This window comes from Cervus elaphus, chromosome 4, assembly GCF_910594005.1.
Source record: "Cervus elaphus chromosome 4, mCerEla1.1, whole genome shotgun sequence".
Classification (NCBI taxonomy): domain Eukaryota; kingdom Metazoa; phylum Chordata; class Mammalia; order Artiodactyla; family Cervidae; genus Cervus; species Cervus elaphus.
Window position 1 is genome coordinate 51,072,184 of NC_057818.1, and position 71,742 is coordinate 51,143,925.

The 71,742-nt window shown below is 47.3% G+C and overlaps 2 protein-coding genes, 1 long non-coding RNA gene and 1 pseudogene across 3 annotated transcripts; 3 read left to right on the plus strand and 1 right to left on the minus strand.

The window, feature by feature from the left end:
• Positions 1-14,656: 14,656 nt before the first annotated feature.
• Positions 14,657-35,727, plus strand: LOC122692075 (carcinoembryonic antigen-related cell adhesion molecule 6-like). The gene is given in 4 exon segments (XM_043899270.1): positions 14,657-14,945; positions 15,854-16,210; positions 17,396-17,674; positions 32,986-35,727. Coding segments are annotated over 4 exon segments (732 nt in total). The 5' UTR covers positions 14,657-14,881; the 3' UTR covers positions 33,018-35,727.
• A 6,282-nt stretch (positions 35,728-42,009) lies between these two features.
• Positions 42,010-51,811, minus strand: LOC122692077. The gene is made up of 4 exons (XR_006340584.1): positions 51,671-51,811; positions 48,166-48,255; positions 43,645-43,842; positions 42,010-42,585 (listed from the first exon to the last, which is right to left on the minus strand). It is a non-coding gene; the product is annotated as an uncharacterized LOC122692077 (long non-coding RNA).
• On the plus strand, positions 48,274-51,001 carry LOC122692074 (E3 ubiquitin-protein ligase ZNRF1-like). The gene is made up of 3 exons (XM_043899269.1): positions 48,274-48,368; positions 48,921-49,746; positions 50,028-51,001. Exons 1-2 carry the CDS (start codon positions 48,289-48,291, stop codon positions 49,678-49,680), a joined length of 840 nt encoding a protein of 279 aa, XP_043755204.1. The 5' UTR covers positions 48,274-48,288; the 3' UTR covers positions 49,681-49,746; positions 50,028-51,001.
• A 15,011-nt stretch (positions 51,812-66,822) lies between the features above and the next one.
• On the plus strand, positions 66,823-71,563 carry LOC122692769 (annotated as a pseudogene).
• Positions 71,564-71,742: the final 179 nt, after the last annotated feature.

The window sequence follows — 71,742 nt, forward strand, 5'->3', positions numbered from 1 at the left end:
CATACACACAAATATACACATACTTATTCACACACAAACACGCAGGTGCACACACAGATATAATGAACACCCCTCCCCCTGGGCTGGGTTTGGAGAGCATCCTTTCTCTTAATGACTGCTTAACCCTGATTGTGCTTTGGAGGGGCTTCCCTGTTGGCTCAACTGGTAAAGAATCCACCTGCAATGTGGGAGACCTGGGTTCGATCCCTGGGTTGAGAAGATCCCCTGGAGAAAGGACAGGCTACCCACTCCAGGATCCTGGCCTGGAGCAGTGGGGATAAGAACAGGGGTGCAGAGCTGGTATGCTGTCTCGGGGTTGAGACGTGGGGGATGGTAAAGAGAAGGCATGTGGAATCAGGTGCTGGTAACCTGAGCCTGGACCAGAGACCAGGACGGGCTCGCTCCTGACACTCAGCAGTGACGGCCAAGTGTGAGAGGCCGGGGGACCCTCACCTCCTGCAGTCAAAGGCTGAGACCTGGCACCGGCCTTAAGTGTAAAGAGCAAAACTTAGAAATGGAGCTGTTGGCCTCGGGAAACACTGTGCCTACAGTGGGGAAGAAAGGGACCCTGAGGCAAGGTCGGGGGAACCTGCTCCATAATCGATCCCCTTGTGATCTTGACCCCACAATACCCTGAGTCCTCTGCACAGAAGAAGGAAGAGAGAAGTCCCCTGAGGTAGACAGAATAATGCCCCCCCAAAGATGCCCGTGCCCTAACCCCAGACCCTGTGAATCCCTCCTTTTAGTCAACAAAGGAGGAGATTTTGCAGACATGATGAAGTTAAGGATGGTGAGGTGGGGGGACTCTTGCTGTGGATTCTCCGCATGGTTCAGTGTTATCATCCTGGTCCTCGTGAAGTAGAGGCAAGAGAGGAGGACGTGGGAGCAGGGGCAGAGGCAGGAGTGATGAGCGGTGAAGACACAGGACGGGCCGTGAGCCCTGGATGCAGGCGGCCCCCGGAATCCAGAGAAAGGGAGAGAAACACATCCTGCCCTGAAGACTCCAGACGGGGTGCAGCCCCGCTGACCCTTGATTGGAGCCCCTTCGGGTTCACTCAGGCTCACAGGACAGGGCTGTGCTCAGCGTGTGCTGGGTGGTTACGGCAGCCATAGGAAGCGAAGGCACCCGTTCTTGAGAGATTGTGCAGATTTCAAAGGACACACAACAGCTTCAGAACTTCCCTGGGTGTCCAGCTGTTAAGACTCAGCGCTTTCACGTCCCTGAGCCCAAGCCCTAGCCTGGTTGGGGAACTGAGATCCTGCAAACTGCAGTGTGGCCAAAAGAAAAAAATAAATAAAAAACTACAGTTCCTCAAGTTATAGATTTACAGTAGTGTCTTTTCTTGACTAGATCCTAAATTCCTGTAGTGAATTTAGGAACTGAGTGTTGTTTGGACTGGAATCCCATACATGGGGTAAACTGGTGATGGTTTATGAACGTGAGTTCATCCGTGAGTGTCTTTAGGAGGTGAACCCCCCAAGAGAAATGAGGGGAGCGTTTCTGGTTAAGGGAGGGGCATGAGCCCAGGCCCAGAGTTGGAAATGGGTGGAAGGCATGCTTGAGTGCACTGGGCTTGGGGGTGACCCCGTGGAGTGTCTGCAGAACTGGCATAGGACGTGGGGGGGTTTATGCTGCAGCCACTGAGGACAGGGACGTTGACGGCAGCCGAGGGGAGGAGTTAGGAAGAGAAACTAGTGGACCGCTGTCTGCTTCCACTCTAAGAAGCTCAGCTGAAGAGAATGATGGGAAAATCCGTCTTAGCTGACACCTGTTCAGAACCAAGTATCCTGAGAGGTCCTCTTCTACACAGGGCCGTTCTCAGTTGTCATGTTGAGGGAGGTGTTAGGACCAGGGAGGGTTCACAGCTTGTTTGGTTTCAGGGAGGTTGAAAGCACTGATGACAGAATTTGAGCCCACATCTGCCTGACTGCAACGTCCTTGTTCTTTTCACTGCAACACGTGCCTTTGTCAGCACTGTTAAGAGGCCAGGCTTCTGAGAACCAAGAGGAATTGTGAATAGGTCTGTTATAATGGGGTTTAGAGGCAAAACAAAAGATTAGGGAGATAACAGGCTTGGGAGACTGAAAGAAACTCCCCATCTTTATGGGCAGAGCAAGTAAGGCCTCCACTGGACAAGTGACCAGAACGTTTTAGTGTCTAATAGGCATCTTCAGGGTTTATGTCCAAATGAGGCTCTTGGGTTCTTTATGGTTTCTGCAGTGATTTTCCTGAGAGTTCCCCATATCATATAATGGAACCACTATCCCTCTGTTGATTCAGTCAAAGGCTGGATTAAAGTTAGGGCCTTGCATTTTTTAAAATTAGTTAATAATTATTCTTTAGTTGCCCTGGGTGTTGGTTGCCGCATGCACACTTTCTCTAGTTGTGGCGAGCAGGGGCTACTCGTTGTTGTGATGCCCGGGCTCCTCATTGCTTTCTTTGTTGTGGAGCGTGGGCTGTAGGGCACGTGGGCTTCAGGAGTTGCAGTGCATGAGCTCAGTAGTTGTGGCACACAGGCTTAGATGCTATGCAGCAGGTGGTATCTTCCCAGACCAGGGATCGAACCCATGTCCCATGCATTGGTAGGTGGATTCTTATCCACTGGACCACCAGGGAATTCCCTGATCTAATGGTTTAGAAAGCTGAGCCCAACAAGTTTTCCCATATGGCCACCAGAGAGAACTGAGGATGTTTCCTTGGGCAGTGGCAGACCTCAGACAAGCAACTTTCCTGCCATTACTTTTCTTTACATCAGGACGGGACCTGCGCGTGAGGCTGAGTGTTCCCCAGGACGTAGCTGCTCGTGGGCCTGCCAGGAGCAGCAGCGTCGACTCCATCAGCTGGAAGTGTGCCTGCTCTGAGGTGCTCAGTCACAGGCTCTCAGAAACCCTTGTACATATTTGAGCAGTTCCTGTTATTGGTCTTGACTGTGAGGGAAGAAACGTGTTTGAGGGGGAAAAAGGGTGTTGGCATCTGCCAGTACCCTGGTGGTGGAGATTTTTTTTAAAATTATATTCATGGTGCACAAGGAAGGAAAAAGATGCCCAGAACAAACTGCCCTTTGAAGTTTGGGGAAGAATGGATATATGTATAAATATGGCGGAGTCCCTTTGCTGTCCACGTGAAACCATCACAACATTGTTAATCGGCTAAACCCCAAAGAAAATAAGATGTTTTAGTAAAAATTAAACTTTAAAGAGGGCTTCCCTGGTGGCTTAGTGGTAGAGAATCTGCCTGCCAATGCAAGAGACACGGGAATGAAGTGAGAAATTCTCAGATGTTTGCAGGGACGAAGCTGGAGTCTCCGAGGAAAGCCGCGCACCCTCTGGTTCAGCGGCAGCAGTTGGGCAGACTGCACAGGCCCATCATCTAACCACTCTCCCTCCAGGAGCAGCAGCCTCTCCTCACGTCCACCTGCTGAATCTCACCTGTGTGCCTACATTGTCCAATCTAATTGAAGAGACTCTGGGATCTGTTTTACTGCACTGGAGGGAGTGGGGAGGGGTGTCAAGTGTAGGAGTGGTGTCCTGAGAGGCGGGGTGGCAGGACCTCACCGTCCCAGCACCCTGGGTGCTGATCTGAGGTTGACGGTGAACCTGGGACCCCACCTGCTCCCTCAGGCCTCGGGAGAACCTGTACCACAGTGATGGCCGCATCTCCCCTGACTCTTCCTGGCATGGGGCTCCTGAAGTGCCAGGGAGGACTCGACTCCTGCTGTGGGGGGTCCATTCTGGAAGGTTCCTCAGCAGCCCAGCCAAGGCCACGTGCACAGATCCTCAGTGACGGGGCCGCAGGCTCACAGCTGTTTCCCCCAGCACCCGCGCCGGTGGCCTAGGTGTCTGGGCACCCGTGTCCAGCCCACACTGCCCTCTGTGCCTGAAGCCGTCCCCTGCAGCAGTGACGTGGGTCCTGCAGTGGGTTCCAGGTCATCCGTCCACCCTGCCACCTCCTCCACGTGAGGTTCTTCCTGGAGGACCTTGATGTCTGTCCCAGGAGCTTGGCCCTGAGCAAACCTAGACAGCGATTGAGGGCTGGTGGGTGTGGCAGTGAACACACGGGCATTGGTCTCAGGTGATGGCAAAAGCGGAGCGTGCATGCCCTCTAGTGGACTGATCGTGCTAGAAGAGGAGCAAAGAGGACCCTGGGGAGCTGAGACTGGGGCTGACCTTGGACAAAGGGCACAGTCAGGTTCAGGAGGCATATTTAGGGGGGGTTAATTTATGGCTGCCTGTAGCTCCCAAGTGGGAAGACTAGTTTTCCAAAGGGGTTAGCCACAAGTCAGAATGTCACCCTCTGGGTTATACTGAAAGTACGATGAGGGTGATTCTGTAGACATTGGAAAGAAACAATATGTAACAAATCCATATGCATTTTCATTAGACAGGCTATTCTGATATTACCATCTGAAGGTCTTAACAATGAATACAAGACCCCTTATCATTTGGAAGAAATATCTTACTAAGAAGATTATATCATAGGAATTTCTCTTCTTTTTCTCTGCAAGGTATTTGCTTTACAATATTGTGCTGGCTTCTGCCATACATCAACATGAAGCAGCCACAGATATACATGTGTCCCCTCCCTCCCGAACCTCCCTCCCATCTCCCAATGTTCACTGCAGCATTCTTCACAAGAGCTAGGACATGGAAGCAGCCTAGATGTCCAGTGCCATGAATGGATACAGAAATTGTGGCACATATATACAATGCAATGTTACTCAGCCTTAAAAAAGAATGCATTTGAGTCAGTCTTAATGAGGTGGAGGAACCTAGAGCATATTGTACGGAGAGAAGTAAGTCAGAAAGAGAAGGAATTTCTTTTGATTTTCAGAATCATGTACCTTGGCATCATTCCTTAAGGATGAATCTATCCCCCATGATGGTGTGATCACTCACCTAGAGCCAGGCATCCTGGAATGTAAAGTCAAGTGGGCCTCAGGAAGCATCACTAGCAACAAAGCTACTGGAGGTGATGGAATTCCAGTTGAGCTATTTCAAATCCTAAAAGACGATGCTGTGAAAATGCTGCACTCAATATGTCAGCAAATTTGGAAAGCTCAGCAGTGGCCACAGGACTGAAAAAGGTCAGTTTTCATTCCAGTCCCAAAGAAAGGCAATGCCAAAGTATGCTCAAACTACAGCACAATTGCACTCATCTCGCACGCTAGCAAAGTAATGATCAAAATTCTCCAAGTCAGGCTTCAACAGTATGTGAACCATGAACTTTCTGATGTTCAAGCTGGATTTAGAAAAGGCAGAGGAACCAGAGATCAAATTGCCAGCATCAGTTGGATCATCAAAAAAGCTAGAGAGTTCCAGAAAAACATCGACTTCTGCTTTATTGACTATGCCAAAGCCTTTGACTGTGTGGATCACAACAAACTGTGGAACATTCTTTAAGAGATAGGAATACCAGACCACCTGACCTGCTTCCTGAGAAATCTGTATGCAGGTCAAGAAGCAACAGTTAGAACTGGACATGGAACAACAGACTGGTTCCAACTTGGGAAACGAGTCCGTCAAGGCTGTATATTGTTACCCTGCTTATTTAACTTATACGCAAAGTACATCATGAGAAATGCTGGACTGGATGAAGCACAAGCTGGGATCAAGATTGCCAGGAGAGATATCAATAACCTCAGATATGCAGATGGCACCACCCTTATGGCAGAAAGTGAAGAACCAAAGAGCCTCTTGATGAAAGTGAAAGAGGAGAGTGAAAAAGTTGGTTTAAAGCTCAACATTCAGAAAACTAAGATCATAGCATCTGGTCCCATAACTTAGTGGCAAATAGATGGGGAAACAGTGGAAACAGTGACAGACTATTTTGGGGGGCTCCAAAATCACTGCAGATGGTGACTGTAGCCATGAAATGAAAAGACACTTACTCCTTGGAAGAAAAGTTATGACCAACGTAGACAGCATATTAAAGAGCAGAGACATTACTTTGCCAACAAAGTTCTGCCTAGTCAAAGCTGTGGTTTTTCCAGTAGTCATGTATGGATGTGAGAGTTGGATCATAAAGAAAGCTGAGCGCTAAAGAACTGATGCTCTTGAACTGTGGTATTGGAGAAGACTCTTGAGAGTCCCTTGGACTGCAAGGAGATCCAACCAGTCCATCCTAAAGGAGATCAGTCCTGGGTGTTCATTGAAAGGAGTGATGCTGAAGCTGAAACTCCAATACGTTGGCCACCTGATGCGAAGAGCTGACTCATTGGAAAAGACCCTGATGCTGGGAAAGATTGAGGGCAGGAGAAGAAGGGGATGACAGAGGATGAGATGGTTGGATTGCATCACCGACTCAATGGACATGAGTTTGAGTAAACTCTGGGAGTTGGTGATGGACAGGGAGGCCTGGCATGCTGCAGTCCATGGGGTCGCAAAGAGTTGGACACGACTGAGCGACTGAAGTGAACTGAACCAAAACTACTCGGGGGACTCCTCTGATGTGCCTGGTGCCTGTGTCCATCTTTTCCCTTGGGGTCTGCAGGTAAGGCCACATACACTCCTCTGCATGTCAGTAGACTCCACTGCCATCTGTTCCTCATCACTGATGTCACTATCACCATCGTCAAGATTCATTTCTGTCTCATCCAGAACACTGTCTTCTTCCTCCTCCTCCTCCTCATCTTCCTTGGAAATATTCTTTAATGTGGTGAGTAAGCGATGGTAACCAGACACTTGTTCTGGTTCACTCTCTGCTTCACTTTCAGAACCTGAAGTATCTGAACTCTCTGACAGTTGACAAGTCTGTGGTTTTGCTTCCTTTCTGGAAACCTTGTCTTAGAAGGGATGCTCCTCGTCGAAATCTCAAAGATGCTTCTTCTCCTTTTAAGTCAGGGAGCCGAGCAGCTGGCTCCGGCTCCAGCTCCCACGTATGCCCATGGCAAGCAACTCAAATCCGCCCACCCCTAAAACTTAGCTTTTTTCACCTGGAAGTAGTCTGGTCAACCCATTCACGTGGGACCACAAACAGGGCTTTACAGCGGAAGGCCCTCATTTGTCCTTATTTTGCCTGGAGGAATGGTCTCGTAAGCAGAAATTCACCTGTAACTCTGAGTCCACTCTGTCCTGGGGGCACAGGGCTACACAGAAAAATATTTTATCTAAATTATCCTAACCTCCATCAGTTTCCTGGGAGAGAGAAGTTCTGGTGGCAGAACATGGTGGGTAGGATATTAACAGGAAAGGATGACATTCACAAGAATCTTTACCCTGGGACTCTCCCTGGTGGTCCAGTGGCTAAGACTCCTTGCTCCCAGTGCAGCGGACCTGGGTTCCAACCTTGGTCAGGGAATTAAATCCCTCATGCTGCAGCTAAGAGTTCCAGTGCTGCAGCTAAAGATCTTGAAAGTCGCAATGAAGATGGAAGATCCTGGTGCTGCACCTAAGACTCCGCATAGCCACATTAAATAAGTAAATTTTTAAGAGTAGAATAGTACAGGAGAGCTTTAAAAAAGAAAAAAAAAAAAAATGCCCTTGTCCAACCAAGATGGCTCTGGGCTTTGCCCATGCTGCCCTGAGGACCGAGGGATCACGGATAGCTCTCCAACTTTTTTCCTCTGCAAATGCAGGAAGGGACATGGAAAATGGGGCTGGCTGATGTCCACACAAATATGAGCAGGAAGAAGCAACCACAGGTGGTAGACATGTCATGAACAGTTGCTTCTTATTCCCTTCCAGTGCCCTGAGCCCTCCTGGCCTCTTCAGTCCAGGCTCTGGGGGAAAAAGACACCATGTGCGTCCATGCATGCATACTAAGTCGCTTCAGTCATGTCCAGTTCTTTGCGACCCCGTGGACTGTAGCCCACCAGGCTCCTCTGTCCATGGGAATTCTCCAGGCAAGAATACTGAGTGAGTTGCTATGCCCTCCTCCAGGGGATCTTCCCCACACAGGGATCAAACTCGCATCTCTTACGTCTCCTGCATTGGCACATGGGTTCTTTACCATGAGCGTCAGCTCCAGACGATCCCACAGAACACACCAATCCTCAGAAAAACTACCATCTCTTTCGTCTGACCTTCCCCCAAGAGCTCCCTCTCCCCTGCTCCTTGCTGTCTCATTTCCACATGTTCTGTCCCCTCATCACTCTTGGTCCATCGGGACTAGCTGGTGCCTCCCTGTATCTGCCTGCACAGTCCCTGCATGGGATGGCCTCTTCCCCTTTCCCCGTAAACCTGCTCCTTCCCTTCTACAGCCAGACCTATTGCCCTCTGCCACAGTTCGTCCAAATCTCCGCGGGTGAACCCCAGAGTCCCCCTCTCAAGCAGCACCCCCCGACCCTCTCCTCCTTCATCTGTAACTACGTGCTCAGGACCAGTTCTGTGCTCCCATCATGTGTCTTGCGGATCCCTAAGTACCTGACATGCAGGCAGGATGGGTCTAGCTGGGCTTGTCAGTGGTGCCGTGACGCCTTTGCGAGGAATTGGCACTGAAAGTGCTCATAGTAGGAATAAAGGAAAGAACGATGGTAGATGGGTGGACTCCTGCCTCGGCCCCTGTATAATTACTATGGGAGTGCTTGGGGAGTGAAGAAATGGACATTCACGTACATGCCCAGCGGTGTTTTGGCGCCAACTTGTCACAAGGTAAGGGGTAGGATCCTCTCTGAAATTTTTTGTTTTTGAGATAAAATTCACTTAAGCTGACATTCACCGTTCTAACCCTTTTGAAGGGTGGGACCAAGGGAATGTGGCCCATCCCCTCCTCCCAGAGTTCTACTGGGCTACAGGCATCCTACACTGACTGCCCAACAGGCAGGTCAGAGCCCATCGTTGACTGGGAGTTTGTGTCCAGAGCACTATCTGAGCCAGATGGTGTCATCAGAACACAAAAAGGTGTCTCCCACACCACATCCCACCCCCACTGTGGGAACTGCTAGACTCACTCTGCCCGTAAGTGTCCTCAAGGACCCCGAGTGGGGGGGCTTCCCCGGTGGCTCAGCAGTAAGGAATCCGCCTGCCGTGCAGGAGACACAGGAGATGGGGCTTCGATCGCTGGGTCGGGAAGATCCCCTGGAGGATGAAATGGCAACCCACTCCAGCCTTCTTGCCTGGCAAACCCCATGGACAGAGGCGCCTGGGGGCCACAGTGCACGGGGTCACAGAGAGTCAGACAGGACTGCAGTGACGGGGAAGCAGCAGCACCATGAGCCTGGTGCGCTCCGTCACATCCGGTTCTCTGTGACCCCGTGGCTGGAGCCCACCATGGAATTTCCCAGGCGTGGACACAGAATGATTTGGGGAGGAGAGTAACCACCATCCTTAGACAAAACGATAGACATGCCTTTGCTTTAAAATGATCCTGGGCTTCCCTGGTGGCTCAGTAGTGAAGAATCCACCTGCCATTGCAGGAGACATGGGTTTGATCCCTGATCGGGAAAGACCCCACATGCCGCGGGGCAACCAGGCATGCGCTCCACAGCTATTGAGCCTATGCTCTGGAGCCCGGAAGTCACAACTACTGAGCCCACGTGCCCCAGAGCCCATGGTCTGCAACAAGAGGAGCCACTGCAGTGAGAAGCCCGAGCACCACAACTAGGGAAAGACCTGAGCAATGATGACCCAGCACAGCCAAAACTGAACAGACAAATAAAACATACTTGGTTTAAAACACATACACACAAGACCTCATGGCTTAGGCTATTCCTGAGGAAAACAGATACCCCCGAGGGGGACCCTCCAGACTGTGTCAGGCCCAACCAGAGGTCTGAGAGCATCTCCTGACCTGGCTTATTCCCCTCAGTTATTCCAGGAGCACCTTGGACTCTGTGTGAAGTATTCTCTCCTCTCTCTGGGGCTCCTCTGGGGCTACTGGGTTGAGCCCCTGAAGGCCTTCTCAGAGAAAAATACCTCTGAGTTTTTCCCACTCAGCTCACTAGGTTACTGCTAAGTTTTCCGCCTATCTATATTTATCTTGATGGAAACACAAGGAGGTCTCTGCACCAGAGAAGAGACCGTTTACTCAGAGACAGGGATCCAAAGACTTAGATTGGAATGCTGTATGGATTTATCATTTGAGACCTTCTCACCAATACCCTGGGAGAGTTCAGAGCACACAGCTTTCACCACGACACTGAGATATGATTTTGTAAGGAAGCCCCAGCAGCCTTGAAGAGCTAGCTCTGCGATGACTCTTCTCTGGAGCTCAGAAATTACAGTGGGAACCGCTGCCACAGAAGTGGGAAACCTCAATGCAATGGGGGTAACTGGCTCGAGAGGCAGCAGGTCTAAGAGGCGTTTGTTGTTCAGTTGCTAAGTCGTGTCCAAGTCTTGGTGACCCCATGGACTGAAGCACACCTGGTTCCTCTGTCCTCCACTATTTCCCAGAGTTCACTCAAATTCATGTCTACTGAGCCAGTACTTAAGCACCAAAGGCAAGGTGGGCCATGCTCCCCATAATGGACAGTAGAGTCAATGATGCCATCAGAAGAGTCTGACTCAACAGAGAACAAAGGCACTGGCTAACTGAAATGAAAGAAACAGGAAGTCTAACAAATTCTTACTTGACCCATATACATGAAAAGGCTCTAAATCAAGTGAACAAAAGGCGAATAAAATCAAGAAAAAAAAGAGTCAGTATCCCTCAGTCAATTCCTAGCTAAAAGACCCAGTATCCTTGGGGTGTATGTATCTTTTTCAGCACTACTTACAATAGCCAGGACATGGAAGCCACCTCAGTGGCCATCAACAGCAGAATGGATAAAGAAGGTGTAGTACATATATACGATGGAATATTCTTGTTGTTTAGTCACTAAGTCATGTCTGACTCTTTTCCTCATGCCTTGCCTTCTTGTCCCCATTCCTCTTTGCATCTGGCTGTTCCCGAGTTATGCGTGCCTGCATGCAAAGTCCCTTCCGTCGGGTCTGACTCTGTGACCCTATGGACTGTGGCCCGCTGGGCTCCTCTGTCCTTGGGATTCTCCAGGCAAGAATACTGGGATGGGTTGCCATGCCCTCCTCCAGGGGATCTTCCTGACCCAAGGATCAAACCTGTGTCTCTTAATGTCTCTCCTGTATTGGCAGGTGGGTTCTTTACCACTAGTGCCACCTGGAAAGCCTGTTCCTGAGTTGTATCTTTGAATAATAATCCCAGGACTTCCCTGGTGGTCCAGTGGTTAAGAATCTGCCTGCCAAGGCAGGGGACATGAGTTCAATCCCTGGTATGAGAAGATCCCGCATGCCTCAGAGCAATTAGACCTGTGGCCTCAAGGACCGAAGGCCGAGGGCCTGGAGCCTGTACTCCGCAACAAGAGAAGCCACCACAAGGAGAAGCCCGCGCACCACAACTAGAGGAAGGCCGTGCACAGCAACAGAGACCCAGCGCAGCCAAAACTAAATTAACAAAGAAGTAGTAGCCCAAGAACCATGGAACCCTCTCCTGTTACCTGGCCTCTCTCTCTGAGCCACACCTGTGGCCCTATGGAGAAGTCCCGCTGATCAATCAATGGCAAAAGAGAAAACTTGGGGCTGGTTTACAGAGAGTTCTGCTGGATGTGCAGACACCACGTGAAAGGGAAAAACTGCGGCACGATAGACCCTTCCTGAAACCTCCCTGAAAGCCAGAGCAAAGAGAAATCCTCTGGGGGGGGGGGGGGGGCAGGGGAAGGAACTTCAGACAGGGCACCTGACTGTCCATTTCACTTGGAAGGAGGAATGGCCACAGGTGTGACTATACAGTGATTCATGTGCTGTGGCCAATGGCTTGGCTGGGCCGTCAGGGATTTGGTTAAGAACATGACTAGAAAATTGGTGTCAAGGAGATTTGGGGCAGAAATATATGGATAAACCTCTCTGAATGCTCACCGTTCACCTCAGCAGGAGATTTAAATAATCAAGTGGATAGAATGACCTGTTCTGTGGACACCTGTCAGCCTCTTTTTTTTTTTTAACATTTATTTACTTATGTTTGGCTGCGCTGGGTCTTCACTCCTGTGCGCGGGCTTTCTCTAGTTGCAGTGAGTGGGGGCTCCTCTTCACTGCAGTGGCTTCTCTTGTTGCAGAGCACAAGCTCTACGGTGCTCGGTCCTCAGTAGTTGCAGCCCGTGGGCTCTGGGCCCAGGGTCAGTAGTTGTGGCACACGGGCTTAGTTGCCCCAGACCAGGGATCGAACCCACATCCCCTGTGCTGCCAGGCAGATTTTCAACGGCAGGACCACCAGGGAAGCCCCAGTCAGCCTCTTTCCCCAGCTACCCCTGCCTTCGACTGGTGGGCTCACAAATGTAGTGGCCACGGCGGTGAGGATGCAAGTCATACGTGGACTCAGCAACACAGACTTCCACTCACCAAGGCTGACCTGGCTACAGCCACCGCTGAGGGCCCAGTCTGTCAGCCCCGAGACCCGCCGGGCCTCAGTCAGGGCACTGCTCCCCAGGGTGATCAGCCAGTTACCTGGTGGCAGGCTGATTACAGTGAACCTTCTCCGTGATAAAAGGGCAGCCTTCTGTTCTTACTGGGACAGGCAGGTACTCTGGATACAGATCTGCCTTCTCTACAAGCAAATGTCTCTGCCCAGACTACCATCCATGGCTGCCTTGGTGGTCCAGAGGTTGGGAATCCACCCACCAATGCAGGAGACACGGGTTTGATCCCTGGGCCGGGAGGATCCCACCCGCCTCAGAGCAACTAAGCTCATGTGTTTCAGGTACTGAACCCGAGAGCCACAGCTACGGAAGCCCGCGTGCCCTAGAGCCTCTGCTCCGCAACCAGAGACGCCACCGCAATGTGCCCCGCACCGAAGGGTAGGCCCTGCTCACCGCAACGAGAGAAAACCTGAGTGCAGCCACAAAGACCCAGCGCGACCAAAAGTACAAAAAACATTATCATTTTTAATAATAATAAGGAAATTCAGGCAGGGAACTCCGCAACAAGAGAAGCCACCACAATGAGAAGCTCACGCTCCTCAACTAGAGAAAGGCCGTTCACAGCAACAACTGCTGCTGCTGCTGCTGCTAAGTCACTTCAGTCGTGTCCGACTCTGTGCGACCCCATAGACGGCAGCCCAGCAGGCTCCCCCATCCCTGGGATTCTCCAGGCAAGAACACTGGAGTGGGGTGCCATTTCCTTCATTCCTCTTCAATGCATGAAAGTGAAAAATGAAAGTGAAGTCGCTCAGTCGTGTCCGACTCTTAGCGACCCCATGGACTGCAGCCTGCCAGGCTCCTCCGTCCATGGGATTTTCCAGCAAGAATACTGGAGTGGGGTGCCATTGCCTTCTCCGACACAGCAACAAAGACCCTCGATAATCCATGAGGTTAGGCAGAACCGCGTGGTGTGGGGATGGCTGCATTTCCTGCCCTGTCCACCAGAGGGCAGCAGAGTTCCGCCACGGCCTCGAGTCTCCCCAAGGGTCTCAGACCTCGCTCAGCCCAGCAGTCAGACCCTCACCGGTGTCACCTCAGTCCACAGTCCTCCTCGCTCTCCACGCCCCCCACACTGGACTCCAGCACCTCCTCCATACAGCCAGGCGTGGGCCCACTTCACACCATTAGCAACTACTATACCTTCAGGTCTTCGGTGTCTGTCCCCTGGAAGCTGTGGCCCCACTGGACCCCAAGGAGAAAGAAGGAGGATCCCTCTCACCCGGCGTTACTCACGCCCCCTTTCCAGCCCCTCAGTCCTTTTCTGGAGTCTTCCGATGGGAATAGAACACAACCTTCTCACAGCCTCTGAGAACCCTGGGAAGACCCTCAACGTGACAGTCGCCTCTGGCTCTTTGCGACCCCATGGCTGTAGCCCGCCAGGCTCCTCTGTCCATCTGATTCTCCAGGCAAGAATACTGGAGTGGGTTGCCATGCCCTCCTCCAGAGGATCTCCCCCACCCAGGGATTGAACCCTGGTCTCCTGCATTGCAGGCGGATTCTTTACCAGCTGCGCCACCAGGGAAGTGTTACACCAGTGTTACAAAGGGAAATAATACCCTGCTTCGGAGATCCTGGGGTCTCTGTGTCATGCTGGCAGACCCCAGACCAGAACACGGCCGAGGCGGCCACTGGGGGGAGGGCGGTGGCCTCTCAGTTGACTTGTCACCATCAGCCTTGCTATAGAAAGTGTGCTCCACAGTCCAGTATGGTCAGCATCACCTGAGAGCTTGTTAGATGCAGACTCTCAGGTCCACCCCACCCCTGCTGAGTCAGGCTCTGCATTTTAACAGGATCTGCAGACCCTCCCTGTGCATCGACGTTGGGGAGAGGCTGCCCCGCCCCACATTCTGAAGTCTCAGCCAGGCTGGGCAAGCATGTGACCTGTGTGGCTGCTGAAGCAGCTTTCCTAAGGTCCCTCTGGGGGGTTCAAAGTCTTCATGAAGCACCACAGGTGGTTCCCATGCACCGTGGGGACACTGTCCCTGTGACTATAGTTCCCGATGCACCTCCTCCCCACCCCCCAGCCTCCTACTTTGCGGGGGAAGGCCAGAAGGAGAACATGAGGCTGGAGACTGTGGAAGAGGGGAGGCTGACTGAACCCCCCAACTGAGACCTACGGGGTAACGCCCTGGACAGGAGCCCCAGGGAGGTGCTCTCCCCAACAGTGGGGGAAACTGCATACGTCTGTGTGTGTGTGTGTGTGTGTGTGTGTAGGGTGAGAAATCAAGCTGCCAAAGGCAGAACAGCATCGCTTCCCAGGCAAATGAAATGTAACAGAAAGGGAAAAGGGAAGAGGAGAGAAGGCAGGCGGGAATGAGATAGGTGGGGAAGGGGGAGTCAACTGAGAGTGAGGCCCGCCCCCGGTCCACTTGACTTAGCGACTTGACCTTCCTTGGGGGCCAAGCCAATCACAGAGCAGGAAGGACAGCAGAGCTCACACAGCGGCTGCAGTGCCTGTGAGCCTTTCTGGAGCAGAAGTTCTCCTCACAGACAGAGAGAGGCAGCAGACAGCAGGCACCATGGAGCCCCCCTCCGGCCCTTCCCGCAGAGGGTGTGTCCCCTGGAGCAGGCTCCTGCTGGCAGGTGAGTGGGGACAATTTTCAGGGAGTGGGCAGAGACAGTTTTCAGGGAGAACAGGAGACTGGGTGGGATCACTGGGGGAGACGGGGCTCTGAGAGGGGACAGAGTGCTTCTGTTCAGACCTGAGGGCAGAGGACAGGGGAGCAGGGAGGGTGGGGGGCTCAGCCACAGGAGACTCTCCATGAACTAGAACTGGTGAGGGGCAGGAAAACTTCAACTAGTGTAGCTTTTACAAGTTATTCTTCACTGAGCAGTAACTGTTGAAAACTGATGACGATAATAATAACTTATGTCTGGGTGTCACTACAGAAAATACTTAGCCGTGACACTAAACATTGTCCTTACCCAGCACCCTCAGAAACTGACAAAACCAGGCTGTGAATTCCTGGGACCCCTCATTCCTTCATCCCCAGGTACAATGTCTGGAGCCTGGTCCTGGCACTGCGTTTCAAGCAGGATCAGACAAGCCCCTGCCCTCACGGAGCTTACACTCTGTGGGGAGGAAGACAGACAGGCAGAGAGATCTAGAATGTGCTGTCAGGCACTGACAGGCGTCATGCAGGAAATGGAGCAGGGAAGGGTCAGCAAATGAACACGGAGGGTCTTTAGAGCAGGTGGTCGGGGAGGAAGGACATCTCCCAAGAGGCCCCTGAGTGAGAGCAGGTGTGTGAGGGCAGTGAGGGAGTGAGCCGGGGGAAAACTGGGGAAACAGAGGAAGTACAGAGCCCAGAGGGGCCGAAGTGATGGGGGTCATGCTACTAAGCTTAACCACACACACACATACACACACACACACACACACACACACTAAGGCTTGAGGGATGAAGAGACCAGCTTAGGACCCAGGGCACCATTTCCCCATCCCCCACCCAGGTCAGAATATTAACTGATTTCTCTCTCTTCCCTCCTAGCCTCACTCTTAACTTTCTGGACTCCGCCCACCACTACCCAGCTCTCTATTGAAACGGTGCCACCCCTTGCTGCAGAAGGATCCAATGTCCTGCTACTTGCCCACAACGTGACAGAGAAAACTCTACGCTATTCCTGGTACAGAGGAGAAAGGGTAGAAACCACCTAGCTAATTGCATCATATGGAGTAGCCACTAATTTAATTACCAAAGGGCCTGCACACAGCGGTCGGGAGACACTTTACCCCAATGGAACCCTGCTGATCCAGAACATCACCGAGAAAGACACAGGATCCTGCACCCTGCTCATTTTAAAGTTTGATTTACAGACAGGACAGACTGGATACCTCCACGTACATCGTGAGTGCTTCCTCTTATCTCGGGGTGTTGGGGAGGGGAGCGGTTGAATTCTGCTTTGACAGACCCGGATGGTGCCTCCATCTCCCTCTACATTATGTGCGGTGTTGGGGTTTGAAGATTTACTGCAGGACACACACAGTGGAGATGAAATCCAAAGGGTCAACATTTCATTCATGGAATCTGGACCCTGCAGACACTGCAGAAAGAAGGACGGTCTGATGGGAGGGACTCAGCAGAGGGAGAGAACTCTCAGTCCAGCCCCCCTAGGTCCCTCCCTGCAACCATCACACTGAGGAAGACCCTGCAGGTCTCAGTAGGGGCCTGGCCTGAGGGATCCTCACAGAGAAGCTCAGGCCCACAGGGAAGCCCCTCCCCAGACCCTGTCCCAGGGTCCCGGCTCCAGCAACCACGGAGAACCTGGGGCGCTGTTGGGTGATGGCCTCCCAGGCGGGGCTGACTGGGGCGGATGATTCCCAGCTCCCTGAGGCCAGGGTTTCTCAGCAGGTCACCAGCCAGGGCTCAGCCCCAAGAGCCGAGCCTGAGCAGGGATGTAGTCCAGTCCTTCCCCTGAGACTCAGCATGGAGAGCAGGTTAGGCTGGGTTTTTGAATTTTTTTCAATTTAGGTATTTTTATTTACTTATTTGGCTGCATTGGGTCTTAGTTGTGGCATGTGAGATCTTCTGGTTGTGGCGCAAAACTCTTCGTTTCAGGATGTGGGATCTAGTTCCCGGATCAAGGATCAAACCCAGGCCCCTTGCATTGGGAGTGTGATGTCTTAGCCACTGGACCACCAGGGAAGTCTCTGAATTTTTTGATAGTCAAAGAAAATCGTGGGATAAGGTCCAGGAAAGTTAACTTAAAAAAAACAAACAAACTCCACTTGATGATGAGGATGTTAGACATATGGGCTGAGAAGAGGGTCCCGGTGCTGATACTACAGAGATGCCCAGGGAGACTGGTCAGGGGTCATCCCAGGGTACCTGGGGGTCAGAGAGGAGGGACAGTCCTCTCCTTACAGATCGTCAATGAAGAGAGACTCCATTCCTTGTTCACAGATTCAGGGCCATCCTCTGGGGCACCTTTACAGAGGTCACTGGGGCCCGGGGCTGGCTGAGATCTCTGAGAGGGAGCGTGGCCCAGGCCCCTGACCCCCTCTCAGCAGTCACCCCTCTGTCTCTCCACAGACCCAGTGGCACGGCCCTCCCTCCAAGCCAGCAACACCACAGTCGCAGAACATGAGGGTCCCGTGGTCCTGACCTGCCTCACAGATGAGACTGGGGTCTCCATACGCTGGTTCTTGGAAGGCCAGAGTCTCCTCCTCACAAGGGGGATGACACTGTCCCTGGACAATAGCACCCTCACCATAGACCCCATCAGCAGAAAGGACGCCGGGGATTATCAGTGTGAGGTCTCCAACAGGGGCAACTCCAGCAAAAGTGACCACCTCAGGCTGCATGTGAAATGTAAGTGACCATTTGCCTTATACTGTATCTTTCTCTGCGGATTATTCTAACAATCGTGTGGAAAATGGAGAGAGGTCACGGTGGGCAGAATATCAAATGAGACCACTACAGGGCTTCCGAGGTGGCTCAGTGGTAAAGAATCCTCCTGCAATGCAGGAGACAAAGGTTTGATCCCTGGGTTGGGAAGCTCCCCTGGAGGAGGAAATGGCAAACCACTCCAGTATTCTTGCTTGGGAAATCCCATGGACAGAGGAGCCTGGCGGACTACAGTCCATAGGGTTGCAAGGGGTCAGACACAACTGAGCAACTGAATACACGCACACAGTAAACAGGTGGCAGAATGAGTAACAGCTCAATCTCTGAATCAGATACAGTTTCTTCTCCTGGGTTTAGCATTTTAGTGTAACATTCACAAGATTTGTTGTTCTTGTTTTTTGCTGTTACCATTTTTTTAATGTGAAGAACACATAAAATATATAATTTTAGCCATTTTTAAGACTGCAGCTCAGTAGCATTAAGTACATTCACATTGCCACTATCCATTTAGAACTTTTTCATCTTATTAAAAACTCTGTACCCCTTAAACAATAACTTCTAGAAGTCCCCCACCTCAAACCCTGGCAAACACCATTCTACTTTGTTTGTCCCTATGAATTTGATTATGATAGTCATTTTGTATAAGTGGAATCATGTTATAGTTCAGTCGCTCAGTCGTGTCCAGCTCTTAGCAACCCCGTGGACTGTAGCACACCGGGCTTCCCTGTCCTTCACCATCTCCCAGAGATTGCTTAAACTCATGTCCATTGAGTTTAATGATGCCCTCCAACCATTTCATCCTCTGTCATCCCCTTCTCCTCCTGCCCTCCTCCCAGCATCAGGGTCTTTTCCAATGACTTGGCTCATTGCATCAGATGGCCAAAGTAGTGGAATCATATAACATTATAATTATCCCTTTGGGTCTGATTTATTTCACTTATTAGCATTATGTCTTCAGGGTCCCATCCATATTATAGCATATGTCTGAGTTTCATTCTTTTGAAAGGCTGAAATATATTCCCTTGTATCTATACACAACATTTGATCATTCATAAGTTGATTGTCTTCTAAATTGTTTCCACCTTTTGTGAATATGCTACCATCAACATGGGTGTCTAAGTATCTGTTCAATCACTGCTTTCAATCTTTTTTATTGTGGCTGTGCTGGGTCTTCATTGCAGCGTGCGGGCTCTTCATTCTGGTGTGCAGGCTTTCTTTAGTTGCAGTGTGATGGCTTCTCTTGCTGTGGCACATGGATTCTCCTGTTCTCGGGCTTAGTTGCTCCGAGGCATCTGGGACCTTAGTTCCCTGACCAAGGATTGAACCCATGTCCCCTGCATTAGAAGGTGGATTCTTAACCACTGGACCACTAGGGAAGTTCCGCTTTCAGTCTTTTGGGCACACAACCAGCAGTGGAATCACTGGATCAAATGGCAATTGTTTGTCCAACGGTTTGATGAATGACCATGTAGTTTTCCACGGTGGTTGTAGTATTTTGCGTTCTCACCCGCAATGCACAAAAGTTTCAACTTTTACACATGCTTGCAAACACTTCTTGTTTTCTGTTTGCTTTTTTTTTTTTCATAACCATTCTAAAGGGTAAGAAGTGATATCTCACTGTGGTTTTGATTTGCATTCCCCTAATTACTGGTGATGTTGAGCATCTTTTCATGTGATTATTGGCCATTTGTCTCTTTTTTTAAAAAAAATTATTGGAGTATATTTTACAATGTTGTGTCAGTTTCAGGTGTATAGTAAAGTGATTCAATTATACATATACGTATATACATTCTTTTATATATATATACATTTTTATTATATATATACATTCTTTTATATACATTCTATTATATCTAAATCATAATTTATATATAATGTTACATATTAATGTATTATAAAAGAAATATCAATAACCTCAGCTATGCAAATGACACCTCCCTTATGGCAGAAAGTAAAGAGGAACTAAAAAGCCTCTTGATGAATGTGAAAGAGGAGAGTGAAATAGTTGGCTTAAAGCTCAACATTCAGAAAACTAAGATCATGGCATCTGGTCCCATCACTTCATGGGAAATAGACGGGGAGACAGTGGAAACAGTGTCAGAGTTTATTTTGGGGGGCTCCAAAATCACTGCAGATGGTGATTGCAGCCTTGAAATTAAAAGACACTTACTCCTTGGAAGGAAAGTTATGACCAACATAGATAGCATATTTAAAAGCAGAGACATTACTTTGCCAACAAAGGTTCATCTAGTCAAGGCTATGGTTTTTCCAGTGGTCATGTATGGATGTGAGAGTTGGACTGTAAAGAAAGCTGAGTGCTGAACAAGTGATGCTTTTGAACTGTGGTGTTGGAGAAGACTCTTGAGAGTTCCTTGGACTGCAAGGAGATCCAACCAGTCCATCCTCAAGGAGATCAGTCCTGGGTGTTCATTGGAAGGACTGATGCTGAAGCTGAAACTCTAATACTTTGGCCACTTCATGCGAAGAGTTGACTCATTGGAAAAGACCCTGATGCTGGGAGGGATTGGGGGCAGGAGGAGAAGGGGACGATAGAGGATGAGATGGTTGGATGGCATCACCAACTCGATGGACATGAGTTTGAGTTAACTCCAGGAGTTGGTGATGGACAGGGAGGCCTGGCGTGCTGCGATTCATGGGGTCACAAAGAGTTGGACACAGCTGAGCAGTTGAACTGAACTGAACTGATTATAATATATATTAATATCAATATATTGTATAAAATAATATATACTCTGACTATATAATCTTTTATTATATATTATTATGCTATATATTATATCATTTAAATGTAATATTTTATTTATATATTTATAATTTATTATTATATATTTTTAGCAGATATTAAAACATATTGAATTTTTAATGTCTTAAAACTTAAAACCAAGAAACAAGCAATTTATTTTCTTTAACAACATTAAATTTTATACCCTATAAAACATACATATTTTATGGCAAAATTTTTCTTTATGTGGTACAAGATATCTACTATGAAACTGAAATATATTTAGTGTTTTTTCATAAAAGGCAAAGGTAAGTAAACATAGACTTGTTCAGAAGTCAATGTTTCAGTATTTTATATAAAATTGATTTAATCTTCAATGAATTCTCATCCTTCAACTTTTTTAACAAAACTCTAATTGTTTAAAGTCCCAAGAATCCAGAAAAACAAAATATAATTCTTTTAAAGAGCTTACCTAAAGGCTTTATACCATTTATCTCAGATATTTATGACAATATATCAGTGTGAGTGAACTTTCGTGCTGACACATTTTGCAACAGGTGTGACCTATGGACTAGCAGTAGAACTCGGTACAATGAAAGTTGGTGCTGAGGCTAAATGTTGGTGTCTCATGCCTCTAGTAATCAGACATAATTAACGAAGCTAAACTGATGTCAGTACCAGACAGAGACTTAATATTGAACATTTCTCAGATTTTGTGACTCTTAGAAATTTGTAAGTGCTTATTTTTCTTTAAGTCAATGGAATAGAGCTCATTTAGAAGTTAATCTCAGGAATATTTCCTAAAGATAAAGACACTCACTGAGACATACACACGAGCAGAGATCTGTTTCATCATTTTACATTTCATGAATCAGGCACTGCATTTAAACTTGTCGGTTTATGAAAAACAATGAGAATAGTCAAATGTACACACTTGAGGTCAAAGGCTTCTTTTTCTTCCCTCCTTCCACCCCCACTGCCTCGCTCGGTTTCAATTCTTCTAAGTAAGCCAAGGCTGAAACACAGGCCACGTGGGCTTGTTTGTATTAATACTTCAGGGACATGGTGAGGCTGAACATCAACTTTTCTCCTAGGAGTTTCTTTGTTCTCTCAGGGTGAGTGTTCTAGAAAACTAAAGTGTGTTATCAAGCCATCTCTCTCCAACTGCACATGCAAAAGGAACCAGTTCTGAAATTTCAAGAGAGTTTCATCTCAACCATTTTCTCCGAAGTCTAGAGAATATTGTGACTCCATAGTGTTAAACTATTTTGTCCTTGTTGATAGGTTTAAACCTGTGGGTTGACTGCTGCTGCTGCTGCTAAGTCACTTCAGTCATGTCCGACTCTGTGCGACCCCATAGACGGCAGCCCACCCCATAGACGGCAGCCCACCAGGCTCCGCTGTCCCTGGGATTCTCCAGGCAAGAACACTGGAGTGGGGTGCCATTTCCTTCTCCAATGCATGAAAGTGTAAACTTCAAGTGAAGTCGCTCAGTCGTGTCCAACTCTTGGCAACCCGATGGACTGCAGCCTACCAGGCTCCTCTGTCCATGGGCTTTTCCAGGCCAGAGTACTGGAGTGGGGTGCCGTTGCCTACTCTGTAGGTTGACTAGTCTTCCAAAATGTGTCCTAGGAGGTTATCAGAGGGAATCAAAGGAGCATTTCCCATTTTTGAATAGACACCCATGAGCCAAATACAAACCAGACCTCATTAGCTGATGGAAATCTTATACCAGGGGAGAGACACCAGAAAGCATAAAGCTCAGAGTGGCTGCTTCCAGTTCCTGCCACGTCCATGACCTTAGTCCTTAGACCTCACACATGGGATTTCCAACATGAAAACTAACCAGACAGGCACTCAGCATTCCCCACATGGAAACAAATGTTCCTCAGATGGACATGTTGAAGGAGCCTCGGATACATAGCGGGGGACTCACCCAGATGCTGACCAAGATGTCTTGATGTCCCATATGCTGTCTTTCTTCTTCCTCAAAATAATTCCTTGGAGCACCAAATTCAAGCTGGCATGGGCTGGAGGAAGAGAGGAACATCCTTGAGGTGAAGGTGGCCTCCCCACCCTCTAGGGCGGCCCTTCCTCTTCCCTCCTCTACCGCCTTGGTGTCCCCGAGTATGACTGGGCTCAGCCTTCTTGACACGGGTCTTCTGGGATCAGGCCTCTGAAGGAATCTTCCCACCGTTCCAAACTTCTGAAAAGAGGCTGCACGGAGGAAAAATCTAGAGAGTGTGATGGAGCCAGGGGACACCCGTGGGGTCATCCCTAAGCCAACCCCACACTGGACTCCAAATTTGTTACCAAAATTCAGCCTCTGCACACCAAGGCAGAGTGAAGTCTGTAAGAAAGAATTTGGGGTGAGGTAGAAAGAAAGAGCTTTACTCCTTTGCTAGGAAAATTAGGCCACATTGGCCTAGTGCCCCCAAGATCATGAGTCCCAGCCTAGAGCAGGTATGTGGAGTCTTTAGTGTTTATGGAGCCCTGGCTGGTGTTGAGGTAGTGGGGAGGCCGCAGCATCAACCTTCTTGTTGCAACCAGTCTGGGGTATACCTGCTGTGGGCAGCAGTTAACTTCTTCAGCCTGGTGGGGGTTTGGTAACTGCAAAATAGCTCACACATAAGGCACAGAATATTATCCAGAGACCTTGAGGAAGAAAATTTCTTGACTTTGTTTGATGGCTCAAGTCTTATTATTTTGTCTTGTTTGACATTTTCCCCTTCAGGATGTTCTTACTGCTCTGATGAAATTTATCCTTTTCTTCCCCCCACCCCCAACCTCACCAGAAGGCATGAGGGATCTTTGTTCCCCTACCTGGATCCTGACTTCACCCCATGAATTTGACTGGTGGAGTCTTAGCCAACAGACCGCCAGGGAAGCCCCTAGATGGATTATTTGGTGAAAGAGTTTCTACAGACAAAAGGCTGGTGGGGGTTTATTCTGGGAACGCCTCAGTGGGTCCTGCTTGGTTACAATCTGGCCCTTCCCCTGGTCTGCCCCTGACTGGAATCTCAGCCCTCCAGGAGAAGGAAGTCAGCCCAGAAACAGGCAGGAGACCACAGGAGAGTTCAGATGCCCTTCATTTCTTTAGGGTGAAGTCTATAGGTTGTCAGCGTGGCTCAGCGGTAAAGAATGTGCCTGCCATGCAGGACACGCCGGGGACTCGAGTCTGGTCTCTGGATCGGTAAGATCCCCTGGAGGAGGAAATGGCATGCCACTACAGTATTTTACCCTGGGAAATCCCATGGACATAGGAGCCTGGGGGCGCCACAGTCCAAAGGGTCACAAAGAACGACTGAACAGGCACACAGGCAGGAAGGTGACATCTGTGCGTTGCCGGTAACAGCAAATATTTGGTTTCTGTATTTTTCCTGGTTCTTGCAGTGGAGGAACCAATACAGGAAGGCAAGCTGGGTAATCTTTGTCTCCTGAACACTGTTATCATCATGTTAGTGATGTCTCTCCAGGTTCAAATAAGTCTTGTTGGCTAGGCAGGCAGAGTTGGGATGTATAAATCATAAGCAAACTGAAATCTTGGTCATAAACATCCCATAGTGATAAGTCTTCTAACACAATAATGCATTTCCTTAAGGGTTCACAAGAGCTTCTCCTTCCCTCTGCTCTGACCCTGTTCAGTCCTTTGAAGACTGGCGTCTGGGTCCTGTGCACCCCTAACTTCTCTCAAGACCGCCAGAGCCCCTCTGCTCAGATTAGGAACTGGCCTTCGAGCTCCCGGGTCTGGGCCACAGCGCTACCCCTGCACCCCACACTGAGCCCCTCAGACTCCCCTCCAGAATGTGCCCTTTGAAAACCTCCCCAGCCCTCAGCCCCAGGGGGGCTCAGATCCCTTGGCCTCGCTCCTCCAGATCTGGCCCTTCCCCTGCCCTGTGCCTGGCTGGAGCCTCAGCCCAGCAGGGGGAGGAGGTCAGCACACAGCCAGGCAGGAGGCTGACCTCGGCCTGCAGTGACTCAAAGCAGGCCTGCAGCTCCTGGCCAGAGGCCGCGGTCGGGCTGTGGAGGGAGAGCACTGGATCCTGACCACTGGACCGCCAGGGAGAATGGCCGTGACAAACCTGACTCATTATCTATGTAGCGGTGAATCTCCACCTAGAGATGGAAAGTGGTGATGCAAACAAAGTGTTTCTTAGGAGGGAAAGGGTGCTTGTGGATAGACACACCAGAGGGCTCAGAAAGAGTGGGGGGGTCGGGCCTCATGGTAGTTAGAATCACTTTTATGGGGCATTTCTTCTGGATTTCCTTTAGCCAATCATCTCCCTTGGCCTGGCTCTGAGTCCCTTTTTGGTACACTTCAGGGTCCTCCTGGGCTTGCCCGGTGGCTCAGTGGTAAAGAACCCGCCTGCCAATTCAAGAGACAGAGGTTCGATCCCTGGCTTGGAAAGATCTCCTAGAGGAGATAAGGGCAACCCACTCCAGGGTTCTTGCCTAGCAAATCTCGGGGAGCCTGGCGGGTTACAATCCATGGGGTCACAAAAGATTCAGACACAACTTAGTGGTTACACAGCAGCAGTAGGATTCAATCTACCATTGAAATGAAGAAGAGTTACATGTACCAAGAAAGATACATGTAAGGCTTCCCTGGTGCTCCAGTGGTTAATGGTCCACCTGCCAATGCAGGGACATGGGTTCCATCCCTGGTCTGTGAAGATTTCACATGCCTTGGGGCATTTAAGCCCGTGCTCCACAACTACTGAAGCCTGCCTGCCGAGGGCCGGTGCTCCACAACAAGAGAAGCCACCACAACAAGAAGCGTGCGCACTCCAGCTAGAGAGTAGCCTCCACTCACAGCAGAGAGAAAGCCCACACACAGCAACAAAGACCCAGTGCACCAAAAAAAAAAAAAAAAAACACAGGAAAAAAAATATTGCAATAACAGGAAATGACGGTGGGGAACATTCATTTGTGGTTAGACCACTCGGGTGAGAATCTGGGCTGGAGATGGAGTAAACACACCTGCTGGAGAAGGTCTCACATGTCCAGGCATGGCAGTCCTGTTGAAGCAACCTAAAACACTACAGAACACAAGCGTGATCTACCTTGTAAATCCTTCCTGGGGCCCTCCTTTCCTAGCAAGGTTTCTGAGCTGATCCACTCCAGCAACACAGACAGCTCCCACTTCTGTCCTGCCTTTTCGCACGTGGTTGATCAGGAGCTCAGCAAGCAGAGGAGGGCTGTCGACTGCCTAGACAATATGATAGGCAGGATGGGAAAGGGTAGGCTGAGGCTAGGGGAGGCTTCCACATGGGCCCCAGGAGGGCATAATGTGGGCGGGGATTGGAGACAGAGACTAGGAAGCTGTGGGTGAGAAAGGGGATGCTGAGGACAAGGGAAGGGACACCAGCCTCATCAGAGACAAGCCCTTTCTCCCCAGAATCTACCCAGAGGGAATCAGCCACAGCTCTGAATAGCAGGAGCCTTGTGAGCATAGAGGTCATCTGGAACCTCCTGGATTCTAGGTCCCATGTGCCCAGATTTAAATGAACCCAATGTCAGTGCCTGCAGCCCTGCTCTTCAGAGATTATTCATCTTCCCCAAGGCTGAGTCATTTAGACATACTTTAAGTTCACTGGCTCAGATGATAGAGAATCTGCCTGAAATGCAATACCTGGGTCAGGGAGAAGGGAATGGCAGCCCACTCCAGTATTCTTGCCTGGAGAAGTCCATGGATAGAGGACCCTGGGGGGCTACAGTCCATGGGGTTGCAAAGAGTTGGACACAACTGAAGCAACTTTCACTGCACTAAATGCACTCTGAAAGTTTTAGGGGTTGTAACTTCAGGGCACTCGAACCTGGAGAGAATAGCTGTCATCAGCGTTGACTGCAAGCTTGTCCCCCCCGCCACATCCAGTCACTCATTCTTTACCAGTAAGAGACCCTGATGTTTGGTTTGCCTCATGCTTTTACAAATAAAAGCCCAGAAGTCAGAGCCACATTCATACCCAGGTGTGATCCTGTCTTAATAAATAGTATATATGAGGAGTTTTGTGTGTCCAAGTGTTTGCAGAAATATCTTGGATAAAAAGACATCTGGGATTCCCTAGTGGACTAAGTGGTTAAGAATCTGCTGGCGATGCAGGTAACTACACACGAAAAGTTAAAGTGTTAGTTGCTAATTGTGTCCACCTCTCTGCAATTTCATGGACTGTAGCCCTCCAGGCTCCTTTGTCCATGGAATTCTCCAGGCAAGAACACTGGAGTGATGGCCATTCCCTTCTCCAGGGGATCTTCCCGACCCAGGGATGGAACCCCATCTACTGTACTGCAGGCAGATTCTTTACCATCTGAGCCACCAGGGAAGCCCAATACATATAAAATAGAAGAATATAATGTTTCACTTTAACTGAGGCTTGCCCTAAATTTCCCATAGTCATACTAGCCATTGTTTTAAAATATCCTTTATGGGCAGAGACACTGTAACATACATTAAAATTAAACCAATTTTCTTGGATGGCAAATTGTTTTCCTAAAACAACATCCTAGGGACCCTCCCCCCCACCCCAGTTAAAACAGTTAATGTGCTCCAAAGTAAATGAAAACATAGTCTTCAACGATGAAAATTTTGTAAAACCCTGATTACTAAAGGAGTGATTATCCCCACTTCTCCATTTGACAGCCAAACCTTGCATAGCCGAAAATTTGGGAAAAAATTTAGGGCATTCCATACTGGATGACTACGAATAATACTGTGGCTTCATCTATTAGAGCCCCCAGACCCAATATCCAATATTATCAAAACCACTAACTCTGTTCAGTCAACAACTGGCACATGTTTTGTTTTGTTCAGTGCCTATGTCAACAGTTTCTCATCTAAGACTGTCTCCACTCCCAAAAGGACACAAATCCCTCTTTCCAGGCTTCCCACAGGTACCCAAGGCCTCGCCATCTCCACTGCACACCCTCTGGGCAGACAATGTCTTAGCTGCATCCCCCTTTCTCCAGGAGCACAGGTATTCAAAGCAGGACCAGGACCCTAAGGTCCTTGCCCCCCATTCCCTACCATGTACCTGCCTGACTTCTGTCTGTGGAAAACTGTAGTCAAAGAATGACAGCAATCAAAGGAGTGAGAGATGGGAAAGCAAAGGAAAACAGTCAAAGGAGACTAAATAATAATGATGTAGTCATTAAGCACAGTCAAGGACATTTAGTTGATTCTGAAGGGCTGTAGATAATATTCTGAGTCATATCCCGTGAGCCACCTTATAGATACCAAAGCACCAAGTGGAGATGTTAATTACATGATGGTCAGACTGCACCCAGGACATAAGTTGCCACTGTTTTCCTTCAGAATGCAATTTATGTTGAAAAATTGTTACCTGTTAGGAGGGACAGTCGATATAGGAATTACTCAATAGCAATTAGATATTTTAAACCTTGGTTAGTCAGATAACAAGTCTTAACTAATTCTCTTTTATTTTTTTTTTTACAAAATATAGCAGATGACTCTGCTCTTCCTGCACATAGCGACCCCCTCACATTTCTGTCTGGAAAAGATCTTGCCCTACTGGTTGCCACTAAGGGTTTGGGTCGGGGATAAGTCAGTAGGCCTTTGGACAGGTGTCCACCATCCTCCCCCTGACCTGCCGGCATCTGAAATAGGCAAACTTTTCCTTTCCACCAACCTGGCTGGTCTACTGTTTTGAGTGGGGAGCAGCCAAACTCACCACACTTCTTTCGGCAGCCGTGTGAGGATACAGGATGAAATCCGCCTTCAAGGAGATGCAGTGCAAGCACCTTTTCTGTGCTAAGGACACAGACGTCTCACACCTTCTAGTCCTTTCCTGGGGTTCTGAGGCAACCCAGTGCTCATTTACACGTTTTCTTTCCAAGTTAAGAGTCAACAGACAGGCCCGTCAGTGCCCTCAGAGACTCCTGCACTAAAAAAGCTTTGGGAAATGTATCTCCTGCCATCTGGAGTCTCTGCACGACTTCTGATGGCCACTGCGTGCCCAAGGATTCGGGTGCAACGAACGACACTACCCCTAGCAAGCTTTCTCAGCTCTATTGAGACACAAGTACCTCCGTATTTGATTCTCAAACATGTAGCCGAAATTCCCCCAGTCCAGTCCCTGGCTACTATTATATTATTATATTAAATATATATAACATATATGTTAATAATAAAACACATATTTATATAGAGGATTATACATATAAATTTATGTATAAATATATAATATATATAGAGAGATATTATTAATTTATATCTTATATTTCATTATATATAATTACTATATTATATGTTATATAAAATAATTACATATATATAAGAATTATGTATATATATTATATATAAATACAACCATTATACTTTGTAAAATTAATATATATATTATACATATATTGCTTAAATATATATTATATACTATTATACATATATCATATAATATATAATATGATATGTGATATATAATAATATATTATTATATATCATGTAAAATATAATATATGTTATATGTCAGTGTATTATATATTGCATACAATCACCATCATCCTTTATTATATATACTTTAGTTTATATAAATATAAAGTATATTTACATATACTTTATCATTATATTATATAATAATTATAGCTATTAGATACACTGTATTTTTATATAATATATAAATGATATTATTTAATATTAATATACAATTGACATAGAGTATATATAAATATATTAAATATGAAAATGTAATATATAATGTATATATACAATAAATATTATTATATGCCTAGTATTTCAATTTAATTATTATATATCATATATGTAATATAATACATAATATGTTGGGGTCCAGCCCCAGCAGGATCCAGGGGAACCCTCAGGATGAATGGCGTCGGCGAATGAGAGAGAGAGACAAAGCTCGGGGCTGAGTCTGGAGTTTATTTTGCACGGCCCCTTTATACCTTTAACAACATCTTTGGGGGAAGTGCATATTGCTTACACACAGGTCACCTCAAAACATTACAGCAACTTGACCTTCAACAGAAACTGGATGTCACCCACCTACTTTTCGTTCCCAAGAGTCTTTCTTATCATTTGGCCTTCAGGCCTGCTAACATTTTATGGCTTGCACCTGGTGTGACTTAAGCAACTTCAGTAGCCGACTCTGTTTTTCTTGTGATTAATCTATTTTCTTTCTAATAGGCGTCATCTCTATGGGAACTAGATAGGATTACATTTTTACAGAACAGAAATGCGAAGGACTGAAAAAACAGCAGATATGGCACAAAACAAGCTCTTAGTCTAAAAGTTAACTACCTGCAAGAAGTCGCCAGCTAATCTCTATCTAAAGTATTTTCTATTAGGCACATTTGTGGCTACTATATTTGTGGAGCTTTTCTCATCCTGCGAAGGGGCCTATGCTTAATAGTTTCTTTTGTTAGCTACTATGCTTAGGATGTTTAGAACAATCATGAGCATTTTGTGCAATGAGAGCACACATTTATCAAACAAGCCAGAATGCCAGCAAAAGGGTTTAAATTGAAGCATTTCCTTCATCCCTGGCCCCTTCATAGGGTACCAGCGTCCAGGAGATTTAATTAGGGTTTTAAGTTGGTCTTTATTCAGTGAAAGAGGAGCAGGAGAGCTCTCGGCAGGCAACACAAGAATCCGCAGCAGGGTGAACAAGGACAACAGCAGAAAAGGGGGGAGGATATAGGGTAGGGTAGAGGCCGAGGCCAACCTGGAGGGTCCCTTATCTTAGACGGCCTTGCCTGTCAGGTTTTTTCTTCATGACCTCGTCATGGGCGGGACCTCCCATAATGGTTCCCGGCAATATTATATATGAATATATATTAAAATACATAATAATATGTCATGTTATTTATTATTATCATTATTGATATTAAATAATATCATCATCATCATTATCTAATATATATTAATTTATATAATATATAAGGTATAACATATCATGTTTATTATAGTAATATATTGTCTATTTAACAAATGTGTATATTAATGCAATATAATCCTGATCAGTGACATATATATAATATAATACAATATTTATATAATATTATGTGTATGTAATATAAAATATTTAATAAATAAATAATATTTAATGTACAATTATATAATCATAAGATATACTTATTTTATTGCTATATAATATATTTTTTATATATAATTGCATTATTTTGTTATTATATAATATAGCTATTATTATTATATAATATATATTTCTATGTAATTTTATATATTATATACATGATATATATATTATATACTGGATATAACTATATATGTAAATATAACTATCTAAACAAATGAATACTATAAATTTATAAATACTATAAATGTATAATATATCCATATATATAAATATGTAAATAAATATATGTTACATATAAATTAATAAATAATATATTAATTTATATGTAATATATTTCTATTAAATTATTAGTTAATAATTGAAATAAATATAAATATAAATTTATATAAAAATTGAATGTTCTATAAAAATATAAATATATTTATTATGAACACAATATATAAATATATATTTATATAAATATATACCATATATATCACATATAAATATATGTGATATACAATATATGATATATAATACATAATATAAGATAAATAAGATAATATCATATACAACAAATATATAATATATAAAATAATATTTATATTGATATTTTATTATATACACTTTACTGTCTGTAAAGTATATTTATATATACCTTATTATCATATTATATTTTAATTATTATATATACTATAAAATACCATTATTTAATTAAATAACATAGAATATATTATAAAATATATAATGTATATATGATAGATTATATAGCATATAGAATATATAATACATATAATATTATCTATTATACATTTTCTGTTCAGTTCAGTTTAGTTGCTCAGTCGTGTCCGACCTTTTGTGACCCCATGGACTGCAGCATGCCAGGCCTCCCTGTCCATCACCAATTCCTGGAGTCCACCCAAACTTATGTCCATTGAGTCAGTGATGCCATCCAACCATCTCATCCTCTGTTGTCCCCTTCTCCGCCTGCCCTCAATCCTTCCCAGCATCAAGGTCTTTTCAAATGAGTCAGCTCTTCACATCAGATGGCCAAAGTATTGGAGTTTCAGCTTCAACATTAGTCCTCCCAATGAACACCCAGGACTGATCTCCTTTAGGATGGACTGGTTGGATCTCCTTGCAGTCCAAGGGACTCTCAAGAGTCTTCTCCATCACCAAAGTTCAAAAGCACCAATTCTTTGGCACTCAGCTTTCTTTACAGTCCACCTGTCACATCCATACATGACCACTGGAAAAACCATAGCCTTGACTAAAATGACCTTTGTGGACAAAGTAATGTCTCTGCTTTTTAATATGCTGTCTAGGTGGGTCATAGCTTTCCTTCCAAGGAGTAAGCGTCTTTTAATTTCATGGCTGCAGTCACCATCTGCAGTCATTTTGGAGTCCCCAAAAATTAAGTCTCTCACTGTTTCCATTGTTTCCCCATCTATTTGCCATGAAGTGATGGGACCTGATGCCATGATCTTAATTTTCTGAATGTTGAGCTTTAAGCCAACTTTTTCACTCTCTTCTTTCACTTTCATCAAGAGGCTCTTTAGTTCTTTTTTGCTTTCTGCCATAAGGGTGGTGTCATCTGCATATCTCAGGTTACTGATTTTTCTCCCTGCAATCTTGATTCCAGCTTCTGCTTCTTTCAGCCCAGTGTTTCTCATGATGTAACTTTATCAAGAATTGTGTACATTTCAGGATTGATTAAAATTAAATATAATTTAATTAAGTAAATGACTTTTATTATTAAAAGTAAGCTACAACAATAGTGGAATTTGGTTTTCTCTTTCTGTTAACAGAACAAACTTTCCTGGAATATTGAGCTGCCTTGGAGAACAGATGGTTAAGTCTCTTTCTCTAGCTAACTCTGAGTGTTCCAGAGGAACTGTGAGGCATCTCAGAGGGAAATATTAGATTAACTAGCATCACTGGTATGTTAAACACCATGGGGAGCATTATCAAGTGAATGAGAAGCCTTCTCAGGTTAAACTGGGATGGATATTATTAATAGGGATTTGCTAAAAAAAATTATGGAATTCCTACAAACCTGGTAGGTCCCAACATCATAATTAGGACATACCAGGGCATCCCACATTCTGCTACCAAGTCACAATTCTGGTTATTGTGACCAAGTTTCTTAACCCGTTACATTCTGCTCAGGTGCATCACCTTATCTTTCAATCTTTAAGTCAGGTGCACACAGTTACTATACTCTGATGGTTTTGCAAAAGGTCTTCATCGGCCAAGAAGATTCATAGGAGAGACTATTTTGACAAGCACTGATGTCTGATCAGTTTCACATTATACCAGGCAACTAACTGGATAAGAAAATTTTAAATCTCCATTTAAAAAACCTGCTGGTATTATAAAAGTGTTTAACAAAAGATGAAATACTGAGTCAACTCGTAAATATAGTTTTAAAGTTTATGGGGTTTTTTTTTTTTGCTCTGAAATATTATTGATCTGTTGCTTTCTAGATAAAGCCCAGCCCTTCCCCTCAAGCTACTAATGATTGACAGCAACTGAATAAATGCCCTCTGTGAGTAAAACGGAAATATGTTACTTTTCTCTCTCTTGGTTTCTCCAGAAGTTAGAGATGCTTAACTCTGAGCAGCCTTATCAGGTAAATAAAAATGACTGTCTCCTGACATTTGCAATAATCTTCATATTTTGGGACCCTCTAGAAGAGAGAAATCTGCAAGCAAAATCAAATGGCAGGATTTGGGCCTGGATTTCCTGAGGTTACAATGGTGTTGGTTCCTTGTTTTCTGGAATTCAGTCTGAGACTCTCTTTTGTACATATAGTTTTATGATTGACTTATTTACTTGTTCTTGGAGGCTGGGTCTTTGATGGACCTCACAGGCTCTTCATTACTAGCCCGGGCTTTCTCTAGTTGCAACACTAATTGTGAATGAGACAGTTCAAGCTCTAGCCTCACGGCAAAGACCACTGGGACACTACATATTTATCAGATGGAAACACTCAAAAACTCATCTTCCTTGTTGCCCTCTAAAATAGGAAGATTCTTTGGGAAAATATCACAAATCATTAATCATTATCCTCATCGTAATATGCTTTCATGTTTTTCAAATGTTGGTCCAAGGGCTATAAGAAGGCAATCAAAGAGAGAAATAATATTTCCTTAACACAAACTGTTGATGCTAACGAATCATGGAACTTGAGATTATTTCCAGCTCTTGTGTCCTTTCCTCAAATTACATAGGTTGACTCCCCTTGGAACTGTAGCCAAGAAGGAACTTATGAGGCCTTCGTAGATCCCCACCCATGTACACCTGCCTCGTATCTATGAGAAACAACTTCAGTCAAGAATATATTTAATCATAGAAGTGAAACAATACAAAAAGAAAGGAAACTGTCAACAAAGTCAAAATAATAATATCGTAGCTATTAAACAGACTCATGGACTGTTAGCTCTTCCTCAAGGGCTATTGATAATATTTGGAGCCAGGACCTTTGACCCCTTTTACAGAATCTGAAACCCCTGCCAGATGGAAGAAGTGAACTATGCCGCCCACAAGCAGGAAGACTTGAGACCGGCTGGAACCACAAGGGTGATGCTGCTGCTCCCCGAGACCTCATCACAGACCCAACAGAAGAGCGTCCTCGGGTTGATCAGGCTCTGCTCCTTGAACAGCATAAGACTCCTCAGACCCCTCCAGGACCAGACACACAGCCTTTTATTTATGTTAATATTTTATTGATCTATTTATTTGGCTGCCTTGGTTCTGATTTGCAGATGAAGGATATTCTCTACCTCTGGTGGGATCTTGCTTGTGGCTCAGAGACTCACCAGCTGTGGGGCGAGGGCTCAGCTGTTCCTGGGCTGTGAGATCTTAGATTCCCCACCAGGGATCGAACCCGGGTCCACTGCATTTCAAGATGGACTCTAAGCCACTGGACGACTGGAAGTCCCAGGACACAGTCTTGAGGGCATTAGCCTGCTTGGTCCCCCGTGTGTGTCAAAGCAGTAAAGCTAGTTTTTCCATTTCTCTTAAAACTCTCTCTCTCAGATGTAATCTGGCCCCAGGACACAGAGGCCCAATTTTGGCAAGGAGATCTGGAGAGAAGCCAGGAGCCATTGGAAGAACAGGGTCCTGGGGGCAGGAGGGCTGAGGGACCTGAGTCCCAGTGGGGTGGAAGGCTGCGAGAGGCCCAACGGGGCATTCCGGAGGGGAGCCCTGAGGAGGCGTCCTTGGCAGCAGGCCCGGCGCTGCGGCGCAGACCCGGGGCTGCGGAGACAGACTGCCGAAATCAGCGGAGCGGCCACAGGAGCCGGGGCGGCCCTGAGAGGGGTCGGGGCGCACAGGGCCCAGGCGCCAGTCATCAAGGGTCAGAACAGGGTCAGAACAGAGAGAAGGAGAAGCTCTGTGCCACGGAGGCGCCCCCGGAGTGTAAGGACCGCCCCGGGGAGGGGAGCGTGTGGTCCTGGGTGTGGACTCCAAGAAGCTCTGTGCTTCCCAAGGCGGGGCCCAGGAGGCTGGCGGTTCCAACAGCGCTGGATGCACCTGAGGCCTCTTTGCCTCAAGAACGGAAACTGGGGAGGCAGCCCTATCTGTCCCCTCCGATTAGAGTTATTCCTCTCCCTGAATTGCCCCACCGACCCCTCAGGGCAGTGCTCCTCTCTTCACCCCTCGCCCCCTAAACTCATCCCCCATCCCCGGGTTTCTAGATTCTTCTGGGCTCTGCACGCTCCTAGGCCCGCCCCATCCTCCATTCTCTCCCCCTCCCCGCTCTCCAGGTTCTAGATTTCAGACAGGCTGGGACCTGGGCTGCAGTGCTTCTTCGTGGACACACAGCTTCTTGAGCCACAGACAGCAAGGAAACCACAAATGACTAACAATCACTACACACACGGGCAGCGGGGGCAAGTGATGCACCAGATAAAAAAAACAAAAGATCAAAAAAACCCCAAAAAAACAAAAGATCAAAACTCCATTCCCCTTCAGAGCTGGAGAACTAAACTGGGGTCCTGGACGTGATGCCTGCACACAGCACCACCAAGGGGCTGCACAGACCTCGCATTCAGCCCTCCCGCCCAACGCTGGACCCAGCCCGCCCTCACCCCATTTAATGGAGCGGATTTCCCACACGCGCCCTGACACCCCCTCACCCCCCAGGAACAAACAAGGGATCTTGTCACTATTTTGACTCCCTTCCTGATGCACGCAGAGCTCCAATAAAACCTTGTCTGAATATGCTGCCTGGCCTCTTATCAATGTCTGTTGACTTAGGATTCCAAGAACCCTGGTGGGTCACATGCCCTTCCGGCTCTGCACACTCCTGGGTCAGCCCTGTCCTCCCTTTGCTCCCTGCCCCTCCCTGTGTTCCAGACACTTCTGTCCTCGGTGCCAGCCCTTCCCTGGACCCTGGATCCATTTTCCCTCCACTTTGGTCTCAGTTTGTTTCACTACTCACATGTATCAGCATCTCTCAGACGCGATTGAAGCATGACTTTGACTTCCAAGGTGGGCATTTGCTTTCCTACAGAGCTTCTCCAGATGCTGGAGGCCCCAGCCAGACCCCCTCTGAGAGAAATCCTGCCCTTCTCAGCCTGGTCCCAGCTGGAGCCTGGAAAGCCTGCCGTCGGTCCCACATTCTAGACCCCACCCCAAGACCTCTCACCACTGGCCTCCCTCACTTACCCTGGACTCGAGTCCAGGAAGCCTTTACTCTCACACCCAGGCTCAACTCCCTTCGTTTTAAATTCTAAAATTATTTTGTTGACAATTTTGCAAGGCACTTTCCATTTACAGCTCTTACAAAATATTGCCTATATTCCCTGTGTTGTACGATCCATCCTTGAGGCTGTCTTAGGGCTTCTGAGGTGGCACTAGTATTTAAGAATCTGCCTGCCAATGCAGGACGCACAGGAGACACGGGATCGATCCCTGGGTAGGCGAGATCGCCTGCAGAAGGAAATGGTAACCCAATCCCAGTGTTCTTGCCTGGAAAATTCCATGGACATGGGAGCCTGTCTTACTCCCAGATTTCGTACCACCTCCTCCCCACCATATTTAAGCTCCTGTTTTCCCACTAGAAACCAGTAGTTTCAAAATATCCTTATGCTGCTTTTTTCTTATATCCGCTACTGGCCAGGAAAGTAGTGTATATTACAATTTTTTTGTGAGATCCACTAGAAGAAAACAGTATAAAAGTGTAAAAAGTTTTTTCTTATATTCACTTCATATACAGTCAAGAAAGTACTGTAGATAGCAACAAAGTAGTGTATCCATCCGCACAGGAAGGAGTAGCCAAGACACAGCCTCTTCCAGATGGAGACTTCCCATATGTCTGTCAGAGCAAGTAAATTGAGGACCTAGACTAAAAGGAACAGAAATGCTCACTTGTTCAGCATGGAGACACTGACTTATTTAACCAAGAACAAGCTCAAAGAAACTCTTGAATATATAGTTGCTGACCTTCTCACAGAGATGTGATAGACATTTGTAGAAAATAAATTACAAGTGGATGAATTGAGGCTGGCCCGGAGGCCATTCAGTGAGTTGCTTAAACACCTAGTCAAATGGTTGCTGCTATCTGTCCTCCACCAGATGGCTTTGGTGACATGGAACCAGTTAGGCATGAGTTGCTTAAGGAATAAGATTATATATGCCTTTAAGAAGTGTGGTCACCAACTAGCTGAAGTCATCATGGCTTAATTTCTATTCATGGGTCAGTTCGGTATCTATGCTATCTTTGTGAAGTCTTAAGAAGACAGCATCATGCATTATTGTGTAAGAGGACTCATGATTGTGGGATGTTTGCGGCTAAGATTTCAGTTTCCTTCTGATTTATACACCCCAACTCTGCCTGCCTAACCAACAAGACTGATTGAACCGGGGGAGACATCCCTAAGATTATTATAGTATTCAGAAGACACAGATCACCAGCTTACCTTCCTTTCTTGCTTCCTCAACAACAGTTTGGTCTAACACGAACAAAAATTGAGAAACAGAATTTTTGCTGCTGGCAGCAACACACCACCTCTACCCTCCTGACAATGGATGACCTGTGGGCCTTTTCAGTTGCTCTTTGTGACTAGTCCACCAGGCTCCTATGTTCATGGGCTTTCCCAAGCAAGAATACTGGAGTGGGGTGTCACTTCCTATTCCAGGGGATCTTATGCACCCAGAGATCAGATGCGTGATCCCTGCAATGTCCTGCGTTGCAGGCATTTTCTTTATCACTGAGCCCCTAACAACGTACGGCCTTCACTCTAAGGATATAAAGGATATCTGAAGGCTCATGTGGTCTGCCCGATTCTGTGCTGACTTCCTTCTCCTGGAGCTGAAACTCCAGCCAGGGGCAGACCAGGGAAGGGACGGATTGTAACCAAGCAGGACCCTCTGAGGCTTTCCCAGAATAACCCCCCAGCCAAGTCCTCTGCCTGCCTTTTGTCTGTAAAAAAAACTTGCACCAAAGAATAAATGTAGGGACTTCACTCCCGGTCTAGTGGCTAAGACTCCACCAGTCAAATTCAGGGGTGAAGGTTGAAGACTTGGTTGGGGTATGAATATCCCACATGTCTTGCAGCGAGATTAGAAAAAAAAAAAAGAATAAATTTAATCAGAGAAGTGAGAAAATGCAGAAAGGAAAACAGTCAAACAAGGCTGATGAAAAAAATGAGACCTATTCTTATCTAAATACATGTATGACTCAGTTTGTGTGTTTGTCTTTAGATAACATTCCTGAGATTCATTTCCAAATGAGCTCCATTTAATTGACTTAAAGAAAAGTAAGCGCTTACAAATAAAGTATTTCTAAGGTTCGCATAATCTGGGAAATGTTCAGTATTAAGTCCATTTCTGGTATGGACCTCAGGTTAGTTTGTTGTTTAACCGCGTGTGAATTAATGGAGACACGAGTCACCAACATTGTCATCAACTTTCACTGCACCTAGTTCTGCTGCGAGTCAAAAAGTCCTATCTGCTACAAAATTTGACTGCAAGAAAATTAACTATGATGGTATTGTCATAAGTAATAGAGATAAACGGTAGAGACGTTTTTAGGTAAACTCTTTAAAAGAATTATATTTTGTTTTTCCGAATTCTTGGGAATTTAGAACTTTAGGATTTTGCTAAATTCAGTAAAATGATGAGAATGCACTGAAGACTGAAATCAGTTTGAGATAAAATACTGAAAAGCTACGGAACAAGTCCATGTTTATTTATCTTTACCTTCTTATGAGTGAAAACACTAAATGTGTTGATTAAACACACATCTTGTACCACCTAAAGAAAAATTATGCTGGGAAATATGTCTGTCATATACTTTATGAAACCTAATGTTCGTAAAAAGAAATCCAATTCAATTGCTTGTTTCCTATTTTGAGTTTTAAGGGATTTTAGAAACGCAATGTTTTACAGTTACTAAAAATGGTAAGAGACTGGAATGCAAGTAGGATATATGTTTGTTGTCAAAAGAAGATATAGAAAATAACTGTAGTTTTTCTTAAAATATAACAAGAGGATAATTTTGCTGATTTGGATAGGGAAAAACAAGAGACATATCATGTGGATACAAAAAATGCTAAACGTTTTTAAAAAAGGGAGGATTGATGAAGGTTAAATTAAATTTAATTAGGTAAAGAACTTTATTTCTAATAGTAAGCTGGTCCAAGACTGGAATTTGGCTTTCTCTCTCTAGTAACAGAACAAACTTTTCCTGGAACAATGAGCTGGCTTGGAGAACAGATGGGAAGTCTCTTTTTCTAGCTAACTTTGAGTGTCCAGGAGGAACTGTGAGGCAGCTCAGAGGCAAATATTAGATTGAGTAGCATCCCTGGTGTGTTAAATACCACGGGGAACATTGTTAAATGTAAGTCTTCTAGAGTTCTCCTGCGGACGGTTGCTATTAATAGAGATGTGTTAAAAATTAAGGAATTCCGACAAACCTGGTGTGTCCTGATGTTACCAAGTCATAATTCTCGTTATTGTAATCAAGTTTCTTAGCCCATTACATTGTGCTCACGTGTGTCACCATATCTTTAAGTCTCTCACGGTTTTGCAAAAGTGCTTCATATAGGGAAGACCACTTTGAGAAGCACTGGTCTCTGATCAATTTCACATTATACCATGCAACTGGGTAGGAAACTTAAAGTGAAGTGAAGGTTGCTCAGTCCTGTCTGACTCTTTGCAACCCCATGGATTACACAGTCCATGGAATTCTCCAGGGCAGAATACTGGAGTGTAGCCATTCCCTTCTCAGAGGATCTTCCCAACCCAGGAGGCTTCCCTTGTGGCTCAGCTGGTAAAAGAAATTTTAAATTCTAATTTAAAAAACCTGATGGTATCATAAAAGTGTTCAACAAAAAAGATGAGCTCCTGAAACAACTTGTAAATATAGTTTTAGAGTTTATGGATTTTGTTTGCTGAAATCTTATTGGGTTTGATCTGTGATTTCCAAATAAAGCAAAGCCTTTCCCCTCAAGCTACTAATGACTGACAGCAATTGAGTAAATTCCCTCTGTGAGTAAAATGCAAATATGTTTCTTTTCTCTCTTTTTTGTTCCTCCAGAGGTTAATGATTCTTATGTTCTGAGCAGCCTTATCAGGTAAATAGAAAAGACAGTCTCCCGACTTGAGCAGAAATCTTCATATTTTGCTGACTTCTAGAAGAGAGAAATCTGCAAGGCAAAAACGAATGGCAGGACTTTGGCCTGGATTTCCTGAGCTTAGGAGGCTATTTGTTGTTTGTCTTTGGCATTTGGTCTGAAACTCTTTTTTTTTGATTTTCACAAATGCTGGTCAGGGTCCTTGGCTAAGAGGAGACTCTGCCTTGGGCCCGCCGGTGTAATAAACTGCACTCCACTATCTGCATTGTCCTGCTGAGTGAGTTTGCTTCCCGGAAAGCGTGGCTATAACAGAGCGTTTTTTGTTTTTTTTTTGTCACCAAACTGAGCATTTATTTATTTATTTTTTTTTGGTCACCAAACTGAGCGTTGCTTTTTTTATTTTTTTTTTTGTCACCAAACTGAGCTGAAGAAGGAATTCATAGGGCCTGGACTCCATCTCAGGCCTGTCTGTGCTGATCGTGCGCGGCCACCTCTCCAGTGGACTCTGAACTCTGTGCTTAGTGCCTGTGGGAATGACAATGGAAGGATAAGACCCCCCTCTGGGCAGGGGAATGTTGAAGAAGAGAAAACAGACACTAATCACCCCTGCCTCTGGACACTATCTATCAGAATGTAAGCACAGGCTTATCGGTTATTAACTATTTGGAATGTAACTGCGGGCTTATTGATTATTGACTGTTTGAACACATAACACGTGAATGATGGGGTTATTGTAGTTGTATTTACCCTTTGTTTATGTAAGTCTCAAGGGAATTGGGGTAGTGGGTTTGGACGCGTGCACATAAGATTTTCACAAATGCTGGTCGGGGTCCTTGGCTAAGAGGAGACTCTCTCTGCCTTGGGCCCGCCGGTGTAATAAACTGCACTCCACTATCTGCATTGTCCTTCTGAGTGAGTTTGCTTCCCGGAAAGCGTGGCTATAAGAGAGCGTTTTTTTTTTTTTTTTTTTTGTCACCAAACTGAGCATTTTTTTTTTTTGTCAGAAAACTGAGCACTTTTTTTTTTTTTTGTTCACCAAACTGAGCATTTTTTTTTTTGTCAGAAAACTGAGCACTTTTTTTTTTTTTTTTGTCACCAAACTGAGCATTTTTTTTTTTTTTTTGTCACAAAACTGAGCACTTTTTTTTTTTGGTCACAAAACTGAGCACTTTTTTTTTTCTCACAAAACTGAGCATTTTTTTTTGTCAGAAAACTGAGCACTTTTTTTTTTTTTTTTTTTTGGTCACAAAACTGAGCACTTTTTTTTTTTTTTTTGTCAACTGAGCACTTTTTTTTTTTTTTTGTCACAAAACTGAGCACTTTTTTTTTTGGTCACAAAACTGAGCACTTTTTTTTTTTTTGTCACGAAACTGAGCATTTTTTTTTTTTTTTGTCAGAAAACTGAGCATTTTTTTTTTTTTTTTTGGTCACAAAACTGAGCACTTTTTTTTTTTGGTCACAAAACTGAGCACTTTTTTGTCACCAAACTGAGCATTTTTTTTTTTTTTTGGTCACAAAACTGAGCACTTTTTTTTTTTTTTTTTGGTCACAAAACTGAGCACTTTTTTTTTTTTGGTCACAAAACTGAGCACTTTTTTGTCACCAAGCTGAGCATTTTTTTTTTTTTGTCACAAAACTGAGCACTTTTTTTTTTTTTTTGTCACAAAACTGAGCACTTTTTTTTTTTTGTCACCAACTGAGCACTTTTTTTTTTTTGTCACCAAACTGAGCATTTTTTTTTTTTCTCACCAAACTGAGCATTTATTTTTTTTTTTCTTGTCACCAAACTGAGCGTTTATTTATTTATTTTTTTTTTTTGTCGCCAAACTGAGCATTTATTTATTTATTTATTTTTTGGTCACCAAACTGAGCATTTTTTTTTCTTTTTTTGTCACCAAACTGAGCATTTATTTATTTATTTTTTGTCACCAAAGTGAGCGTTTTTTTTTTTTGTTTTGTCACCAAACTGAGCGTTTATTTATTTATTTATTTTTTTGTGAAACTCTTTTTTTATACATATAATTGTTTTATTATTTATTCTTGGAGGTGGTCTCTCTGATCAGCACACATACTCTTCCTTTCAAGTGGGGGCTTTCTCGAGTTGCAGCACTAATTGTGAACAAGACAGCTCAAATTCTAGCCTCACAGCAAAGACCACTTGGATACTACATATATGTCAAACGGAAACCCTCGAAAACGCTTCTTCTTGTCCTCTAAACTAGGAGGACTCTTTTGAAAAACATGACAAATGTGTACTTTAATCATTATCCTCATGGTAATATGTCTCATAATTTTCAAATGTCTGTCCAGGGCTTATGACAAGACAATCAAAGAGAGAAATAATATTGTCTTAATACAGACTATTGATGCTAAGCTTGAAACTCGAGATGATTTTCAACTCTGTGTCCATTCCCCAAGTAGGGAGGATGACTCCTGAAGGAACTGTAATCAAGCAGGACCCTATGAAGCCTTTGTAGATCTCCACCCAGGTCCACCTGCCTTCTGTTTGGGAAAAAAAAAAAAAGGTTTAGTCAAAGAATAAATTTAATCACAGAAAATATAGAAAGAAAACTGTGAAGAAAGACAAAATAAGAATACCTTAGCTACTGAACAAACTCATGCAGAATTAGTTTGTCCTCAGGGGCTATTCATAATGCTGGGAGCCAGGACCTTTGACCTCTTTTACAGAATCAGAAACCCCCCCGGCAGAGGGAAGAAGTGAACTAATGCCGCCCACAAACAGGAAGACCTGAGACCGGCTGGAACCACGAGGGTGATGCTGCTGTTCCCCGTGACCTCATCACAGACCCAACAGAAGAGCGCCTCGAGTTGATCAGGCTCTCCTCCTTGAACACTGTAAGAGTCCTCAAACCCTCTCCAAGACCGGACACACAGCCTTTTAAAAAACATATATTTTATTAATTGATTTGGCTGCCTTGGGTCTTCCTTGTAACAGGCAGGATATTCCCTGCGTGTGGCAGCATCCTGGCTTGCAGCAGGCAGACTCTCTAGCTGTGGGGTGCGGGCTGAGCTGCTCTTGCCCTGGGGGATCTCAGCTTACCGACGGGAGATCACACCCCTGTGCCCGGCATTGCAAGGTGGATTCTTAACCACTGAACCGCCGAGGAAGTCCCAGGACACAGTCTTTTTTTTTTTTTTTCTATTTTTTTTTTAATTAGTTGAAGGCTAATTACTTCACAACATTTCAGTGGGTTTTGTCATACATTGATATGAATCAGCCATAGATTTACACTTATTCCCCATCCCGATCCCCCCTCCCACCTCCCTCTCCACCCGATTCCTCTGGGTCTTCCCAGTGCACCAGGCCCGAGCACTTGTCTCATGCATCCCACCTGGGCTGGTGATCTGTTTCACCATAGATAGTATACATGCTGTTCTTTTGAAACATCCCACCCTCACCTTCTCCCACAGAGTTCAAAAGTCTGTTCTGTATTTCTGTGTCTCTTTTTCTGTTTTGCATATAGGGTTATCGTTACCATCTTTCTAAATTCCATATATATGTGTTAGTATGCTGTAATGTTCTTTATCTTTCTGGCTTACTTCACTCTGTATAAGGGGCTGCAGTTTCATCCATCTCATTAGGACTGATTCAAATGAATTCTTTTTAACAGCTGAGTAATATTCCATGGTGTATATGTACCACAGCTTCCTTATCCATTCATCTGCTGATGGGCATCTAGGTTGCTTCCATGTCCAAGACACTGTCTTGAGGTCGTTAGCCTGCTGCGACCCCCGCACCTGGCAAAACAGTAAAGCTATGTGCTTCCATTTCACTCACAACTCTGTCTCCGAGATTTAATCCGGCCCTAGTACATACACAGAGACCGAATTTTGGCAGCAAAAGCTGAAGGAATTACAGGGACCTGGGAGCAGGAGGGCTAAGGGTGTCTGAGCCCCAAGGGGGTCGAAAGCAGGGAGGTGCCAAAGGGGAAATTCTGGAGGCGAGCCCCGAGGAGAGGTCAGTGTGGGGAGCAGGGACGGCGCTGTGTGCAGACCTGGGCGCTCAGGAGGCCGGTTCCTGATCTGAGCGGAGGGGCCAGAGGCGCCAGGGCGGCCCTGAGCGGAGTCGGGGGTGCATAAGGCCCCGGTGCCAGTCTTCAAGGAGAGAAGAGGGTCAGAACAGAGACAAGGAGAAGCTCTGCACCATGGAGGAACCCTCGGAGTGTAAGGACCATCCTGGCAGGGGACACATGTGGATGGTGTGGACTCCAACAAGCTCTGTGCTTCCCAAGGGGCCCGCGAGGCGGTTCCAACAGCGCTAGACACACCAAAGGCCTCTTTTTGCCAAAAGTATGAAACTGCCCAAAAGCCCCAGCCCTGCGTTTATTCCTAACCCAACCTTCCTCTCCCATCCCCAGCGACAATGACCCTCTCTTCATTCCCTGCCCCCCAAACTCCTCCCCATTCCTTGGATTTTCTAGATCCTGCTAGGCTCTTCCAGCTCATTCTTCCTCATCCTCCATATCTTCCCTGCACACCCTGTCCCGTGTTCTAGATTCTTCTGCTCAGCTCCCCTCCTTTCCCTGGGTCCTGGATCCTTTTCCACCTCCATTGTGGTCTCAGTTTCACCGACCCACAAATCTCAGAGCTTGGCAAAACTCCACTGAAGGACGTTTGGCGTCCCCAGGTGGACATTCACTTTCCTGAAGGGCTGCCCTAGATGCTGGCGGCCCCACCGCAGACCCCCTCTGAGACCAATCCAGCCTTTCTCAGCCTGGCCCCAGCTGGAGCCTGGATCCTGCCCTCCTGTCCCACACTCTAGTCCCCACCCCAAGGCCGCCCCCGCATTGGCATCTCCATTTCCCTTGGGCTCTAATCCAGGAAACTTTTCTGCCCCCATCCCTATCCCTCAAGTCCCTTCATTTTTTGAACTGTCCAAGCCCTCAACTCAAGCCTTCTGTCTCCTCTCGGGTCCTGACATCTGCCACTCCCTGCTCATTCTCTGCGTTTCTAGAACCAAGGGATTCCAATCTCCTTCTCCACCTGGTTCCCTGTGCCCTTTGTCCATCCCGTCTTCTTCAGGGGTCCCTGGGACTCCTGCGTGCAAGGACATTTGCACCTGTGTGTTCCTAATACCTTTCACAGACACACAACACATAGAAATATACAAGCACAGAGATACATATAATTACATGAATACACATATACACACCCATGTCCACACATATACATAGGCAGGTACCTACATACATACACACAAATATACACCACATTTTCACACACAAACACACATACACACAGCCCACAGAGCTCCCACACCAAGGCCTTAATTCCAAGACTCTCAAGTGGTCGCACATGGAGCTCTTGTCTGCACACTCCTCCCCCTGGGCTGGGTCTGGAGAGTGTCCCTTCTCTTAGTGACAGTTTAACCCTGAGTGTGCTTTGCTGTCTTACGGTCACTCACCTCACCGCACGTCAGAACCCTAACCTTTCTGATCACTCCTCTCTGCCCCTTCTGTCTCCAAAGGATCTCATATAGTTTCCCAGAGCGTCGGATCCTTTTCCCTCCAAGAGCACTTACACAGTGCAGTGCGTGCTGGGGACGCGCTGCGTGGTGCCTGTGCCCAGCTTGCTCGGTGCTCTCACAGAGGCCCTCGCTCTGATGCAGAGACTGCCCTCAGCCGAGCCACAGTCCCTTCTTCAGTTGCCCCCCACCCACTCCTGGGAGCAGCCAACAGCCAGGACCACCTGGCGCAGGGCTCCAGAGCCCCAAGTGCGGCCGACCCGGGGCCGAGGTGTCTGCTCAAAGCCCCCTGCATGTAGCCTGCGCACGTCCCCAGCCCGCAGGGAAGGGAGAGAAACACATTAAGCCTGGATGTCCCTGAAGCCTCAAGGAGTACAGCCTTCTGACCCTTGATCTGAGCCCTGTCGGGTTCATTTCAGACACTCACCTCCAGACCTCAAAGATCAGGATCGTGTTCTGTGTGTGCTGGGTGGTAACAGCAGCCATAAGAAGCAAACTCCTCCTTGAGAGACTGTGTAGATTTCAAAGGACACCCAACAGGAATTTGGAATTCCCTGGATGTCCAGTAGTTAAGACTCTGCGCTTTCACTTCCGGGGCCCTGGGCTCAATGCCTGTTTGGGGAACTGAGATCCTGCAAGCTGCACAGTGTGGCCAACAGGAAAAATAAAAAACCTACAGTTCCTCATGGTAAGATTTACAGCCTGTGTCTCTTTTCTTTTGTCTAGTCCTAATTCCTGGCAGGCAGGAACTGAGCGTCATTTGGATTAGAATCCCTGGTATGTGGTAAACTGATTAGGGTATATGAACCTGAGTTCAGCCTCTGGATCATTAGGATGTGAACCCACCAAGATAATGAAGGGAGCGGTTCTGGTTCTGGGAGGACAAGGAGCCCAGACCCAGGGTGGAAATGGGTGGAAGGGAGGCTCGAGTGCCCTGGGGGTGGGGGTGACCCCGTGTAGCGTCTGCACGACCGGCACAGGTTTTATGCTGCAGCCACTGGGGACGGGGACATTGACGGCAGCCGAGGGGAGGAGGCAGGAAGAGAAACTAGTGTCCAAATAATCCATGCTGGAGGGGGTGTGGAGAACAGGTGGGGGGATGTCAACTGGTGCAACCACTTGGAAGCAATATGAAGGTTCCTCAAAAAATCTAAAAATATAGTTGCCATGTATCTTGCAATCCCAATTCTGGGCATACACTGAGACACATGTGTAATTCAAAAAGACAGATGGACCCCGGTGTTCATAACAGCCCAGACTATTGACAATAGCCAAGACATGGAAACTACTAAATGTCCACCAACAGATGCACGGACACAGAAGACGTGGTGTGTGTGTGTGTGTCTGTATAATGGAGCATCACTCGGCCCCTAAAAATAATGAAATAATGTGATTTGAAGCAACATGGACAGCCCTAGGGTTTATCATACTGAGTGAGGTAAATCAGAAAGACAAAGACAAATACCATATATCACTCCTATGTGGAATCTAAAATAAGACATAAACAAACATCTTTGAAGCAAAAACAGACTCACAGACATAGAGAACAACTTGTGGTTGCCAAGGGGAAGTGGTGAGGAGAGGGAAGGATTGGAAGTTTGGGACTGGCAGATGGAAACTACTATATAGAGGGGCGGTAAGCACCAAGGCCCTGGAGGACAGCACCCATTACCATGAGATGAACCACAATGAAAAAAAAGATGAAAAAGAGAATATAGATATGTCAATAAATCACTTTGCAGTGTAGCAGAAATCAAACCCGACATTGTAAATCAGCTATACTTGAAATAAATAAACAGGACGGCAATCTGCTCCCACTGTTAGAAGTTCAGCAGAAGAGGGTAAAAGGAAAAATGATCTGAACAGACACCTGTTTAGTACCGTGTCCCCCGGGTCCTCTCTGCACAGGATCAATCTCAGTTACCAGATGCTAAGGGCTGCCAACTGCAATATCACTAGAGGGAGAGGCCCACTGCATATCAATCTTTCCCCTGATTTTGTAAATTGTTAATCTTTATTCATTTTTTCTCTTTTTTATTTTTAAATTATCAAAGTATGCTAACACATTTACAGGAGACGTGAAAAACAGAGAACAAGGTTACATGTATGTCCCTGGTATATTATAATTATTTTTTAAATAGACAAATTAAGATTTTTAATTGGAGTTTCAACATCAAACTCTCAAAAATTTATAGAACGAATATTCAGAAAAGTAGAGAATATAGTAGACCTGAAAAGCATGAAGAACCAATTCAACATAATTTAGACTTACATAATTTTCACACAACAGTAGGATACAAATTCTCTTCAAGTTCCCATAAACTAGAAGTCACTGGAACACATCCAGGGACATTAAACAAGGTACAAAAATGTCATGGTCTAAAGGTATCACAGTCTATTCTCTTATCACTGTTGAATTATGTTAGAAGTCAATATCAAAAGATATTTAAAATAACCAGTACATTTTCAAGTTCAATGTGACATATACTATTGACTTTGACCTAGACATGGAATCCTCCCTGAAGTTTTTTTTCTCCCCGAATTTTTGTAATTAGTCATCATGCCAGCAAACAAGTGAGAGTGGACGAACCTCTTACCTCAAGTGGTGCCATGTTCCGTGTCACACACCCATTGGCCAGTGACTTCATCACGTGACTTCCGTCAGAGAAATAAATTCTGGACGTGGCCTGCAAGGAGCAGACGCACTTGAAGATTTCCCCATGGCGTTACTTTTTTCACTGAAGGACCACAGGATCATGGAAATTCTAGTGGATACGGTTGCTGAATTCCTCACAGAGAGGGTGAAGAAATTCATAAATAATAAATTAATGATATATGGAATGGTGCAAGTCCTGAAACCCTTAAACTCGTTGGTTGAATACCTGATTAAAAGGATATTGATATCTGTACTACAGAGGATAACATCTGTGACATACAACCAGTTTTACCTGAATTGGTTAAAAAGGAAGCTCATGAGTGGCGCGGCCGGCGGGGCCCGCGCGGCAGGGCCGAGAGCGCGACGCGAGCGCGGCCTCGCGCGCTCCGCGGGCCGCCGGCGCCGCAGCCCGCCCGGGCCTCGGGGGTCCGGGCCGCCGTCCCGGCCGCGGCTTCCTGAGGCGGCACGCGCCTGCGTCCCCGCCCTCCTCCTCCGGCGGCCACTGCCGGGCGGGCGGCCTCCTCCCCGCGGCGCCCGGCCCTCGGGAGCCCGGGGGCGGCCTGGGGCGCGCTGAGCCCGCGCACCGCGCCTCTCCGTACCGTGAGGGGAAACATGCGCCGGGCTCGGGACGCCTGCAGCCCGTAGTCTGGGTCCCGCCCGGGTCCTCTCTTTTTCCTTTTTTTTTCCTTCCCCTCCGGTCTCCTTTCTGCGCCCCCCGTATGCCCGCCCAGCCCTGCCCCCGCCGCTGAGGACAGGGGGAGGGTCTCGGCCTGCAGGCTCCCGCCCCGCCGGGGCCCGGGCGAGCATGGGCGGCAAGCAGAGCACGGCGGCCCACTCGCGCGGCCCCTTCCCGTGGGTCTCCACCGACGACAGCGCCGTGCCCCCGCCGGGAGGGGCGCCCCACTTCGGACACTACCGGGCGGGCGGCGGGGCCATGGGGCTCCGCAGCCGCTCGGTCAGCTCCGTGGCGGGCATGGGCATGGACCCCAGCACGGCCGGCGGGGCGCCCTTTGGCCTCTACACCCCCGCCTCCCGGGGGGCCGGCGACGCCGAGAGGGCGCCCGGCAGCGGAGGGTCGGCGTCCGACTCCACCTATGCCCACGGCAATGGTTACCGGGAGACGGTTGGCGGTCACCATAGAGACGGGATGCTGTACCTGGGCTCCCGAGCCTCGCTGGCGGATGCTCTACCTCTGCACATCGCACCCCGGTGGTTCAGCTCGCACAGTGGTTTCAAGTGCCCCATTTGCTCCAAGTCCGTGGCTTCCGATGAGATGGAAATGCACTTTATAATGTGTCTGAGCAAACCTCGTCTCTCCTACAACGATGACGTGCTGACCAAAGACGCGGGTGAGTGTGTGATCTGCCTGGAGGAGCTGCTTCAGGGGGACACGATAGCCAGGCTGCCCTGCCTGTGCATTTATCACAAAAGTTGCATAGACTCTGGTTTGAAGTGAACAGATCTTGTCCAGAACACCCTGCAGACTGACCCTGCTGGGCTCGCTTGCTGACTCCTCTCAATGGTTTGTTTCATTTATCCCAAGTAAACCCCCAGAACAGCTGACGATGTCAAACTATTCTGGGACATTTGCTCTTTTTACCTTCACCTCAAAAACTGAGGGCGTGGGGTGAAGAAAACGCGAAGGGAAGAAAGAGGCAGAGGGCATGGAGCCTGGCACCAGCTTCGAGTCCAGATTCCCAGCATGACGTTCGGTTCGGGGGGCGCCCCAGCCCGGCCTCAGCAGGACGCACGCGGCCGGCCCTGGGCCCACCAAGCACGACTGACATCTTCCGGTCCCCACAGGGACAGCCAGGGCCCCGTTGCTGAGAGGAGGCTTCGGACACTGGGGCAGAGCTGAGCTGGGGACAGCAGTGGAAACAGGGCGCCCTCCTGCACTGACTTCCAGAGAATGGTCCCCCTTTCTCCCCGAGGACACCAGATTGGATGAGAGCCAGTTTGAGAGAAGAATCACCCGCTATCCTTCCCCTCATCCTCATCCCAGGAGGGAAAGGGCATTTTCTTTTTCACCTTTGAAAGGCATTGTGTGTCTGTCTCTAAAGTGTTTACAAAAAAAAAAAAATTATAAAAAAAAAAAGAAAAAAAAAGAAAACAAAACAAACAAAAAAATAAGCTCATGTACGTCTTTAAAAGCATAAAACGTCAACCAGCAAAAGTGACTGTGATTTAATTTCTGTTTATATATCCGTTCATTATCTATACTATCTTCAGAAAATCTTGAAGGACGTCATATATTATTGTATAAGAAGGAGGCATCATGGTGGGAAGTTTAAAACCGAGATTTAAGTTTCCTTGTTAATTATAAATACCAATTGCACCTGCCTAACGAAGAGTACCTTGAAACTGAAGAAATGTCACTAACGTTATGATAACGAGTTTGGAAAAACACATCGGACTTGAATTAATATACTGGCTCCTAAACTGCAATTTCCGCAAACACTGGAAGACAATTTGAAACCAAACTTTTGCTTTTACCATCAACATACCTACTCCGCCTTTCTGATAATAAATATATCTGACCCTGGAGAAATAAAACGGTAACTGTGGTCTCCTGCCTGGTTGTGTGCTGACTTTTTTCTCCTGCTGGGGTGAGGGTCCAGGTCTGGAGGAGCGAGGAGGACAGGGCCCCCGGAGGCAGGAGGGCCGAGGGCAGAAGAGGTTTCAAAGGGAGAATTCCGGAGGGGAGCCCTGAGGAGAGGTCCGTGTGGGGAGCAGGGCAGCGCTGGGTGCAGAGCTGGGAGGCCGGTTCCGACCTGAGGCAGAAGGGCCGCAGGAGCCCTGGGGACCTTGAGAGGAGTCGGGGGTGCACAGGGCCCGGGCACCGGTCTTCAAGGGCCAGAACAGGGGGAGAACAGAGGGAAGGAGAACCTCTGTGCCACGGAGGCGCCCTCGGAGTGGAAGGACTGTCCCCGAAGGGGAAGCGTGCGGATCGTGTGGACTCCAACGAGCTCTGAGCTCCCCAAGGCGCCCGGGAGGCTGGCGGTTCCGGCAGCGCTGGGTGTGACTCAGGCCTCTTTTTGCCTCAAGAACTGAAACTGCGCAAGTAGCACCCCCTCCCCCCGAAGCCCCCCACTCCCCGCCGCCGAGTTATTCCTCAACCCGACTTTCCCCTCCCATCCGTCATGTCAGTGACCCTGTCTTCATCCCCGGCCCCCTAAATTTGTCTCCTCTCCCCGGCTTTTCTAGACCTTTCTGGGCTCTGCACACTCCTAGGCCTGCCCCATCCTTGATTCTCTCCCCATCCCTCTCTCCAGTTGCTAGATTCTTCTGGGCTCTGCTCACCGCGGTCTCACTCGTCCTCCATTTCCTCCCCTACCCCATCTGGTGTTCTAGATTCTTCTGTCCTCGAGGCCCCCCCTCCCCCCACTTCCTCGGCTCTGGCTCCTTTTCAGCCTCCGCTGGGGTCTCAGCCGGTCTCATCTACTCACAGGTCTCAGCGGCCCGCGAACTCTGCGGAAGGACGTTTGGCGCCCCCAGGTGGACATTCCCTCTCCTGCAGGTCTTCCTCCCCACCCACACCCAGCCCCAGAGCAAGCCTGCCCTTCTCAGCCTGGTCCCAGCTGCGGCCTGGAAACCCTCCCCTCCTGTCCTGCACTCTAGTCCCCGCCCCAAGCCCTTAAGTCCTTCCTTTTTTGAACCGCCCACAGTCTCAGCTCAAGCTTTCTCGCTCCTCCCGTTCCTCCTGGGTCCTGACATCCTCTATCCCCTGCTCATTCTCTGCCTTTCTAGCCCCGGAACTCCTGTGTGCCAGCTGGTTTGTGCCTGTCTGTCCCTAACCCCCTTCACAGACAGATGCACAACACACAGAAACATACACACACACACACACACGGATACCTATACTCACATGAATACACATACATACACCCACACCCGCATGTCTGCACAGATTACATAAATACTGATAAACACACACAAATACACACGTACATAATAACACAGAGAAACATTTCCCTATGTCCAAACACACACACACATATATATAGGCACATACACACAAATATACACATACTTATTCACACACAAACACACAGGTGCACACACATAAAGACACACAGATATAATGAACACCCCTCCCCCTGGGCTGGGTCTGGAGAGCATCCTTTCTCTTAATGACTGCTTAACCCTGATTGTGCTTTGGAAGGGATTCCCTGTTGGCTCAACTGGTAAAGAATCCACCTGCAATGTGGGAGACCTGGGTTCGATCCCTGGGTTGAGAAGATCCCCTGGAGAAAGGACCCCACTCCAGTATCCTGGCCTGGAGCAGTGGGGATAAGAACAGGGGTGCAGAGCTGGCATGCTGTCTCGGGGTTGAGACGTGGGGGATGGTAAAGAGAAGGCGTGTGGAATCAGGTGCTGGTAACCTGAGCCTGGACCAGAGACCAGGACGGGCTCGCTCCTGACACTCAGCAGTGACGGCCAAGTGTGAGAGGCCGGGGGACCCTCACCTCCTGCAGTCAAAGGCTGAGACCTGGCACCGGCCTTAAGTGTAAAGAGCAAAACTTAAAAATGGAGCTCTTGGCCTCGGCAAACACTCTGTGCCTACACTGGGGAAGGTCGGGGGGACCTGCTCCATAATCGATCCCCTTGTGATCTTGACCCCACAATACCCTGAGTCCTCTGCACAGAAGAAGGAAGAGAGAAGTCCCCTGAGGTAGACAGAATAACGCCCCCCCCCCAAAGATGCCCGTGCCCTAACCCCAGACCCTGTGAATCCCTCCTTTTAGTCAACAAAGGAGGAGATTTTGCAGACATGATGAAGTTAAGGATGGTGAGGTGGGGGGACTCTTGCTGTGGATTCTCCGCATGGTTCAGTGTTATCATCCTGGTCCTCGTGAAGTAGAGGCAAGAGAGGAGGATGTGGGAGCAGGGGCAGAGGCAGGAGTGATGAGCGGTGAAGACACAGGACGGGCCGTGAGCCCTGGATGCAGGCGGCCCCCGGAATCCAGAGAAAGGGAGAGAAACACATCCTGCCCTGAAGACTCCAGACGGGGTGCAGCCCTGCTGACCCTTGATTGGAGCCCCTTCGGGTTCACTCAGGCTCACAGGACAGGGCTGTGCTCAGCGTGTGCTGGGTGGTTACGGCAGCCATAGGAAGCAAAGGCACCCGTTCTTGAGAGATTGTGCAGATTTCAAACGACACACAACAGCTTCAGAACTTCCCTGGATGTCCAGCTGTTAAGACTCAGCGCTTTCACGTCCCTGAGCCCAAGCCCTAGCCTGGTTGGGGAACTGAGATCCTGCAAACTGCAGTGTGGCCAAAAGAAAAAAATAAATAAAAAACTACAGTTCCTCAAGTTATAGATTTACAGTAGTGTCTTTTCTTGACTAGATCCTAAATTCCTGTAGTGAATTTAGGAACTGAGTGTTGTTTGGATTGGAATCCCATACATGGGGTAAACTGGTGATGGTTTATGAACGTGAGTTCGTCCGTGAGGGTCTTTAGGAGATGAATCCCCCAAGAGAAATGAGGGGAACGTTTCTGGTTAAGGGAGGGGCATAAGCCCAGGCCCAGAGTTGGAAATGGGTGGAAGGCATGCTTGAGTGCACTGGGCGTGGGGGTGACCCCGTGGAGTGTCTGCAGAACTGGCATAGGATGTGGGGGGTTTCTGCTGCAGCTACTGGGGACGGGGACGTTGATGGCAGCCGAGGGGAGGAGTTAGGAAGAGAAACTAGTGGACCGCTGTCTGCTTCCACTCTTAGAAGCTCAGCTGAAGAGAACGATGGGAAAATCCGTCTTAGCTGACACCTGTTCAGAACCAAGTATCCTGAGAGGTCCTCTTCTACACAGGGCCGTTCTCAGTTGTCACGTTGAGGGAGGTGTTAGGACCAGGGAGGGTTCACAGCTTGCTTGGTTTCAGGGAGGTTGAAAGCACTGATGACAGAATTTGAGCCCACATCTGTCTGATGCAAAGTCCTTGTTCTTTTCACTGCAACACATGCCTTTGTCAGCATTGTTAAGAGTCCAGGCTTCTGAGAACCAAGAGAAATTGTGAGTAAGTCTGTTGTAATGGGGTTTAGAGGCAAAACAAAAGATTAGGGAGATAACAGGCTTGAGAGACTGAAAGAAACTCCCCATCTTTATGGGCAGAGCCTGTAAGGCCTCCACAGGGCAAGTGACCAGAACGTTTTAGTGTCTAATAGGCATCTTCAGGTTTTATGTCCAAATGATGCTCTTGGGTTCTTTTTGGTTTCTGCAGTGATTTTCCTGAGAGTTCCCCATATCATATAATGGAACCACTATCCCTCTGTTGATTCAGTCCAAAGCTTGATTAAAGTTAGGGCCTTGCATTTTTAAAAATTAGTTAATTAATTATTCTTTGGTCGCCCTGGGTGTTGGTTGCCTCATGCACACTTTCTCTAGTTGTGGCGAACAGGGGCTACTCGTTGTTGTGATGCCCGGGCTCCTCATTGCTTTCTTTGTTGTGGAGCGTGGGCTGTAGGGCACGTGGGCTTCAGGAGTTGCAGTGCATGAGCTCAGTAGTTGTGGCACACAGGCTTAGATGCTATGGAGCAGGTGGTATCTTCCCAGACCAGGGATCGAACCCATGTGCCATGCATTGGTAGGTGGATTCTTATCCACTGGACCACCACCAGGGAATTCCCTGGTCTAATGGTTTAGAAAGCTGAGCCCAACAAGTTTTCCCATATGGCCACCAGAGAGAACTGAGGATGTTTCCTTGGGCAGTGGCAGACCTCAGACAAGCAACTTTCCTGTCATTACTTTTCTTTACATCAGAACGGGACCTGCACGTGAGGCTGAGTGTTCCCCAGGACGTAGCTGCTCGTGGGCCTGCCAGGAGCAGCAGCATCGACTCCATCAGCTGGAAGTGTGCCTGCTCTGAGGTGCTCAGTCACAGGCTCTCAGAAACCCTTGTACATATTTGAGCAGTTCCTGTTATTGGTCTTGACTGTGAGGGAAGAAACGTGTTTGAGGGGGAAAAAAAGGGTGTTGGCATCTGCCAGTACCCTGGTGGTGGAGATTTTTTAAAAAATTATATTCATGGTGCACAAGGAAGAAAAAAGATGCCCAGAACAAACTGCCCTTTGAAGTTTGGGGAAGAATGGATATATGTATAAATATGGCGGAGTCCCTTTGCTGTCCACGTGAAACCATCACAACATTGTTAATCGGCTAAACCCCAAAGAAAATAAGATGTTTTAGTAAAAATTAAACTTTAAAGAGGGCTTCCCTGGTGGCTTAGTGGTAGAGAATCTGCCTGCCAATGCAAGAGACACGGGTTCGTCCTCGATCCGGGCAGATCCCACATGCCGCGCAGCAACTAAGCCCATGTGCCGCAGCTGTTGAGCCTGTGCCCAAGAACCTGGAAGCCGTGATCACTGGCCCACGTGCACAACTACTGAAGCCCAAAGGCCCTAGAGCCCGTGCTCCATGACAGGAGAAGCCACCGCAGTGAGGAGTCGGCAGGCCACAACTAGAGAGTAGCCCCTGCTCTTCGCAGTTAGAGAAAAGGCCCGGGCAGCAACGAAGACCCGGCACAGTCGAAAATAAATGAAATAAAAACAAATTGCCCCGTGAATCACTTTCACTTTGGGGCTACCAAAGTACAGGTACGCAATTAGTCACAAGTTAACAAGGAAAACGAGGACGATGCGGGGATGCAGTGGTTGATAATGACCTGACCAGCGTCTCTACGACTCCTTAGCCGTCACATACAGGACAGTCTGGCCACCAGCAGGGCCGCCAGGAAACAGAGTGACGGGCCGGTGCAGGAGGTCCGGTGGAGGCCAGATCTCGAGTCTGTGTGCCCTGTTCGCTGGCCCGCTGCCCACCCGGTCTCGTCCACACCTTAGAAGCCTGAAGACCTCGATCCGGGTCAACTCTGTAAGATCACATCACTCTGGGCCCGCCCACCTGCACCTACCACTCCTCTCTGGCCTCTCATCTAAGCTGGGCCCGTACTTCACCAGTCAGACCCTTCACTCTCAGCCCCCTTCGCTGCGCACAATTAAAAAGATTCTCTCTCGTCTCCACACAGGCTCCCTCCTCATACACCTCGTCCTGTTCTTTCCATCCACCTGCTTGTTCAGTTAAGGGTCATGGGCTCGGACTTCCCTGGTGGTCCAGTGGTTAAGAACCCACCTGCCGGTGCAGGGGCCCCAAGTTCGATCCCTGGTCTGGGAAGATGCCGCTTGTCATGGGGCAGCTAAGCCATGCAGCAACTCCTAAAAACCACACACCCTGGAGCCTGTGCTCTGCAACAAGAGAAGTCATTGCAACGAGAAGCCTGCACACTGCAACTAGAGAGTAGCCCTCTCTCGCCGTAACTAGAGAAAGCCTGTGCATGGCAGTGAAGACCCAGTGCAGCCAAAAGTAAATAGAAAGTTAAAAAAAAAAATTTTTTTTTAAAGAGTGATAACAGTCTCCACAAGAGACCCTGGTTGATTCCACGTAGGAGTCCTAATTATGAATTCTTGCATTTAAAATAAACATTTTTAAATGACTGTCAAATTCCTTCAGCTTGAAATATTATCTATGTGCAGGGGCCAAACACACACACACACACCCACACACACACACCCACACACACACACACACACACACACACACACACACACACACACACACACACACACACACCCTTAAGGGCAGCTACAGGACCCTGCATAGCACCAGGCAGGCAGCAGGACAGAAGAGAGGCAATGAGCCATGTGATGTCCCAGGGACAGTTGCTCGGAGTCTGCTGTGAGGGCTGAGATGAGATTGTGATGGGCAGCTGGCCTGGGGACTGCAGGGAGGGGGAGGGAGCCAGAGAGCTGGGTACTGATGCCCAAGGAGGAAGCATTGCTATTCCCAACACAGACCACGTCTGTGCGGAGCTGCCCCTACAGAGGGTCGCCATGGCCAGCCTGGCAGTGCCTTGGCCCCCACATCAACCTTTCCCTGGGGTGAGGAATTTTCAGTCTGTGCCCCGAATGGGTAGGATTGTTGTTGACGGTGACACCCAACAGAAACCTATGATTCCACACTCAAAATCTTGTGTCGGCAAAACAGGAAAACAGCCCTGTGTTCCATGTTAAATTTCCAAGGCAGCACTACCACATCCAAATGACAGAAAGTGCAGTAATTTCCTGGCTTCCTCCCCAGCAGGTCTTCTTGCAGACACAAGGGATGGATGACAATTGTCCCTGCCTCTTTCTTCTGCTCAGGCGCTGCAATCATCCCAGGAGATGGTTGATAATCAGGATATGGAGGCTGAGAGCCTGGTCGCACAGCCCACCAGGAGGGCAGGACTCAGCCTCCCTCCTGGTGGGGTCAGAGGCGGCAGTGACCATTCTGACGACCTGGGTGTATCTGGAAAACTGAGGCCGTCAAACTGAGTTGCCCAAGTGTGGTCAGGACACAGACTTGAAGCAGGACTGGCTGGGGGAAGAGAATTAAGGCACCTCGGCTAGAAGCAATGAAGTGGTGTTGTTTAGTCGCTCTGTCGTGTCCAGCTCTTTGCGACCCGATGGACTGTAGCTCACCAGTCCATGGAATCCTCCAGGCAAGAATACTGGAGTGGGTTGCCATTTCCTTCTCCTGGGGATCTTCCTGACCCAGGGATTGAACCTGCGACTCCTGCATTGGCAGGTGGATTCTTTACCATCTGAGTCACCCAGGAAGCACAGGAATGAAGTGAGAAATTCTCAGATGTTTGCAGGGACGAGGCTGGAGTCTCCGAGGAAAGCCGCCCACCCTCTGGTTCAGCGGCAGCAGTTGGGCAGACTGCACAGGCCATCATCTAACTGCTCTCCCTCCAGGAGCAGCAGCCTCTCCTCACGTCCACCTGCTGAATCTCACCTGTGTGCCTACATTGTCCAATCTACTTGAAGAGACTCTGGGATCTGTTTTCCTGCACTGGAGGGAGTGGGGAGGGGTGTCAAGCATAGGAGTGGTGTCCTGAGAGGCGGGGTGGCAGGACCTCACCGTCCCAGCACCCTGGGTGCTGATCTGAGGTTGACGGTGAACCTGGGACCCCACCTGCTTCCTCAGGCCTCGGCAGAACCTGTACCGCAGTGATGGCCGCATCTCCCCTGACTCTTCCTGGCACGGGGCTCCTGAAGTGCCCGGGAGGACTCGACTCCTGCTGTGGGGGGTCCATTCTGGAAGGTTCCTCAGCAGCCCAGCCAAGGCCACGTGCACAGATCCTCAGTGACGGGGCCGCAGGCTCACAGCTGTTTCCCCCAGTGCCCGCGCCGGTGGCCTAGGTGTCTGGGCACCCGTGTCCAGCCCACACTGCCCTCTGCGCTTGAAGCCGTCCCCTGCAGCAGTGACTTGGGTCCTGCGGTGGGTTCCAGGTCATCCGTCCACCCTGCCACCTCCTCCACATGAGGTTCTTCCTGGAGGACCTTGATGTCTGTCCCAGGAGCTTGGCCCCGAGCAAACCTAGAGAGCGATTGAGGGCTGGTGGGTGTGGCAGTGAACACACCTGCATTGGGCTCAGGTGATGGCAAAAGCGGAGCGTGCGTGCCCTCTAGTGGACTGATCGTGCTAGAAGAGGAGCAAAGAGGAGCAAAGAGGACCCTGGGGAGCTGAGACTGGGGCTGACCTTGGACAAAGGGCACATTCGGGTTCAGGAGGCATATTTAGGGGAGATAAACTTACGGCTGCCTGTAGCTCCCAAGTGGGAAGACTAGTTTTCCAAAGGGGTTAGCCACATGTCAGAATGTCACCCACTGGGTTATACTGAAAGTATGATGAGGGTGATTCTGTAGACACTGGAAAGAAACAATATGTAACAAACCCATACACATTGTCATTAGACAGGCTATTCTGATATTACCATCTGAAAGTCTTAACAATGAATACAAGACCCCTTATCATTTGGAAGAAATATCTTACTAAGAAGATTATATCATAGGAATTTCTCTTCTTTTTCTCTGCAAGGTATTTGCTTTACAATATTGTGCTGGCTTCTGCCATACATCAACATGAAGCAGCCACAGGTATATATGTGTCCCCTCCCTCCCGAACCTCCCTCCCATCTCCCAATGATCACTGCAGCGTTCTTCACAAGAGCTAGGACATGGAAGCAGCCTAGATGTCCAGTGCCATAAATGGATACAGAAATTGTGGCACATATGTAGAATGCAATGTTACTCAGCCTTAAGAAAGAATGCATTTGAGTCACTCTTAATGAGGTGGAAGAACCTAGAGCATATTGTACGGAGAGAAGTAAGTCAGAAAGAGAAGGAATTTCTTTTGATTTTCAGAATCATGTACCTTGGCATCATTCCTTAAGGATGAATCTATCCCCCATGATGGTGTGATCACTCATCTAGAGCCAGGCATCCTGGAATGTAAAGTCAAGTGGGCCTTAAGAAGCTTCACTACCAACAAAGCTACTGGAGGTGATGGAATTCCAGTTGAGCTGTTTCAAATCCTAAAAGATGATGCTGTGAAAATGCTGCACTCAATATGTCAGCAAATTTGGAAAGCTCAGCAGTGGCCACAGGACTGAAAAATGTCAGTTTTCATTCCAATCCCAAAGAAAGGCAATGCTAAAGAATGCTCAGACTACAGCACAATTGCACTCATCTCGCACGCTAGCAAAGTAATGATCAAAATTCTCCAAGTCAGGCTTCAACAGTACGTGAACCGTGAACTTCCAGATGTTCAAGCTGGATTTAGAAAAGGCAGAGGAACCAGAGGTTAAATTGCCAAGATCCGTTGGATCATCAAAAAAGCTAGAGAGTTCCAGAAAAACATCAACTTCTGCTTTATTGACTATGCCAAAGCCTTTGGCTGTGTGGATAACAACAAAGTGTGGAACATTCTTCAAGAGATAGGAATACCAGACCACCTGACCTGCTTCCTGAGAAATCTATATGCAGGTCAAGAAGCAGCAGTTGAACTGGATGTGGAACAACGGACTGGTTCCAACTTGGGAAACGAGTCCGTCAAGGCTGTATACTGTTACCCTGCTTATTTAACTTAGATGCAGAGTACATCATGAGAAATGCTGGACTGGATGAAGCACAAGCTGGAATCAAGATTGCCAGGAGAAATATCAATAACCTCAGATATGCAGATGACACCACCCTTATGGCAGAAAGTGAAGAAGAACTGAAGAGTCTCTTGATGAAACTGAAAGAAGAGAGTGGAAAAAGTTGTCTTAAAGCTCAACATTCAGAAAACAAAGATCATGGCATCTGGTCCCATCACTTCATGGCAAATAGATGGGGAAACAGTGGAAACAGTGACAGACTTTATTTTGGGGGGCTCCAAAATCATTGCAGATGGTGACTGTAGCCATGAAATGAAAAGACACTTACTCTTTGGAAGAAAAGTTATGACCAAAGTAGGCAGCATATTAAAGAGCAGAGACATTACTTTGCCAACAAAGTTCTGCCTAGTCAAACCTGTGGTTTGTCCAGTAGTCATGTATGGATGTGAGAGTTGGATCATAAAGAAAGATGAGTGCGGAAGAATTCATGCTTTTGAACTGTGTTGTTAGAGAAGACTCTTGAGAGTCTCTTGGGCTGCAAGGAGATCCAACCAGTCCATCCTCAAGGAGATCAGTCCTGGGTGTTCATTGGAAGGAGTGATGCTGAAGCTGAAACTCCAATACTTTGGCCACCTGATGCGAAGAGCTGACTCATTGGAAAAGACCCTGACGCTGGGAAAGATTGAGGGCAGGAGGAGAAGGGAATGACAGAGGATGAGATGGTTGGATGGCATCACCGACTCAATGGACATGAGTTTGAGTAAACTCCGGGAGTTGGTGATGGACAGGGAGGCCTGGCATGCTGCAGTCCATGGGGCTGCAAAGAGTTGGACACGACTGAGCGACTGAAGTGAACTGAACTGAAACTCCTCGGGGGACTCCTCTGATGCGCCTGGTGCCCGTGCCCATCTTTTCCCTTGGGGTCTGCAGGTAAGGCCACACACACTCCTCTGCATGTCAGTAGACTCCACTGCCATCTGTTCCTCATCACTGATGTCACTATCGCCATCTTCAAGATTCATTTCTGTCTCATCCGGAACACCGTCTTCTTCCTCCTCCTCCTCCTCATCTTCCTTGGAAACATTCTTTAATGTGGCGAGTAAGCGATGGTAACCAGACACTTGTTCTGGTTCACTCTCTGCTTCACTTTCAGAACCTGAAGTATCTGAACTCTCTGATAGTTGACAAGTCTGTGGTTTTGCTTCCTTTCTGGAAACTTTGTCTTAGAAGGCATGTTCCTCGTCGAAATCTCAAAGATGCTTCTGCTTTTAAGTCAGAGAGCCGAGCCGCTGGCTGCAGCTCCAGCTCCCACGTATGCCCATGGCAAGCAACTCAAATCCGCCCGCCCCTAAAACTTAGCTTTTTTCACCTGGAAGTAGTCTGGTCAACCCATTCACGGGGGGACCACCGACAGGGCTTTACGGCGGAAGGCCCTCAGTTGTCCTTATTTTGCCTGAGGGAATGGTCTCGTAAGCAGAAATTCACCTGTAACTCTGAGTCCACTCTGTACTGGGGGCACAGGGCTACACAGAAAAATATTATATCTAAACTATCCTAACCTCCACCACTGTTTCCTGGGAGAGAGAAGTTCTGGTGGCAGAACGTGGTGGGTAGGATATTAACAGGAAAGGATGACATTCATAAGAATCTTTACCCTGGGACTCTCCCTGGTGGTCCAGTGGCTAAGACTCCTTGCTCCCAGTGCAGCGGACCTGGGTTCCAACCTTGGTCAGGGAACTAGATCCTCATGCCGCAGCTAAGACTTCCAGTGCTGCAGCTAAAGATCTTGAAAGCCGCAATGAAGATGGAAGATCCTGGTGCTGCACCTAAGACTCGGCACAGCCACATTAAATAAGTAAATTTTTAAGAGTAGAATAGTACAGGAGAGCTTTAGTCCCTTCTGATATGATTAGGCCCAGATATCTAACAGATTGTTGACAAAGCTGAGCCTTTTCTCTTGATGCCTTGTAACCGCAGCCTGCCAGAAAGTTTAAGTCTTCTGAGGCTCGTGAACAAGCTTCCTCTGTATCAGCACAGAGCAAAATATCATCTCCACATTGTAACGCCACTGCTTTGGAGCTATTAAAGTTTTGTAGATCCTGGGACAAACTTTGTCCAAATAAGTGAGGACAGTCACAAAATCTCTGGGGCAAAACTGTCCAGGTTAAGTGAGAAGCTGGCTGCGTAGGGTCCTCAAAGGCAAATAGAAATTGACTTTCCTCTGCCAAAGACACTGAATAGAAGGCATCTTTCAAATCAATTACTGAGAAATATTTGGCTCGTTCAGGAATTTCAGACAATAGTGTATAAGGATTAGCTACTACGGGGTTTAAAGGAACCACTGCCTCATTTATTATTTGTAAATCTTGAACTAGTCTCCATTTACCATTTGATTTTTTTTTTCATTTGATTTCTTTATACCCAAAATAGGAGTGTTGCATGGACTGTTACAGGGAATTAATAGTCCCTGTTCCATTAAATTCTCAATGATGCATTGTAACCCTTCCTTAACCTCAGGTTTCAGTGGATACTGCTTCTTATGTGGAAGGAAGTGTGGTCTTTGAGCTTGACAACTACAGGCATAGCATATTGTGCTCGACCCACAGATTTTCCATCAGCCCATACTCTAGGATTTACATTTTATTCAATTAAAGGAGGCGGAGGGGAAGGCTCCGTATTCATGAAAACAGAGGCATGGACCTTGCTCAGTATATCCCTCCCCAAAAGGGGTGAGGGAGACTCTGGCATGATCAGACACTTGTGTGAAAATAGCACAGAGTCTCAGTTATACCTTAAAGAAACACTGAAGTAATACCTTTTGGCTCATCCAGACAGTCCCATTACGGAAGCAGATCAGGAAGAAAGTGGGCCAGGGGTTTCAGTAAGCATGGAGTAACTTGCCCCAGTATCTAAAATGAAATCGATAGGTTGGCCCCCCACAGTTATTAATACCTGGGGTTCCTCAGGTGTAATTAGGACAGGAGCTTGTGTGGGGACCCCCGGGCACCTTCAGTCCTGATTGTCTTGAGAGTCCGACCCCTGAAACCTACGCCTCTGGGGGCAGTCTCTCCTCCAGTGTGGTCCTTTGCAGAAGGGACATGGAGCCGGGGGCGGCCTAGATGCCTGAGGGCAATCCCGCTTGAGGTGCCCCTCCTTTCCACAGTAATAGCAAGCCCGTCCCTTTTCACCTGGGTCCCTCTGGGCATTTTTCTCAGACTGTTTAAGAACAGTTTTCATAGCCATTGCAAGGGCTTCCGCCTGTTCCTTTGTCCTTTTCTGCCTTTCTTTCGTTTCTTCATATTCCGTACTGTAATAGACTGTCTGAGCCAGTTGTAACAGAGTATCTAAGGACTGATTTGGCCCATATGCCCGTTTTAATAGCTTACGGCGGATATCTGGAGCCGACTGAGTGAGAAATCTATCCTTTAAGGTCACTTTTCCCTCTTCACTTTCAGGATCAGTCTCAGTGAATCTATCAAGGGCTTCTCTCAGTCTAGCTAGGAATTTACCAGGAGCTTCCTTCTCCTCCTCTTCTGTGTCTGCAAATTTGCCATAGTTTAAAGGCTTAGCACGCACCTGCCTGAGTCCTTCAAGAATACATCTGACAAAATGACTCTGATCCCATCTTCCTTTAGCTGTGTTGTAGTCCCAGTCTAGTTCTGCAGTTGGGACCGCCTGGTTTCCAGTGGGGAGGGCGGTTATCTCATCCTCCCTCTTCCCTACTGATTTGTTACCAAACCATTCATCTCCACAAGCAACCGCTTTTCCCAAAACTCGAGTCTATGAGTTGAGAGTCAGCGTTTGTCCCAAGATATACATCACATCCTTCCAAGTAAGGTCATAAAGCAGAGTAACACCTTTAAAAGCTCTAATGTATTTTTTCTAGGTCCTCTAAATAGTCTCCCAGATCCTCCTTGATTTTTTGTATTTCTTGATAAGAAAAAGGCTTATTAACTCTCATAGACTTATTTCTCCTGGTGAGTGTTTCATGAAGAGGCGACAGCTTGTGTGACTGTTCCTCAGTCTCTCTGGCTGCTCTGCGCATAGGATCCCAGGGATAGATTGGAGAAACCTGCTTTTCTTTATCTCTCTGTCTCCTATCCTCCATCTCATCTAGTAAAGCAGGAGGACAGGAGGGAGCTGAAGGCTTCACACCCAAATCTATACCCTTAGGACATAAGTCTGGCATATTTCACAGAGAGAAAAAGGGCAACACATGTGCTACTTCTACCCATTTCCTTTGTTTTCTGCAGAACCGGTCTAATTGTAAAACAATGTTATACTTAAGAGACCTTCCAGCCTGCCACCGTTTTCCATCCTCCAAAGGATACCGTGGCCATGCAGTAGCACATAGGAAGACCAGGTGTGTCTTCTTTAAGCCCTGGGGATCAAATCGATCCCAGTTTTTCAGGATACAGTTCAAAGGAGTGAGGCTGGAGTTGTTAGCTCCCATCTGTAAGACAGAAAAAAGCGACCAGTGCCCTCTTTGTACCGGAGGCATCCCTCACTGCTCTAGATGGGGGTGTAGACAGACTTTACACCAAAGCTTTTCTTTCCTGGTCGGACTTAGTCTGTCCCTTACCGACGCAGGCACCGTACTCGGCCCTCCCGGTTCTACCACCAAGATGGGGTGGGGATGCACCAGGGGTAGACCTGATGGCATCCCTGACTGATGTCCAGCCCTTCACCATTACCGCTGATGCCACCCAGGGTGCAATCAGAGTAACCTTCCAGAATGCCTCCCAGGCTAAGATCACTGGGGGCACCGTTTGTCACCTGAGTGCCTGTGCACGACCCTCAGTATATTTCTGACCACAATAAGACTGATACAAACAGAAAACTGAGATGTTCCTTCCAAGCGTTCCCACACCAGTATAAGAGTCTCCTCTGGTCCACTAAGAGCCAGCGCTACCAAAGGAAAAAACCCCATTGCAGTTCCAATCTGAGTAACATTTAACCACTGAGATGCTCTTGGAGCCAGAGCTCCATCTAGCTTCCAAACTTTCCATGCCTAGCGAGGCTAGGCGCTTCCTGACTACCCATCCAAGTTTGAGACCTAAGTCATAGTACCCAGTAACAGCATGGATCACAAGTCCCTTGAAAGTCTGTGATCCGACAGATTAGGTTAGTACTTCTAACTCCAAGGAGTTAGGAAATGGTCAGAGACCATGAAGTTTGACTGAGAAAGGAGAGTTCGGTCCACACGCTTTGCCTATGTCTGGTCGGTCCCTGAAGGAGACATTGGGTGCCTCTTGGCATTGGCAGATGGTATAAACCCCCGACAGGTTTCTGTCATAAGCTGTATGAGCTCCCGCAGAACCGCAGAGAAGGGCTCCTCACTTGCTTCGCGCAAGGCGTGTCATTCCTTCACACAAGCGCACTGTAGAGTTACTAAAGTACAGCAGAAAACGTGTTCGCTAGAACAAAGAACTAGAGCTCCACACATCCTAACCTTGTCCTGAAGAATCCCGGACGAGCCCCCAAGATGAAAGGTTGTTGCTGAGTCACGCAAAGATGCCAGGATTCTTGGCCTCTGGAGGCGAAGAATTGAATCCAGGGCCAGAGATGAGGCTTGATCGCTCAGAGCTTTTGTGTAATAAAGTTTATTAAAATAGAGAAAGCTTCTGACATACACCTCAGAAGGGGGCCAGAAAGAGTACCCCCTTGCTAGCATTACCCATGGAGTTACATACTCTCAAATTAGTTATTACAGTGAATCAAAAGAATGTCTGGAGGTTGTAAAGATCTCACCAGACCTACTCCCATAATTTACATTTTGAGATAACAGGATTAGCCAGAAGGTTTTTTCCAGAGACTGTCCTCAAGCAGGATACATTATTGTTATATAATCCTAAGGAATGTAGAGGCTAAAAAAAGAATTTGTCCTTTCTTCCTCCTTGAGAATTCAAGATCCTCTCTCCTTGGGGACCCCTAGACTACCTATCAACCTGCCTAGGAAATGCCTCTCTCACTAATATGATATTATACTAATATAATATTATAATATTCAGAAAGCTGTAACAATATATTAAGACAGGCCAAATCTGAGCCTTTTTGTCACTGGGCCTAAAACGTTCACATCAGGAAGCCTGTGGAAGGTTTCTATGCACCCTTTTCATTCCCCCATTATCCTCTAGGCGCCCATTTCTCCTCTGGGCTCCACTGGTATACATCCTGACTGGGATGTGATTTGATTTCAGAAATTGCCTTCTCAAACCATCCAGTGCCACTGCAGCCTCTCTAAATATTCGGTTACTGAGCAGGATTTTCTCCAACCCTGTCTGGTCTCGTCCACAATTTGAGCCCGTGGACATCCACTCCCCTCCCCGTCTCTCTGAACAAGATCTGGACTCCAGTCCCTTGGCCTCCACCCCCGACAGAGGGCTCCTGTCGACTAGCACCCGTACCCCTGCGCTTTCTGCTGGAGACCCACTCCCTCTCTAGGGTCCACGGTAGAGACCCTGGGCTGGACATCAGGCAAACCCACCAAAGAAACAGACCATCCACTGCACTGCATTGACTTATATCTTAATTTTACTCCGGTATCAGATTTCGATTTTTTTCTCTTTACGTTGTACACGTAGGGCGCCACAGGTCGGGGGAGTGGGGCGTGGACAGGGTGTTTTGGGATGCGAGGAGAAGGAGTCTCATTGGCTGGGTTCAGAAATAAGAATGTGAAGCAGAGAACGTGGCGATGTAGCCATCTGCAGCGTTTCACAGGGAGTATTCACGAGGCACGAGGCTTCCCATTTCAAAGAAAACTAAAGATTCAGCAAACTTACAAGATATTGCTTTGGAGGGAAACGAAGGCTCAAACCTCAGGCAAATCCCAGTGCACAGATCGGTACCCTTGTTGCAGGAAGGAGGACCCCTTCCAAGGCTCGAACCTCGGCTCTTGTCTACCACTGGGAAATGCACTGTCGGAGGAGACACAGGTGCTGACCAAGCAAGAGATTTTCTTGGGAGAGGGCACCTGGGCGCAGAGCCATAGGGGAAGGGAACCCAGGAGAACAGCTCTGTCACACGGCCTGCAGTCTCGGGTTTTATGGTGATGGGATTAGTTTCTGGGTTGTCTTTAGCTGATCATTCTGACTCAGAGTCATTCCTGGTGGTGCAGGCCTTCTTCAGCCCAGATGGATGCCAGAGAGAAGGATTCTGGGAGGTGGTCGGACATGTGGTGTCTCCTTTGGACCTTTCCCAAACTCTTCCGGTTGGTGGAAGCTTATTACTTCAGTGATCCTTACCAGAACCTCCTGTCATAAAACAACTCATGCAAATGTCTACTATGGTGCCTGGCCAGGCTGGGCAGTTTCAATCAGTGTGCTTCCATGGGCGTAGGCCTGCCTAGCAGAACAGAAGTCTCTCTCTACCCCATGTAAGTCAAGGTATTTTTTTTTGCCTGAAACCAGCACTCACCCTTGTGGTAACAGGAATTTAGTTTGAAACTGTTGGCTCCTCTCAGAGATGAAATATACAGGGGCCAAGCAGGAGACCTAACAGGATGGTCATCACTGGTCCCCAGAAACAGGAGGCAATATTTGGGGTGAGGGCTGCAGGGTTTGTGACTTTTTTGTTTGTTTGTTTTTTGGATCGGTTGATGGTAAGGCAGCAGACCCGTGCTCCAGGAATCTTGTGTTTAGTCTGAAGTTACCATCCTCCACCTAGGTGGGGGTTCTGGTTCAGTAGGAGGACTCAAAGATATTGTTAGGCATATTTCTTTGAGTAAGAACCAGGACCCTGTCTGGAGGCTGTACCACCCTTTGATTGTTTCTCCTGTGTTTCTATATCCCCTCCCTTCCCTGATTAGCAATTGTTTGAATAACCCTTTGGAACTCAGGGAAGGTCAAGGAGGCTGAATGAAGCCTAGATCCTCCACACAAGAAACAGAGAACACAGAACAGATTTGTACTCCAGAGCCCCACAGAATCCTGCTCAGTTTTAATTGAGGGAACTAGGCAACTATGACTGTGATAACTTCCTGTCAAAATGGGGCATAGGACTGCCTCAGCTTGGAGAATAGACACTGAATTGGAAGTATTCCTGAGTTCTAAGTGCTAGATCTGAGTCTTGTGTGGTTAAAATCTCAATCCCCTGGCCTGCCGTTTTGGTGTAATAGACTCAATTAGAAGTAGTTGAAGGAGTGATAACTGGAATTTGAATAGATAAAATAAATCTCATTTCTTTTTAGAAGAATAGGCCTGAAACCCAGTCTGGACTTCCACTTTGGGGAGACTTGTAGCCAGGTAGCCAGTTGCCTAGTTTGGTAAAAAGTAAGGTTGCACTTAGTAGCTTCCAACAGACATTGTTTTGAGAATGGTGGCATCCAAACCTGACACGACTCAGGAAACTCAAGTGCTTAGCAATACAAGGTCTAGTCTGAAATAACACCCATAGTATCAGCTAGTTATTTCCCAGGAGGGCTGAACTATAGCTCCTCTATTTTGACTCTTAATTCTAAGATTTTCCTTAATAGCCAAGGCAGATGTTGCCATTAATGACGTCAGTGTTTCTCCAGGGAAGAGAAGATGCAAGAATTGGCACTCATACAATCTTCTCCTGAAAAGATCTAACTATTTGAAGGCCTGTTCTGCCAGTTTTCCCCAGAGCACAGAGTGCCTCATTTCTGATTTTCACCCTGAACTCCTTTGAGGGGAGTTGAAAGTCAGCAGTTGCAGTGGCCATGATTTAATCCTTGTAGGTGTAGACGGCAAGTGTCAGTTTTCAGCTGGCAGAGCCACTTTTTGCTCATATACTTGACCATGATTCAGAGGGGGCATTTCATGACCATTTGATCCCATGGTGCTGAGAATGTCCGTTCTCAGGTTTGGCAAAGATTTTGTTGACAGGCCACTCAATGTGCTGTTTACTGGACTAGGTCATAAAACAGTATCCAAGATCTAGCTTGATTTTCTAAGCTTAGTTGTGAATTAGATATTACAATATAAAACTGACTCATTTATAAAAAAACAGTTTGAATAAATAAAACTTTTAAAAGAACTTTCCGATTTTTCAAAATTTTACAATTAAAAGTCAAAATAGAGTAGCTATGGTTCAGTCTCAGGAGTTAGAGATGGTCGAGATAAGTGTTCCTAAGAACAGAGCCAGAGCCCTGGTCTCAAGGCACAGGGAAAGAAAATCAGGTTCTAACAGAATGGTGGCAGGTCTAAGCCAAATGATGGCCAAACAAAGCAAAATGGCCAACATAAAGGACGACACAGAACACAGAGTTGAAACACACACATATAAACCTGGCAGTTCTCATCGGACACTCCCTTAAATACAAAAATAGGGTCTCTCAAAAAACCTCCTATAGAGACACACAACTTCAGATACAAGTGCTAACAGAGTAAAGGAAAATATCTCAGGTCTTCAGAGATTTCAAAAGGAGGAAAGGAAGCCAGGTTGAAAGAAGAAGGGGGAGGATGCAGGAGAAGGGGGCAAAAGGGGTGGCCTTGCAGACGTCTCCTGCCACCTGCAGATACCCAGGCCTTATGGGACTTTACCCTGGGCCTCCAGAGAAGGAGGACTGGATCTCGGCCCTACCAGAAGTCAGACCAGAACAGAACCAGAATTCGAGTTCTCTGCCAAGAGGAGGTGATCAGTTTCCAATCCTCAGCTCAGGCTGAGGCCCTTCGATGAGATTCCTGCATCCAGGACCGGGGCACTAGAAAAAACGGGAAGGATAGGAAGGGGTAAGGAGAAGAAAGAGAGAGGGAAGGGGAGAGAGGTCAATAAAGTCTCTTGTTCCTTACCGGTCGGGGCACTCTGCCCAGTGCTCTGCGTCAGGAGGAGACCAGGGACAAACGGGTCCCGGCTGAGGCTGCTGGGTCTGGTCCATTGGCAGGCAAGCTGGCCACTGAGTACCCTGAGTGGTCAGGCAGTCAGTTGCAGCCAAGAAGGATCCCACCAGACTCGCCATGTGTTGTGTTGTAGCCACGGCTTCCCGGAAACAAACTCACTCAGAAGGACAATGCAGATAGTGGAGTGCAGATTACTACACCGGCAGGCCCAAGGCAAAGTCTCCTCTCAGCCAAGACCCCGACCAGCTTTTGTGAAAACCTTATATACCCTGAGTGTACTTGCTCAAACCCACCTCCCCAGATTCCTTGAAACTAGTCTGGACAAGGTAAAAGAGAGCTACGATCAAAGTGAACCCATGATTCATGTGTCACAAGACTGGATAAACAGTTGACATGTATCAGTCGGACTGTGGTCATATCCCGAGAAATATAATGGGATTTACGACTTTGTTCTGTTACAGAGATAATTAGCATATTCTTTTAGGCAATGGAGAGTCCAAGTACCAGTCCTGAGGCTCTTTTACCCGGGGGTCTGGTTTCCCATTGGTATGCCACTTCTAAAGACACCGGGCACAAAGTTCAGAGTCCATTGGGAGGGTGACCAGGCATGTAGCCTAGTGTTCGCAGCCTGGCCTGAGACGGAGCCCAGCTCTGTCTGCTTCATCCTCCAGTTGCAGGAAAGGCGACCCCTTCCAGGGCTCGAAACCAGGATCTTGTCTAACACTCGGAAATGAATCGCCCGAGGAGACACATGTGCTGACAAAATGGGAAGTTTTCTTGGGAGGGGGCACCCGGTGGAGAAGGGAACCCCAAGGGGAAGGGAACCCAGGAGAACAGCTCTATCACACGGCCTGCAGTCTCGGGTTTTATGGTGATGGGATTAGTTTCCGGATTGTCTTTAGCCGATCATTCTGACTCAGAGTCCTTCCGGTGGTGCAGGCCTTCTTCAGCGCAGATGGATGCCAGAGAGAAGGATTCTGCGAGGTGGTCGGACATATGGTGTCTCCTTTGGACCTTTCCCAAACTCTTCCGGTTGGTGGAGGCTCATTAGCTCCCTGTTCCTTGCCAGAACCTCCTGTCATGAAACAACTCATGGCAATGATTACTAGGTGCCTGGCCAGGGTGGAATCAGTGCGCTTCCCCTAACACCCTGATCACCTGCACCATCTCTACTTAGCTGGAGAGGAAACACTCAGCAGGCAGCTGAGAAAAGCTGACCAGTCCTGGTTAGAACAAGGTGAGCAGTCTTTCCCAGAAGACCGCCAAAATCCCGTTGAACTGGCTTTGTCAGAAGGCCATTGTAGCACGAGAATATACTCTATCAAACAATCCAAAGAAACCGTCAAACCAAAAGGCACAGGAAGAATAGGAGCAAGCTACACGTGCTGCGAAGAAACAAGAATTTGAGAGGCAAAAACGAGAGAGAAGAGACGCTGCAAGGCTCTACAGAAACAAGAAAATGGAAGTGTTCAAAATGAGGAGCCAGAAGACTCAAAATGGCCAGCCAAATTCAAATTTACAAATGGAGTATTTTCTAAGAAACTACAGGAAAAGAAGGGTAAAAATTTAGGGTGAAAATATCTACTTGCTATTGAGTACTTTTGGATGGGGACTGTCCCTCCTAACATGTAACTAAATGTGTCTACAGATACTGGATTGGGAAGGGATGGGAAAAAAAAAACCAAACCATGTAGAAGTCATGCTGTTTTCAAATATTTTCAATTCTCGTTCATAGTTCATTTGATCGTT

Coding starts and splice junctions, on each gene's coding strand:
- LOC122692074 (XM_043899269.1), top strand. CDS start 48,289: ATGGCGTTACTTTTTTCACTGAAGGACCACAGGATCATGGAAATTCTA. Junction 48,369..48,920: donor GCTGAATTCCTCACAGAGAG/GGTGAAGAAATT, acceptor TCCTTCCCCTCC/GGTCTCCTTTCTGCGCCCCC.